At 39.7% G+C, this 72,089-nt stretch overlaps 1 non-coding gene and 1 pseudogene across 2 annotated transcripts; both read right to left on the reverse strand.

Moving 5' to 3' along the window:
- Positions 1–17,418: 17,418 nt before the first annotated feature.
- On the reverse strand, positions 17,419–36,871 carry LOC145571124 (uncharacterized; annotated as a pseudogene). The gene is made up of 6 exons (XR_014096563.1): positions 36,779–36,871; positions 36,545–36,616; positions 27,729–27,980; positions 18,666–18,809; positions 17,890–18,580; positions 17,419–17,798 (listed from the first exon to the last, which is right to left on the reverse strand). The product of XR_014096563.1 is annotated as an uncharacterized LOC145571124 (transcript).
- Positions 36,872–67,623: 30,752 nt separating this feature from the next.
- LOC145573517 (small nucleolar RNA R71) lies at positions 67,624–67,729 on the reverse strand. The gene has a single exon (XR_014097519.1). It is a non-coding gene; the product is annotated as a small nucleolar RNA R71 (small nucleolar RNA).
- Between the last annotated feature and the right edge of the window lie 4,360 nt (positions 67,730–72,089).

Raw genomic sequence — 72,089 nt, forward strand, 5'->3', positions numbered from 1 at the left:
TTCTCCTATAAGCAAAGGTTCCATATGGGCAAGTAAAAGTTGTTTTCAATTGGTCATCCAGATGAATAGGAATTTGAAAGAAGCCGGAATACCCATCAAGAAAACAATAATACTTATGCCTTGTTAGTCTTTCAAGCATTTGATCAATGAAAGGAAGGGGCAAATGATCCTTTTTGGTGGATGTGTTTAGACGTCGATAGTCTATACACATCCTCCATCCCGTGACCGTCCTTGTAGGAATGAGCTCACCTTTCTCATTCTCTACATCAGTCATGCCTCCTTTCTTTGGGACAACGTGGAACAGGGAAACCTACCTTGATCTAGAGATGGGGAATATGATTCCCGCATCCAATAGCTTAGTGATTTCCTTCTTGAATACTTCCCCCATTTGAGGGTAAAGTTTTCGTTGTCTTTCGATGCTAGGTGAGGCGCCATCCTCAAGAGTGATGTGGTGCATGCATAAAGCAGGACTTATACCCTTGAGGTCATCAATGGTATAGCCTAAAGCACCTTGGTGCTTTCTCAACACACCACATAACTCTTAAGCTTGGCTCTCACTCAAGGAGGAACTAGCAATCACGAGAAAAGTTAAGTTAGGGCCTAAGAATTCATACCTAAGGTGTAATGGAAGCGGTTTGAGCTCAACTATGGGAACACCTTGATGAGTGACATTTATGGCACTCATTTGGTCCCTTTTTGGATGAATTTCATTCCATTTTATTATTCCTTTCTTTAGTTTTCCTTAGTTTTATTCTTGTTTTCTAAATTTTATGCTTTTTGTAGTTAGTTTCTCTATTTTATGCCTTTTCTAGTGTACTTGTTATTTTTCTATTTTACTTGCTTTTTATCCTTTGTTTGTAGGTTGTGATTGATTGTCCAAGAATTCCCAAGCTTCCTCTCCATGATCTTTCATTGTTTTCATGCCTAAAGCTTGTGCAAGAAGTTTCAAGTCAAAGGGGGATCCAAGGAGCATGCTTCAAGGCCTTGCATATGCTCTTTCCATGGCCTATATCCTTCAAGAATTTCAAGAAAGTTACTGCCTACCTTGTCCTCCATCACCATCATCTAGGAGGTGTGCACCCCATGAGCTAGGACGGAGAAGAAGAAACGAGGCTGCAGTTTTGTGCGGGCGCACACGGGGAGTGTGCGGCTGCACATATGTCGTGTGCGGCCGCACATGGAGTGTGTGCTGGCGCACCTTTCTGGGTGTGTCCCGTGCGCACTTCTCTCTCTCCTCCGAGCGCCCGCACTTGCGTGGGTCTATTCTTGGGCGTCAAAACCGACCTTCTCCTTTGTATATATAGTTATTTCCTTCTATTTTTGTAGTAAGAAGTTTCATAATAGAATTAGATCATATTCTTAGCTTAGTTGAGAGCTTCTCTCTCTAGATTTAGGGGTTAGTTTTAGGAGTAGATTTTAGAGAGAGAAAGTGAAGAATTTCAATGGTGATTGAGAGATTGAAGATCCAATGGTGACAATTGTATTGGAGATCTACTCTATTATCAATGAGCATTTCTAAACTCTATTTCATTTATTGTTTTGTTTAGTATTCATGTTTAGATTGTTGATTTTGATTGGATTTTGATGATTTGATGATTGATGTTTGATTAGAGTAATTGTTCTTCTTTGATTGTTGATTACTTTAGTTGTTTGTTGAATTGATGATGTTTCTAGAGTAGTTGTTTGGTTAGGGATTTGGTGAAGCTTGTATTATGTAATGGATTGATGTAGATTGGGGATTTTGATGGAGTTGATGATGTGATTAAATTGGTTAATTGATTATGTGCATGTGTGTGTTTGATTTAGGCTTGATCACCCTAGTTATTCACACTAGATTGCATTGTAAGTTCACATTGATACTGACCATTGATTTGTGGCTTGCATTTACACGATTGAGGTGTCTTGTGATGTTTCCTAGATAGAGTTTATCGTAGTTGACGCTAGTTAGACCTCTAGGAGAATAGCTTGATATGCTCTTTTGGTTGCATATTCGATCTTCCCTCACATTGCTTGACTTAGTCAACATCCTAAACCAATTTGCATTGTTCGTTGCTATTATAAGTGAATCCTAATCCCTAGCATTTTACTTGTTTGGTTTCTTTTTCTTAGTAGTTGTTAGTGTCCTCTTTTACCCTTTGTCTTCGACCTAGCTTAGGCACATAATTGGAAGCACTTAGACATTACCGTTCCTTTGGGTTCGACCCTTGACTTACCTCTATACTTGTATTTAGGTTTGTTGAGTGTTTATAAATTTTGTTTGGCTTAGGAGGATTAGTCCAACGACCTAATTTTCCCACGTCAAAACGGCGCCGTTGCCGGGGAACGGTGTCTATGTTTGAGTGTTTTTGATTCTTGAGTCTAGGTCTTTGTGTATACTTTTCTTTTATTTGATTTTTTCTTGTTTTGTATAAAAATGGAAAATACCTCGTTTCCTCAATTTGAGAATGAGCCATTTTGGGTGTACTTTAATAGATTAGAGGACTTCATTAGTTACCATGGTTATGATCTTTGGAAGGCTTGTGAGATTTGTTATCATAATTTGACTAAGCAAACTAGAGACATTGTTGAAAGCATGTTTAATGGTAGATTTCGGGCATTGTCAATTGATGATGCTTGGGATTTTTATGTATGGTTTGCTAGAGATAGTTATAATCGTGGTCATGGTTGTTCAAATGCTTCTATTGATGATTGTTATGGTCCATGTTCCATGAATAATGAATCTTGCATGCCTTCTTGTGCCCCCATCCCCCATGTTAATGATGCCACTCATATCTCTAGTGTTGATCCTCATCACATGCTTTCTCATAATTCTTTTCCTCATTATGCTCCTCAACTCTCTTCACCTTTGACAACCTTAGAGCCTAACATTGAGTCTTCTTATAATCAAATTGGTGGTTCTTTGAGAAAATTGGAGATGAATTCTAATTTGGAACCAAATGAGATGAGATATTTGGAGATTGTAAGAAGCCAAATGGAATTGTTGAAAAAGTTGGAAGAGAGCAATGATGTTGTTTTTAGAAAGAATGAGGAGATGGAGAGTCAATTGTCATCAATATTGAATGTAAATGAAGTTTCTAATACTTTGGTAGATGTGGAAGAAGATGATGATGATTGTTTTGAGAGGCCTAAGGTGTGTGAGGAGGACATTAGAGAGCCTATGAGTGAGGAAAAGGGTGTAGAGATGGATGTTCCAAAAGAGAGTTTGCATTTTGAACCTCCTTCCCAATTTGAATTTTGTTCCATTGACCCTTTACATGGAGTTGAAAGGAAACTAAAATGGTTGACTTCTCTTAATTTTGAGGAAACATTAATTCAAGTTAAGAAGGATGGGACATTGCAATTTTTGAAGCGTGAAGAAGTTGTGAGGAGAGAGAGTGAGGATGAGAAGGATGAAGTAGTCTCCATGGGAGATTGGATGTTTGAGGGTGATGAGAACCAAGAGGTTTTGAGTTTTGAAAAACCAATTGAAGAGTCCATTTCCCCACCCACCTCCCTTGATTGCAATTTCATTCCCCCATTCCTCAATTTTGAAGACCAACCTTCTTCCACCCCATCTCCTTTGTATGATGACCATGGTTTCTTTGAGGGTAAGGCTTTGAGCTTAGATGATTTTGATGAAGAAGAGGTTCCATGTGATAAGGTTGAGGAGGTAGAACCTACTTTAGATGATTATGAAGATGAGAGTGAAGTGTTTGGTGAGGTTGAATCTCCAAGTCCTATCTCAAATTTTCAACCATTGCCCTCCTCTTTCACCTTTGATGACCCTTTCTCTTCTACATTTTCCACCATTGAGATGGATGAGGCCTTTTTAGAGGGAGATTGTACTTCTCATGATTGTTTTGAGCTACCTCCCAAGTTTGACCCTCAACCCTTTGATGAGCTTCCTTTGAACCTTGATCGTGATTTGAAGCTTTTGAGAGCTCTCTTAGAGTGTGAAGTTTGTGAGGAGGATGTGATTGAGAATGAGCTTGATTTGAATGATGATGAGTTGGAGGAGAGCCCTTTGGATGTGAGTTCATTGGATGAGAGAGCTTGTGTTTCAATGGATAGTGGTGTAAGTGAGCAACCAATTCCTATTCTTTCACCTTACACCTCATTTTCAAGAACGCTTGATCTTGTTCCCTCTTATCCCATGTCATTAACTTCTTTTCTCATATCCCCTCCTCTTGAAAAGCCTTTAGTCCCTCAAGTGCCTCATTTGATGACTTTTGAGGATGATGGTGGGATTTTCAACCAAAAATATTTTGTTGGGAAGAGTATGCCTTCTTCTTTTTCTTTAATTTCTCTTCCTTTTTCTTATATCCTTGTTTTTCCTTTCTCTCCTTCTTCTTCTTGGCATACTTCTTCTCAACACCATAGGTGTGCACTATGCTTGTTGCATGCCTTATTTTTGTCATGTGCATACTTGCTCTCATATGAAATGTGTAGTAGTGCATTTGACAAGCTCTTGCGATCGTTGCAATATTATTTTACTAGAGCGGTCAAGCTTGGACCTTAAGCAAGCCTTTCTCGGGAAGTAACCCGTGTTTTAGATTAGATTTTCCTTTTCTTTTTAGAATAGATTTTTCTCTCATGGAAATTTTTGTGTGCCTTTTGCTAGGTACATAACTTGATATACTTTGGTGCTTCGATTTGGATCAAGAATCAAGGAAGGTTGACTCCTATTTTTGCTAGCACATGGAAACAAGGTTCAATTCTTGAGAAATTAGCTATGGAAGGTTTAATTGGGTCATTTGCGGGTATTTACACCCACCTAATATCCGGTAATATCCTTCCTTGCTCTTTCTCTAGTGGATGATGCCATGTTGGACATATGTTGGTTTGTTGGATTAATCTCCTTGTTTTGCCCTCCCATGGATTATATGATTTATGTTTGAGTGTATTGACTCATTCAAGCTTGGGGGAGGGTATTCTATCATGTTTGGTGGGATTTTGATTCATATATGCTTTGCACCTTTGTATATGCTTTTCCATGTTTCTTATATTTTGAAAACTCCAAAAAGATTTTTGTTTCTATCAAGGCTAATTTGCAATGTGTTTTGTTTTGTTCTTGTTTTGGACATAATAACATTTGGACTTGTATAATTGAATGCTTTTCTTCCTAAATGGTAACGGTGTGCACGGTTTGAGAGTACGCTTGGTTGATTCTAGGATAAAGCATGCTAAGGTAGTTGGTTAGAACTAGTGGGAACATGAAGCTGGATTCTACTTGTTTGTGGCATGTTTGGTAGTTGCTTTCTATAGTCGATTTGACACCAATAGTGAGTTTTTGCTACATCCGTGTGAGTTCTATGTTTTTCAAGCCTTCTACCTATATTTGCATGAGCGGCATGGATCCTTGACTTCTTGCAAACCTAATCTTGAAACTTGACTCATAGATCTTGAATCCGAGACCGAACCATTTAGGGAGGAAAAAGGCACCTTTTTCGGGGTGGTATTTTTCATTTTTAGGATAGTTCGTTTCATCTTTATTTTTGGGTTTACATTTGCCTTCTTGCAACCATTTGAGCCTTATACCTTCTTTTCAAGCCACATCTTTAGATCTTTGGCCTTTTGTTTCATTTTTCTTTCTTTTCTTGGTTTTTGTGAAGCAATTGATCATTCTTGATGGAGTTTGTGGTGGAGAAGTTGAAATGTTTGGTTCTTATGAAAGCAAGATTGTGTTATGAATTCTTTGTGAATAATGGCAAATGAGTATGAGTAAAAGTCGTCCTACATTATAAAAGGCATGGACAAATAAGTGCAAAAGTTGAAAAAGCCGTCCAAAGTTAAAAGAGGCGAGGACAAAGCACTATTAAATAAAAAAAAAGAGAAAAAAAAAGTGAAAAATGTAAAAATTCAAAAATATTTTGATGTGAGTTTTCTCCCTTTTTGAGCATTGAGGACAATGCTCCATTTAAGCTTGGGGGGAAACGTTCTCACGCTTTTTGTGTATATGTTTGTGATTTATAGCTTTGAATAAGCTTGGGGGTGTTAGTTTGTTTTTGCTTGGTGACTACTTGATTGTGATTCTAAGAATTGGCCGTTCTTTGCTTCACTATTAGGAAAACCACCAAATTTTAAATTTTAGCCTACCTTCACCCTTTTGCCTTAACGTTACAACCTTGGGGAAAGACCTTTTGACCTAAATGGTTGAGTCATTCATCGGTGGAGAGGAATGTGAGTTTTAGGAATAGGGAGAGGGGATGCAAAAGTCAAGATGTCGAGTAGACTAAAAATTCTCTTTTTCCGGTTCCTTCGTGGAATCATTGGGATGCTCATTTGAGGTCGATTTGAAGCTATTAGGAAGAACGCGGTAAGATCGTTTGGGATGAAAGTGGATTGTGAAAGCTAGTTCCTATGCTTAGCATATTGATGTTTCAATCAACCTTGGGTATCTTGGAACGTGCACTCCCTTGTTTAGAAAGATTTGCATCCACTTATGCTTGTACATTTCCAAAAGTCCTTTCATGAACATTTGTTTGCTTTTCTTGTATTTTGTTTTCTTTTTCATGCTTTGCCTTGTTTGTATTATTATGAGAGTTATGGGTAAAACTCTTAGGACACCCTTACGAGACCTCACTCGTCCTCATAGGCGACTTTGGGGTTTAAAGGGCTTGTTGTAGCTAAAAACAATCGTGATTCCTACGACAGTGAGTCTTAGTGCATATTCTTATCTTGAGTCTTTCTTTTTCATTTTCAATAAATCTTTCATCCTTGATCTTTCTCGCTTTGTTTTGCTCGAGGACGAGCAAAAGTTTAGCTTGGGGGAATTTGATGAGTGACATTTATGGCACTCATTTGGTCCCTTTTTGGATGAATTTCATTCCATTTTATTATTCCTTTCTTTAGTTTTCCTTAGTTTTATTCTTGTTTTCTAAATTTTATGCTTTTTGTAGTTAATTTCTCTATTTTATGCCTTTTCTAGTTTACTTGTTATTTTTCTATTTTACTTTCTTTTTATCCTTTGTTTGTAGGTTGTGATTGATTGTCCAAGAATTCCCAAGCTTCCTCTCCATGATCTTTCATTGTTTTCATGCCTAAAGCTTGTGCAAGAAGTTTCAAGTCAAAGGGGGATCCAAGGAGCATGCTTCAAGGCCTTGCATATGCTCTTTCCATGGCCTATATCCTTCAAGAATTTCAAGAAAGTTACTGCCTACCTTGTCCTCCATCACCATCATCTAGGAGGTGTGCACCACATGAGCTAGGACGAAGAAGAAGAAACGAGGCTGCAGTTTTGTGCGGGCGCACACGGGGAGTGTGCGGCTGCACATATGTCGTGTGCGGCCGCACATGGAGTGTGTGCGGGCGCACCTTTCTGGGTGTGTCCCGTGCGCACTTCTCTCTCTCCTCCGAGCGCCCGCACCTGCGTGGGTCTATTCTTGGGCGTCAAAACCGACCTTCTCCTTTGTATATATAGTTATTTCCTTCTATTTTTGTAGTAAGAAGTTTCATAATAGAATTAGATCATATTCTTAGCTTAGTTGAGAGCTTCTCTCTCTAGATTTAGGGGTTAGTTTTAGGAGTAGATTTTAGAGAGAGAAAGTGAAGAATTTCAATGGTGATTGAGAGATTGAAGATCCAATGGTGACAATTGTATTGGAGATCTACTCTATTATCAATGAGCATTTCTAAACTCTATCTCATTTATTTTTTTGTTTAGTATTCATGTTTAGATTGTTGATTTTGATTGGATTTTGATGATTTGATGATTGATGTTTGATTAGAGTAATTGTTCTTCTTTGATTGTTGATTACTTTAGTTGTTTGTTGAATTGATGATGTTTCTAGAGTAGTTGTTTGGTTAGGGATTTGGTGAAGCTTGTATTATGTAATGGATTGATGTAGATTGGGGATTTTGATGGAGTTGATGATGTGATTAAATTGGTTAATTGATTATGTGCATGTGTGTGTTTGATTTAGGCTTGATCACCCTAGTTATTCACACTAGATTGCATTGTAAGTTCATATTGATACGGACCATTGATTTGTGGGTTGCATTTACACGATTAAGGTGTCTTGTGATGTTTCCTAGCTAGAGTTTATCGTAGTTGACGCTAGTTAGACCTCTAGGAGAATAGCTTGATATGCTCTTTTGGTTGCATATTCGATCTTCCCTCACATTGCTTGACTTAGTCAACATCCTAAACCAATTTGCATTGTTCGTTGCTATTATAAGTGAATCCTAATCCCTAGCATTTTACTTGTTTGGTTTCTTTGTCTTAGTAGTTGTTAGTGTCCTCTTTTACTCTTTGTCTTCGACCTAGCTTAGGCACATAATTGAAAGCACTTAGACATTATCGTTCCTTTGGGTTCGACCCTTGACTTACCTCTATACTTGTATTTAGGTTTGTTGAGTGTTTATAAATTTTGTTTGGCTTAGGAGGATTAGTCCAACGACCTAATTTTCCCTCGTCACACCTTTACCTTCCTTTGTTGTAGCCACTTGCAATGCTTCTTGGCGAGTGATGTTCATGCACATTTGCTTATCAACGTCTTTAATGCTTCCATTTAGCAAATCTTAATACAAAGCCATCTCTTTGCTAGGAACACCTATCTTTTCCTTGTTCAACAAGACATTCTCCAGAGCATCATCAGAGGTGAGCAATTTCTCATGCATAGAAGACACAACATGATCAAGAGAGTCAATCATCATACAATTCTCCAAGGAAGAACTTAGATACTTCGTGCTTTCATTCAAGTCAATTTTAATTACCTCATCTCCTACCTTAAGTGAAATTTTAGCACTCTTGACATCAATCATGGCACCCGAGGTAGCAAGAAAAGGTCTACCAAGTATGATTGGAATGCTAGCATCTTCATCCATTTCAAGAACCACAAAGTCCACCGGAATAAGAAATATTCCCACCCTCAAAGGAATATCTTCTACCTTACCCTTTTCAAGGTAATGTTGGTAGGCAAGAGCTCCCCTATTTCAAGTCTTTGATAAACCGAATATGGCATAAGGCTAACACTAGCTCCTAGGTCACATAAGGCATTCTCTCTTGGATTTTCTCCCATTCTTGCTTGTTCCTCTTGTTGTGGTTCTTCTTCATTTGAAGTGCTAGGACCCAAAGATCGTCTAGCAACCCTTATCCTTGCACTAGTTCTCTCAATTTTCAGATCAAGTGGCACTAGAGAACGACCACGTGCTCTACGCATACAATCTCAAAAGAAACAATTAGTAGCATGGCTACAAATGTAGCCAAAAAGAGAAAAATATTTTTGTATTTTTTGAATTAAATGAAGTAGACTCAACAACTATAGCAAAGCACCAATGTCATTCCCCGGCAACGGCGCCATTTTTATGTGTGGTATTCTAGGTCGTTGAAATCTAAAGCACCACCAATCAAACAATTAAGAAAATCAAACTTATTCCAAGTATAGGACAAGTCCGATTTGAACCACGAGGAATGAGGGGGAGAATGCTATAGACTATGGTCAAGCTAATTCAAATAATGAGAGGTAAATTGAGGTGTAACTAAAGTTCCAATCAACTAAACAATGAAGAAAATCAATACGATAAACACTAGGGATTAAGGTTCCACATGCAAGCTCAATGATCATGCCAATCGATGAAAAACTAAATTAATTAAAACGTTGCAAGGGATAAACAATAGTTGCAATCAATAGAGTTCAAGAACTATCTCCTATAAGTAAAGCTAGGGTTCATATGAATGACTAACAAGGAAAATCACAATCAAATTCAACCAATTAAAGCAATTCTCAAATTAAGGGTTCATGTCATTGAAATTTGCTATGCAATCTAGATTAATCATCAAGGTTGATCACTCCTAATCAAATTAATCACATGCACAACTATGTCAACCAATTTAATTGCATCAGTTCAATCAATCAAGAATCATCAACTAGAAAAGATCATCAATCAAGCATGATTCCCTTTCTCCCTAGCTACTAATCTACTCACAAGACATAATGAAATTGAAAAAACAAAACAAATGGAATAACAAATATCATCATTTCAAGCTTAATAAAAAAGAAGATCAATCAAACAAGTTCTCAAACCAAAGATCAACAATCAAATCAAACATTCAAGAATTAAAGGAAGAATCAAGCAAATGTAATTTCAAGGGAAGAAATTCTCACTAAATTTCATTGATTAAGGAATAAATCCAAGCTTAATGAAGTAATTTGAAGTACAAATCAAGTAATCAAGTGTTTCTCTCTCTACTTTCTCTCTCTACTAAATCTAGAAAAATGTCTCAAGTACTAGAAAAAGCGTCATCCCCAAAAAAGGAAGGGTCAAGGGGTATAAATAGTAAAACAAACATAAGGGGATGGAAGGTGACGGTGCGCGCGCACAGCAGCCCCGTGCGCGTGCACGCAGGGGTCTACGCGCACGCACCCCTGCTGCACTCTTGCGGCGCGCTACTCCTCTTGTGCTAGCTCGTGGCCCCTTGCGTGAAGCTTCGCTCCTAGCGCTCTCGTGCATCCCTATCGACAACGCTCTCGTGATGATGCTTGCGAGGAGGTCAGCCCTTGAACTTCACAAAATTGCGTGTTCATCACCTAAAATCAATTAGAGCGCAACCGTGAGAGCGCGGCAACTTAAACTTTGAAACTTCACCTGCAAAATTACAAGTGAAAATAAGGGAGAAAACAAAATGAAATGAAACTAAACTAAAACCACAAATTATGAATTAAAATCATGAAAAACTCATAAAACTTATCGAAAACCAAAATGAGTTATTAAAGCGAAAAATCAAAGAAAACTAAGAAAATTAATTGAAAATAAAGCAAGAAAATATAGAAAAAGGAACTAAAACTATTCTATTGAGCGCCATAAATGACGCTCATCAACCTCATACTCCCCTTTCAGCTGGTTGTCTACTAGTTGAGAGTCAGTCTGCAGGTGCACTTTCTTGGCTCCTGCTGCAATGCTCATTCTCAGTCCGGCCAGGGTCGCTTCGTACTCTGCCTTGTAGTTTGATGCCCTAAACTTAAACTTGATGGTGTACACAAATACATTGCCCTTTGGTGATGTTAGGATTATCCCGGCTCTACTGCCTGTTTGAGCTGATGATCCATCTACTACTACTTTCCAGATCCAGACTCGTCCTCTTTTTCTTTTTATGAGGCTTCTATTATGAAATCAGCCAGAGCTTGGGCTTTTATAGACGCTCTAGGTTTGACTTCGAATTCATACTCAGAAAGCTCGATTGCCCATTTAAGGAGCCTCCCCGAGGCGTCCATTTTCTGCAGAGCCTTCTCCAATGGGTGGTTTGTGAGAATCTGGATTATGTGTGCATTAAAATAGGGCTTCAGCTTTCTTGCTATCATTACCACTACGAGGGCCAACTTCTCTATCAGCGGGTATCTTTTCTCAACATCCTTTAATACGTGACTTACAAAGTATACCGATTTTTGTTGTTTATGTCTTTCAACCAGGAGGACCGATCCTATTGTCTGCACTGAGGCTGAGATGTATAGATGAAGCTTCTCACTTTGCTCTGGGCTTATCATAGTAGGGAGCTTCGTTAAATGCGCTTTGGTCCCTTTAAAGGCTTTCCTTTCCGCTTCCCCCCATTTGAACTCGCTATTTCCCTTCAGTAGCTGGTAAAATGGTAAAGCTTTATAAGCTGACTTGTTGATGAATCGGGTCAACGTCGTCATTCTCCATGTTAAGCGCATAATGTCTTTGGTGCATTTGGGCTCTAGGAGACTAAAGACTGCCTCTACTTTCTCGGGGTTGGCTTCAATCCCTCTTTCACTCACCATAAAGCCTAAGAACTTTCCTGAACTCACCCCGAAAACGCACTTCTTTGGGTTCAGCTTGATGTGATATTTATTCAGTATGGAGAATGTCTCCTCCAAATCAAGGATGTAACCTGCCTATGTGACGCTTTTAACAATTGAGTCGTCAACATATACTACGACGTTTCACCCCTTCTGATGAATAAACACTCTATCCATTGTCTTCTAGAATGTGGCCCCTGCGTTTTTCAGCCCGAAGGGCATAGCTATGTAATTGTATACTCCCCCTTCGGTGATGAACGTAGTTTTCTGCCTGTCTGGTTTGTGCAAAATAACATGATGATATCCTAAGAAGGCATCCATGAAGCTTAGCAATGTGTGCCCACTAGTTGCGTATACTAACTGATCAATTCGTGGCAGAGGGTAGCAGTCTTTTGGACATGCTTTGTTAAGATCTGTGAAATCAACGCATATCCTCTATTGGCCATTTGCTTTTTTGACCATGACCACATTAGCAAGCCACTCTGGATAATCGCAAGGTTTAATGAACTCGGCCTCTAACAGCTTGTCCACCTCTTCTTGAATGGCATAATTCTTCTCGGTAGAGAAACTTCGTTTTCTCTACTTAACTCGTCTGATTTCCTCTTTCACATTCAGCCTGTGAACCATAACTTTTGGATCAATTCCTGGCATCTCGTCTGCTAAGAATGCAAAAATGTCGTTGTTTTTCCTCAACAATTCTATGAGGTGCACCCCTACTCCGGGGTCAATGTCCTTTACAATTTTCACTATCCTTGAGTCATCACCTTCAATGAGTTCAACCGTTTCATGCTCTCCACTAGGTAGCGGCCTGGCTACCTTCTCCCTTGCGAGCTCAAAGTTTTCCATTGCCAACTTCTGCTTGTCCTTTTTCGTATGGTATTCTTCTTACTTTCTCTTTCTTGACTTCCTTTCGCCCTGATCTCTTAACCTTGGCTCTGAACTAGATTGCAGCTTAGCCTTAACTAGCTGCTTCAGGGCCATGATATAAGATTGTTGTGCTTTTTTTTTACTTCCCTTGAGCTTTGTAGATCTTCCGTCGTTGGCAATGTATGCCATGGCAAGGTGGTTGGTGGAGAGCACCCCGCCTATCTTGTGAATGAGTGATCTTCCAACGATCACATTGTAAGGTGAAGGGGAGTCTATTACTAAGAACTCAGCTTGGACATCACGTCATCTTGACCCTTCCCCTACACGGATTGACAGCTCTATTATACCTTCGGGGACTAGACCTGACCCATTGAACTCGGTGACTTCGTAGCTTACCCTTTTCAGGTTCTTGGCTTGTCCTTTGAATGCGCTGATGTATATTATATTGGCAGAACTACCACCATCGATTAGCACCCTATCACCTACCAGTTCCCGATTCTCATTGTGACTACCAGATGATTATCATGAGGGTAGATTATGCCCTTTTGTACTAAAAATTACTCAAATTGTTCATCTTCAACCATAGTTAAGCTCATAAACTAAATTGATAGTGTTTTTATTAAAACAATAACAAAATATATACTCCGTATAAAATTATTGATTTGAGTTTGATTCACAAATGATACAACCCGAACATGACTCGACTAGATTTTGACCAGACACGAATATGACCCAAACATACTTGACCCGAAATTGATCCGACCCGATACCGACCCGAAGTTGACCCAAAACCCAAATTGACCCAACCCGACCTATACCCGACCTAATTCTTAGCTAACCCAAAATGACTCGACCGGAAAGTGACTCGACCCAGACCCGACCCGAAAGTGACTCAACCCAGACCCGACCCGAATGACCCATTTGCCAGGTCTAATATAGACGATAAATGTTTTAGATGTTATAACCGTACAATATTTTTCGAAACTTTAGTAGAATTAATTTAGATTTAGTGAGGAAGTGACAGAAATTATCAAGTTCTAGAAAGATAAATGTTTAGATTTAGATATATAAATGATTGATACTCCCTCCATTTTTTTTTAAATGCATCACTTCCCTTTTATGGGTGTTTTTTTTTTAATACATCACTTCCTTATTTGGTTACTTTATACTCCCTCCGTCCCATAATATAGTTCTTATTTGTGTTTTTTCATGGTATTTAAGAAATAGGAGGAAAAAAATGGATGAAATACATTGATGAAAGTGAAAAGTACAATTATAGATAAAAGTTAGAGAGAGAGAGTGGAAAAACCTGCAAGGCTTTAAAGGTAATTTAGGAAGTATAATGAATAAAGTTAAAAAAAAAACGAGGGTATAATGGTGTTCATATTTTATCCAAAAATAGAAACAGGAACAACATTTTTGTGCATTCCTACAAGGACGGAGGCATCACATTTTACCACTTGTAATCGACAAATTTTCCACTGGTAATTTAGTACTTTTACCACTTGTAATCGACAAATTTTCCTAAATTATATCATAACTTTTGATCCCAAACTTAAAAATAAAGCAAATAATACTACGATATCATTAGAACTCTGTCAAATGGAGCTCGCCAATGATGGGGGAGAGAGGCAGCCAGGCAGGGCATACTACAAGCAGTTAGTGATTTGTACAATAGAAATAGGGAGAGCACATGACCTTTTGTGCAGATTTCTCAAAAGTTGTATAATACAATATGTTTCCGCAAGATACTGATAACACTTTCTTTTTTTTCAATTTTTACAGATTAAAGGCAAGCAGTGACCAGCATTGAGAAAAAGAAAAGGACAGAAAATAACACCAAGATACAGGGAGATGGAAGAAAGTGAAATCTTCTCTATCAAATGGAAAACTAGCTAATGTTGCATTTTCTAGGATCACCATCTGTGGCAGCATCCCCATCAGAAAACCTTAATATAAGCCTCTCCTTTACTATCATCATCCTCACCCTCATCGTTACCTCTCCTGGGCGGCCTTTTGACAAAAGCCAGTGTTTGTCGTCTTTGCAGTCGTAATACATGGATTATAACATCAGGAGTGCGAGTCACCTGCGAATGATCCTCTCTCCCTTGTCGGTTAGACTCCATAATCTGCACGCAAAATAAGTGGTTTATATATAAAAAGAAAAAAAATGTAATATCCAACAACCAGGAAAATTAAAACATCATCGCCAAAAGAAAAAATAGGGCAGTAAGCTAATATATCAACATGCTTTACCAGATTTCATTTTGGCCCAAATTTGGCGGCAAACTGCATTGAATACACCATGATTGACTAATGTTTTTGAGGGAAGGGAAATCATACCTAAGATATGTTAACCTAAAACCATCATCTAAAAAAACAGTACACACAAAATTATACTGAAGAGTACAAGAGATTACATGATAATTATTTAAGGAGCAAAGGAACAGAGTGACCAACATTTAGAAGTGTCATCATGCAGCATTTGTGCTTAAGCCAATTTCTCAATACCTTTATAAATATTACCATGTCTCTAGTAAGTCACAATCAAATACAAACCACCCATCAAAATTGAGAATTGCCTATGAACTAAATTTATAAATACAAAGCACCCATCAAAACTGAGAATTGGAGCAATAATTACCTGAGTGAGCTTAGAAGAAACGGTTTCATGCTGCAACATTCACAGTGCATAAAAACACCTTTTGAAATTATTATTTTTTTTTAAAGGAAAAAGTTAACAAAAAAAACACATTCTTGGGAGAGATGTGAGGTGATTACATTGCGCATGGCCATCTCAACGGCAGAAAGAACCCAAAAATCATCTTTGGAGAGACATGTTAGAGCATTAACATCCAGGCTGCTCCTCATTCTTCTTACTGCTACAAAAGACAGCTCTCAAGATTGGTCAAGGATTACACAAAGTAGAATAAAGATTAAACTAACAATAGCGATAAGCCAATAATTTTAGAAGCAATAAACGAATAAGGGGAAAAAAACCCAATGCTGAACATCTATGAACAATGAAATCTACGGAAAAAAAGAATTGATTATGAAAAAGGTCATTAAAATTTCATTAAATTAGAAAATGAAGATAACTTTGCGAATTCGCATTGTTTGTAACTTAGCAGGGACTGATAACTTTGCTAATTACCGATAAGATTAACCAAAAAAAAAATATACAAATATCAACCAAATAAGATAATTCGGAATATATGCCCACAAACCATGGCACAGAATATAAAAAATTGTCTAATTAATTTATCTTCCAATATTCCAAACCTAAATAATAATTTAAAGGTATATGAAGTCACTATTAAATCCTAAAAGTCATCAGTCAGCCAATATCACAATTAAGCTTTTAAACACATGTTAACAAGATGGATCAACAAACCTCCTACAAATGAGCCTTATACCTTATTGTAGCTTCTCAATATCTAGGCCAACCATAAAAGGATTGAACTTCAAATCAACAAATACATTTCTTGGTGTCAAGGAATCATCTTAACAGAGTTACAAGACAAACAACAACTTGTACCGATGGCGATTATCTTATTATGTCCCTTTCTTTATATCGTACGGTTCCTTATGACGTTTCATGTTAGCCGACTGCAAATCATTTTGGGACTAAGGCTTTGTTGTTATTGTTGTTGAGGATGCGGATTACACTAATCATCAATTAAACCCAGAACTGGGTCATCAGAAAATCTGAAAAAAAATAAATAAAATAAAAAACAAATAAAATAAAATAAAATAAAATAAATAATAAAAAAAAAAAACCATAAAAGAACCAGCCTAATTATTACATCAACAATCAGTTCGAAATAAAATAACTTAACTAAGTTTTATGTCAAGTACATGACAACCTTCAGTGTGACACCAGCAATTATATTATTTACAAGCACTAAAGCTCCCATTAAGACTATATGACCTGACACCAAAAAAAGTTCTCCAGTAACTCATACCTAAAAGTTCTAATCCAAATGGCTTAATCTAATAACAGAAAATAAAGCATCCCTCTACTATAAGCTGAAATTACCAATTCACTACGAAATCTAATATAAGCATTTTTAAAATTAGAGCACAGATTTTCACACATTGCATAGAATCAAACGGAGGGATAAATATGAATTTATCAGCAATAAATTTTCATACGAATTTCAAAAATTACCACCAGCTTTTCTTGTTTACTGATGTTTGGACTAAATCTAGTATCAAATTGAATAATGACTACAATAGCAAAAACTTAAGTATGTAAAAACTAATATTTATAACAAAAATTACCAACTAAAGCAAGAATTTAGAAACAAAAATAAATGTACCATGCTGTTTGATGAAGTGCCTAGCAGCAGTTTTGTAACTCTACCATTCCTATGAATGTAAGCTCCAAGGTCAGCAGTCTCAGCACCATCAAAATAATCCAAAACAAGAATTCTCTTTCCTCTGTCTATAAAACCCATTAAAAATAAAAATTAAAATTAAAAAAATAAACTAAAAAATAAAAAAAACCATTTATCTGTAAAAATTACAATAATAATAATAATAATTAAATTATCTCAATCTTAATGGCTTCAAAAAGACGAATTATATTGCGATGAGTAATATTTCCAAAAATGAGACACTTAATACAAGAATGACAAGCATTACCATACCTTCCTCCAATGTACTCTGTGTACGGAGAATCGTAGCATTATTCTGCATTACTCATTGCATATTCAAACGGATTTGGGATGTTGGAAGATACTAATAATAATCAGCAGTATAATACAATCTGTTTCCGCAAGATACTGATATCACCTTTTTTATTTTTTTGAAAAGCAAACAACCCTCATAATATATTACAAGCGCATTACACATTACAATTTACAGGCAAGTAGTGACCAGCATAGAGAAAGAGAAAAGGAGAAAAAATAACACCAACGGAAGAAAGTGACATCTTCTCTATCAGATGAAAAACTAGCTAATGTTGCATTCTCTAGGATCACCATCTGTGGCAACATCCCTATCAGAAAACCTTAATATATAAGCTTCTCCTTCACTATCGTCATCCTCACTCTCACCATTACCTCTCCTGGGCCGCCTTTCAACAAAAGCCAGTGTTTGTCGTCTCTGCAGTCGTAATACATGCATTATAACATCAGGGGTGAGAGTCACCCGCGAATGATCCTCTCTCCCTTGTCGGTTAGACTCCATAATCTGTACACAAAATCAGTGGTTTATATATATATATAAAGGCAATATCCAACACCCAAACCTAGAAAGAGCCAGGATAGGAAGGGATATTAACCTCGTTTACATCAGTGGGCAGGGGCTGAACTATCTTAGAAACCGGAGACCAGATTTTTGCACTTTTTTCGATACCACAAGTGGCAAGGACAGGCATGGATGGATGCTGCTCAAGCTGATTAACTACATGTCTATCTCCGACCATCAAACGTACAAGTTTTGAGTCCTTTTTGTCCCAAATGAAGATATGGCCACAATCTGAACCACTAACAACAAATTCATCATTGGGGCCAAAAAAGTTGACGCCTTTAACTGTTTGTGAATTTCTGTGTCCAGAAAAAACTTGTGGCTCTTCCAATTTCTGAAGCTCTTCAGAAGATATTATCCTCGGATTTGTTCCCATTCCCATGCATTTTTGAAACAAGTATATGAGCTCATCATTATACGAGACAAGCAGCTCGCCTGCATTTGAGTAAGCTAGCCCTGTGATATGAACATTGCCACTCTTTGAGATGATGAGGACAAAATGTGTTCACTGGTCTATCCAAATTACTGGAGGCATCCCAATGGCATTTTCTCATGTCATATACACGCACATATTCATCAGAGCCTCCAACAGCAAGATAATTAGGATTTCTCGGATCACTCACAATTCCGTTCAATCGGACTCTACTTGAAAAATCAGACCTGTCACCTACTGTAAAGGAGCAACAAGAGAAGATCTTTGTGGAAGAATTGCTTCTCAGATCAAACTGCAAATTGGGAAAAGGAAACATTGATAATATAACAGCCAGCTATGCAAAAGATTACATACTGCTATAAGCATTTTGGACATACATGTTGAACAGAGCCATCCTCACCACAGCTGTAAAGGATGTAAGGACTTCCAGGTTCCACAGAAAGTTTGAAGACAGCTCCTCGATGCTTCCCTAACCTTTTTGTATCAACACTTCCATCCTGTAAGACTTGACCAACTCTCACCTGAAGATATAATTAAGCAATAGATGTTGGTAGATTAGATCAAAAGCATTCTGGGGGCTTAACGGAGGATTTAATGATCAGAAAAAGGTTTCAAGGTTCTTTTCTCTTTAATGAGGCCAGTATTATGCAAACTCTAGAAATACACACATCTGGCACAATTTGGTACCTAGACTACCTGCCACATTAATATACACTATAAGTACGATATTAGGTCTACAATCTTATACTTCCATCGTTCCACAAATATTGCAACTATTACCATTTTAAGAAGTTTCATAAGTATTGCAATATGTCCCTATTTACACATGTTTTCTCTCTTTCTCTCTCCTTATCACATGGGTCCTTATCATTATTCCTCTCTTTCTCTCTCCTTATCATATGGGTCCTTAGCTTTTCTCTATCTCTCCCCTCTTCTTAAAATCCGTGTCCCATCCCTATGCTGCAATATTTGGGAATAGAGGACGTATAAAACTAAAGGTCAATAAATACTACCTATTTATGAACCCTAAAATCCAATATAAACCAAAGGGCTTGTATGAATTACATTTTACGAAATATAAGCATCAAGTTTTGGTTCCAAGTCTCAAGCTCAAATTTCCTCGTTAAGCAATCAGAACCCAAGAAATAACCTGAAACAATGGATGTAGATGCGTATATTCATTTCTTTGTTCCAGCGTAAAAACCTGATTAATATAGGAACATTGGACTACGATAGGCATTTGTTATAAAGCCCGCTAGACAGACTCAAGCTGGGGCACTCAGTTACTAATTCTTCTTACAATCCTGACCCAATATCCTATAAGAGTCTACCTTTTTAAAATTCGTATTAGGATACATTATATTGATCACTAAAGAAAACAAATTACAACCTACTGCCTCCTTGACATTAGGACGAGACTCCTGATCCAAGGAAAACAACACTAGCAGGCCTGTACAAGCCTTGAGTATATCCCATAGCAGGGGATTAAACAATCCTTGTTAGTACTAGTAATTTCTTTACCAAAATATTTCTCCAACTCTCAGCTGTACGTTATATTAATTTTGCACAATTTATCAACCTTACCCAGTACCTACTTTTTGTAATAGACTAACATAAGGGAGGGCAATTGGGGGAATTTAGTACTTTTAGGTTAGTAGTCACTTGACCTTAGTATAAATAGGGATAGTATAAGCAGTAGGATATCATGTGAATTGTGAGGAAAAATGTTGAGAGTAGTAACCTCAATTTACTAGGAGAGTGATAACCTAAAGTTATCAAGAAAGTAATAGCCTTAAGCTATTAATCTATCACTTTTGTACCCAAATTTCTGCCATTATTAATCAAAGTATCAAGCTTTGGTCTCTTAATTAGTCTTTAAATAAGAAAAGACTAAGTCAGTCCATAACACTTTTATGTCATAGAGCTCCATTTCCAACCTCCCAAATTGCATAAAAATACTGCTATGGAAGCCAGCAGCTTGCAAAAGAAGGTCACTTTGTATCTCTTCTTGCACCGGGTCAAGGTGTCTTGTCCCAGGTCTGCTGTAGGAAATTTAACTCCCTTCTGTAGCTGCATATCTTCTGCACATTGCACTTTAACAGCAATCAAAGAATTGGTTCTTATGAGTTTCCATCTCCACGCTACAATACAGACATTCATCCTGAGTCTAGTTTGCAACCACCCATGAACATCAACCCAGCAAATAAATTTGTGCTTAGGAAAACAGTATCTATTCTAAAGCCCATTAGACCAAACTTTATTTGGATTATGCCCAATTGCATACAGGGCCACTGTAACAACCTGCTTAGTGTTAGTTTGTAATAAAGGGATTTAAGCAATAAAAATCAGTTCTTGGGGAAAGTAGGCAGCTCTTTGATTGAATTCAAAAGGGAAATAACAAGCATAAGGGTAGCTTTAGGCTACTAATCTCTGGGTTAGTACCTTTAGGGCACCACTCTCCAATCCTAGGAATTACAATGATCTTGCCTCCCTAGCACATCCTACCCTCCCTTTGTTATATACACATAAACTGACAAAAAGAGAAAACAACAAAAAGAGAAAAGTTGTTGTAGCTGTCACAGCTCCTCACAATTAGGAGGCTGCCCTGCTGCTAGGTGATTGCCCTGCTGTCCTTGTACTGACATTCCATTTTGCTGACCTCCCCTCCTCCTTCTTGCATAAGTAATCAGCCCATTGCCCTTGTTGATTAATGTATCAGTTACATTCCATTTTGCTGACCTCCCCTCCTCCTTCTTGCATAAGTAATCAGCCCATTGCCCTTGTTGATTAATGTATCAAGGTGAAAGGAAGGGAAACGTTCCTTGATGAGAGAAGCCTCCTCCCAAGTAGCCTCGAGCCTTGGTAAGCCCTCCCACTTAATCAACACTTCTGATTTCGAGGGAGAGCTGCTGGATTTCCTGACATCAAGCACCAGTTCAGGTTCTGCCTGGAGCTCTAGCTCTTCTGTCAACTGGGTGGGTATGGTGGGGTTCACCAGTTGGCTGCCAACTGCTCGTTTCAGTTGTGAAACGTGGAAGACAGGGTGCACTCGACATGAATCAGGCAGGTCCAACTTGTAGGCCACCTTCCCCATGCGTTGCACCACCAAAAATGGTCCATAAAAGCGCGGAGCAAGTTTCTCACTAGGCCTCTTCGCAAGAGATTTTTGCCTATAAGGCTGAAGCTTAAGATAGACATAATCCCCAACTTGGAACTCCTCTTCTCTTCTCCTTAAATCAGCGTTAGCTTTCATCCTTTGTTGAGCACGGAGCAAATTCATTTGCAAGTCTTCGAGCACCCAACCTCTCTCTTGTAACCACACTTCCAAACTGTCAACTGGAGTTTGCCCTTTACCCACCTTAATTAGTCTTGGTGGGTCTCTCCCATAGACTACCCGAAAAGGGGTGAACCTAGTGGACTCGTGGTGAGCGGTGTTGTAAGCATATTCCGCCCAATGCAACCATTTACCCCATGATTTAGGCTGCCCGTTCACAAAGCACCTTAGATATGTCTCCAAAGTTTTATTGACAACTTCGGTTTGACCATCGGTTTGAGGGTGGTATGCGGTGCTTCTCTTCAACTCAGTGCCTTGTAGTTTGAACAACTCTTGCCAAAAAATGCTCATAAAAATGCGGTCTCGATCCGATACTATAGAGCTAGGGAACCCGTGAAGCTTGACTACCTCCTTGACAAACATGGCAGCCACAGTGGCCGCGCTATATGGGTGTTTTAGACCCACAAAATGTGCAGATTTAGAGAGCCTATCCACCACAACCAAGATAGAGTTCATTCCTAATGAATTGGGAAGTCCTTCGATGAAGTCCATGGAGATGTCCTCCCATATGGCTTCGGGAATAGGTAGGGGTTGTAGAAGACTCGCGGGTTGCAATTGTGAATGCTTTGCTTGTTGGCATAGGGGGCAACATCGCACATGATCTCCAATGTCTTTTCTCATCCCAATCCAATACCATTCCGAAGCAATCCTCAAGTAAGTCTTAGTCTCTCCTTGATGCCCCCCAATCGAACTATCATGATACTCCCTCAAAAGCTTAGGAATCAATGTGGACGACTTAGGTATAGCCACCCTTCCTTTGAACAATAGCCTCCCTTCTTCCAATGTATAGCCCGCAAACTTCTCTTCCCCTGCCTTGAGAGCTGCTGCTATTTTTCCCAGCAATGCGTCCGCCTCAATTTCACCTTCTAACTCATCCCATTTGATTCCTTGAGTGAATGTCATGGCAGCCAACTCATGCTCCGATGCGCCTCTCCTAGAGAGTGCATCCGCCACTCTATTACTTACCCCCGGTTTGAATTGAATTTCGAAGTCAAATCCCAACAATTTGCGCACCCATTTTTGATAGTCCCCTCCCACTTCGCGTTGCTCCATCAAGTACTTCAAACTTTGTTGATCCGTCCTTACCACAAAGTGACGTCGCAACAAATAATGTCGCCACTTGACAATGGCTAGACAAATTGCCATTAACTCCTTCTCATAAGTGGCTTTTGCTTGTGATTTGGGCCCCAACAACTTGCTGAAAAATGCTATGGGTTTCGAGTCTTGCATCAACACCGCACCTAGGCCATAGCCCGAGGCATCGGCCTCAACCACGAATAGCTTGCTGAAATTGGGCATTACCAACACCGGGGCAGCCACCATGGCAGCCTTGAGCTGCTCCAAGGCCTTAGTAGCTTCGGGTGTCCACCAAAAACTATCCCTCTTCAATTGCTCGGTCAAAGGTCTAGCTATTTGGGCATACCCTTTGATGAATTTGCGGTAGTAACCCGTTAGCCCCAAGAATCCACGCAACTCCTTTAAATTTCTAGGTGTAGGCCATTCAACCATAGCCTTGACTTTCTCCATATCCATGGCTACCCCATTCTTGGACACCACGTGACCCAAGTAAGATACTTGTGGTTGCCCAAACTCACACTTCTTGAAGTTGACCACCAAACTATGCTCCTTGAGCACGGTCAATACCATTCTCATGTGCTCTCGGTGACTCTCCAAATTGGGGCTATAAATCAAGATGTCATCGAAAAAGACTAGCACAAACTTCCGCAAGTATGGTCTAAAAACCTCATTCATCAAGGCTTGGAAGGTGGCGGGGGCATTAGTGAGCCCAAAAGGCATCACCAAAAATTCGTAGTGACCCTCATGGGTTCGGAAAGCCGTCTTGTGGGTGTCCTCCTCCCTCACTAGTATTTGGTGATATCCGGATTTGAGGTCGAGTTTAGAGAAAATGGCCGCCCCATGGAGTTCATCTAAGAGCTCATCTATGATAGGAATTGGATATTTATCGGGAATTGTCTCTCGGTTCAAGGCACGATAATCAACACAAAAGCGCCACGAACCATCCTTCTTCCTCACCAAAAAGACCGGGCTAGAAAAAGGGCTAATCGATGGTTTAATTATGCCGGCCACCAACATCTCTCTTATCATCTTTTCAATCTCATCTTTTTGGAATTGGGGGTGTCGGTATGGTCTTACGCTCACCGGATTACTCCCTTCTTTTAAGACGATCGCGTGCTCGTGGCCCCTCTTGGGTGGTAGTCCCTTGGGTTCGGAAAAGACTTCCATAAACTGCCCTATTACCTCCTCTAACCAACCTGGCAGCACGGTGGTGGGGGTGTTTCTCTCACTCACACTTGACTTAGCCTCGACTTGGTTGATTTCAACCCAAAGTCCTCCACCTTCATGCTGCAGCGCACGAATCATTGCTCGGAGAGACACCTTAGTGCGCTCCAAGGCCGGGTTACCCACCAAGGTCACCCTCTGTTCCCCCATCGTGAAGCTCATGACATGGGTTTTCCAGTTATGAGTGACTGATCCCAGTTTCTCTAGCCACTCTATGCCTAGAATTAAATCAGCACTTCCAAGCTTGAGAGGTAGAAAATTATCCACCACCACAAACCCACCTTTAAGGACCACCCTAACCCCCTTACACCGTCCCTTTCCCACGATTACATCTCCGTTTCCCAAGGAAACCCCAAATTCTTGCTCACCCTCAACCGAAACACCCACCTCCGTCACTAGGAGGTTGGAGATGAAGTTATGGGTGGCGCCTGGGTCCACTAAAATCACCACCGGTTTCGACCCCACCTTACCCTCCAATTTCATGGTGCGTGGGCTTGACAGGCCCACCAGCGAGCAGAAGCTGGCTTCAGCCGCCACCTCCTCGTCACTCGAGTCGAGCTCCGGTGGTTTGGACGGCCCAGCTTCCTCATCTTCGAATTCTCCGAGCAAGAGCACGCTCATCTCCTTGTTTCTGCAGCGGTGGCCGACGCTCCACCGTTCGTCGCACCGGAAACAAAGCCCCTTGGCTTTGCGTTCTTGGAGTTCGAACTCCGTAAGCCGCCGTGGTTCGCCGGACTTGGAGGTTGAAGATGCGGTGGATCTGGGGAAATTCACCGATGCTTGAGATTCGTTGGGAGCCTTGGGCCATCCCTTGAAAGTCGATGCTTGCTGAGAGGGGGTTCCGTACGTTTGGGCCAAACCCATACCAGTTGGAGGTTTGGATCCGGAGGATCCGAATCCGCTTGCGATCGATTTGCCCGCCCCGAGGTATGTGGGTGCCCGTTTAAACGCTCCGACCCGATTTCTTTCTTCAACCCGACCCGCGACCTCCATAGCCTGTTCTAGGTTAAAGGGGTTCATTAATCTCCTCCTTAAGCCCATTTATAAAATGAGCAATCATTATCGTCTCCGGCACATCCTCTAAAGGTGCTGAGAGATCGATGAACCTCTTACGGTAGTCCATCACGGTTGTTTCTTGTCGCGCCGCCAACCATTGCTCGTGGAGGCTTCCGGCGTGGGTTGGCCGGAACTGCCGCAGCACACGCGCCTTCATACTCTCCCAGCTAGGTATCGGCCGCCTCCTATTTTCCCACTGAAACCACCCCAGGGCGTCCCCCTCAAGGGCTGATACCGCCGCCTGGAGCTTCTGATCTTCCGTAAGGTGGTAGTGGAGGAAGTACTTCTCCCCCTTGAGGATCCAGCCGTCGGGGTCCGCTCCTTCGAAAAGAGGCATATCCAGCTTGCACGGCTTCCAGTGGTGGTCTCCTCCGCCGTTCTGGTCGGTCCAGTTGCGTGAACCCGGAGTATACCCCTGCCTGTTCCTGGTTCCTCTGGTTCACTAGGTTTCTGAGCTCCTCGAAGAACTGGGCTTGTGTATTCGTGTTCGCCGCCGTTTGGGTCTCTTGCTGCTGCCGGAGAAGCTCAAACTGGTTGTCCATCTTCTGAATGGCCTCCTGCAATGATTTCTTGAGGGTTTCCTCTTGCGTTTTCATCGCCGCTTCCAAGGTGGCTAACTGGTTTTGCACCCTGCCATTTGTTCATCTAAGGTGTCGCACCTCTGTGATGCTGAGATAACCATTTCTTCTCTCTCTCTTTTTTTTTTTTTTTTTTTTTTTTTTTTTTTGAAAACAGAGAGTGGTGTGGTGGTTTCCGATACCGGCAGGTGCAGGACCGCCGCTCTGATACCACTTGTAACAACCTGCTTAGTGTTAGTTTGTAATAAAGGGATTTAAGCAATAAAAATCAGTTCTTGGGGAAAGTAGGCAGCTCTTTGATTGAATTCAAAAGGGAAATAACAAGCATAAGGGTAGCTTTAGGCTACTAATCTCTGGGTTAGTACCTTTAGGGCACCACTCTCCAATCCTAGGAATTACAATGATCTTGCCTCCCTAGCACATCCTACCCTCCCTTTGTTATATACACATAAACTGACAAAAAGAGAAAACAACAAAAGTTGTTGTAGCTGTCATAGCTCCTCACAAATAGGAGGCTGCCCAGCTGCTAGGTGATTGCCCTGCTGTCCTTGTACTAACATTCCATTTTGCTGACCTCCCCTCCTCCTTCTTGCATAAGTAATCAGCCCATTGCCCTTGTTGATTAATGTATCCGTTACAGCCACTTATAAGCTTTACTAACATAAAAACTAGCTTGCAGGTGCCACTGGTTGCTCATGAACCCTTATATCAACTCATCTTCTACTTCGCATATACCGCAATGAAACTCCATTCGAAATGAAAACAAATACGCTGAACACTACCCTGGGTGAATCAAGTATGATGGGTCTTTTTTTCTATAATAGTTTTCTTGGTAACTATAGTTAAATTAATAAACTGCAATTTTAACTGGAATAAATAAAATTTATAGAGTATGTTAATTTCTAATTTCTCATTACATAGAAAGTTCATAATCTTAAATTACTTAAAATTTCAAGATTCAAATACATGATAAAACATTCAAAGTTTCAAGTTTCAAGTTTCAAACTTTAAAACATACATGCTACATATACTAAACAAAATTAATAAAAAACAGAAAGCATCGCAGAGTTTTAGTTGACTAGGAAAGTAAAACTTTACATCCTTATGAGTCTAGGGCAATCTTGGCTTTTTAGAAGTTGATGCCATGTTTGACCTCCCTCCTCTGGGTTCTCCCTCCATTTCACAAATCCTCAAGTCTAATTGTAAAATCATCTAAATAGGGAGCTCTCAAGGTTACTTTAAAAATAAAATAAATAAAAAAATGTTTTATAAGGGCCTTCTTTGTATCTTCTTGTGAAACAAGAGACAAGTCACAACATTGAGTCAGTTTCTTGAGTAACTGCTTCATACCCTTTCTGCTAAGAAGCTGCTTATAGATAGTTACAGTAATTTTAATAGCAATTTCAGACAATTCAGGTTTTCCCAATTTTTGAAAGGCCACCATGGGACTCATTCTCACAGCATCAGTCAATCCTAGCAAAAGTCACCTAATTTTTGAGATCTAAGCCTAGGAAATTCTTGCCTTTACAATGCAAGGACATGGTAAATAAGTGCAAAAAATTAGGATTGGATAAGTAAGACATGCTATTTTGGGATTGAAAATTTTGTGTCAATGTGAGTTATAGTCTTATACAGCTATTTTATAAACTTCAAAAGGTAACTGAAAAATATATGGAGAAAATTACGCTTATCTTAAGCTGCTGGAAACAATTGTGGGCTTCTGTTCAAACTGCTTCTACTTCTATGAAAACTACCCCACTTGGCCTGAATTCTGTTTCTCACCTTTAGAACTATTTCAGAAATTTGGCTAAACACCCTCTAACCAAGGTCATAGCAAAGTTTTAATTGTTCAATCCAAAACCATAATTTTTCTGCACCGGGTAAGTGTTTTTGTTTTAAAGTTATAGAAATGAAACAAATGCTGAGAATTATAAAGCAGATAATTGTGGTAACTTATCCATGCTCTCTCGTGGTACATTCATTTGAATCATTTCCCCCTTTTATTGCTTTTAATTAAGAGCTAATAAACTTATTGCAATAATACACAAACAAAACTGTTCAGTGTGCAAGCAACTATGCAAAACACAATAAGATACACTAGCAATAGAGAATGATTAAAAAAAAGAAAAGAAAATTATAAGATGAGTAGATTCCCCAAGTGCTAGAATTACCTGTCCATCTGCAGCAGATGTGACTATTATCCGATCATCACTAAACGGCATTATCTTGGTCTGAAAAATATTCTCTAAGTGACCAGATGGATATGCAAATGTTTTACTTTTAGATGCCCAATCCCAGAAGATAACTTGTTTATCATCAGAACCTGAAACCAAAGTCTTGCCAGTTGAATTGAATTCCACAGTATTGACACAACCCTCATGACCAACCAACTTTGCATACAAGTCAAGTTTTTGAACAAGCCCCTACATAGAAGTGCAGCAGCAGTCAGAGAAACAAGGCAACCAGCAATATATTATGCAAGTTACAAATCTGCAGTAACTAGGATTTATCTTTTATATAACATATTATTCAATACAAAATTACAGTGCTAAAGGAGTGCATATCCTATCTTAGTAAGCTTTAGATAAGCTTATAAAAACAATGATGACCACAAACAAGTGTGAAAATTGTCAGTAGCAAGATCTAGACAAGTCCGTTTGCACACACCTAACCCTCCCAACTAGAAAAGTTGTCTTTAAACACCCCTTAATGGAACACCGATCATAATAACTCAAATTTCTCTCAAATCAACATTATATGAGTATTGGACCCTCATAGTGGAATCCATTCACTGTTTTACTTTTTTTGTGGGGGGAGGGGAAGCGAGCAAGAAAAAAATATTAAGAAAATTTCACTTAGCACGTTTCAGTGTTAGTGCCACACTTAGAAGTGCGTGTCCCCAGAAAGAGATAGGAAGATCACTAAGACCCAGTGTAGATCGTACTATGTCTAACAAGGTTCGATTTCTCCTTTCGGATACTCCATTCAATTGTGGAATTAGCAAAGCCCGACCTAAACCCGAGTAATTAATTGTGTTCAAAGGTTTTCACAATGGTGATGCCTTTTTCAACACTTAGCTCTTGCTAAGCCGGTGAGCTCCCACTGAGTCACTAAGCTCCCACTGAGCCAGTGAACTCCCACTGTGGCTAAGAGTTTTAGACATATACTTGAAAAGACGTTTAGAAGTTAATTCTATCCATAAATGAATATGGTGTCGTCCTTTCTTAGCTCTGACATTTTATTTAGTGTAACATTAGTCCTTTGTGTAAATCTTAAGAACTTTATAGGAAAGGATGTGATCCATCATTGTTCAAGTCATTTTTAAATGGCATCGAGGTCTCCGTGAAGACACATTATGTTCTTTGTAGAGTTATTTATGAAAATTTCCATTCATAACTTTGAGATGGTCACGCTTGGCTCAAGCAAACATCGCTCGATCTAATCTAGATGTTTTGATATCTTGCCAAGTTGAATCTGTACTTCATTGAACTCTTGAACTGTTCAAGGTCAAGTTTGTTCACATTTGATGAATATAGCCATATTCTTTCAAATTCCTCGTGAAACATTGAAGTAATTGAATCCTCTTTAGCTTTCGGAGTCAATTGTCTATACCAAGAACAATAGCTTTTTACTTTGTCAGTTTCAATAGGTAAGACTTTCTTGTCTTAGAACGATTCCGAATCGATCAACTATCAAGAGCCTATCTAATAGAGCCTTGAGTACGTTCTTGTCAATGTGACAATGCTAAAGATGTTCGGAACGCAAATCATGCCCATGACTTTGAGCTTTTGCCAGTTTATCATGTTAAGAAAATGTTTGTTTATAATCAAGCATTCTTGACTCATGGCTTGGATAACCATGCCATTCAAATAAATTTCGCAACTATTTCTCATTGCTTGAATGAGAGTCTTTTCGTGTGTAAACGGATTATTTGCTGATTATGGAACACAATAACTATTTATTTGTTCCAACCTTAGCTAAAAAGGTCTTTAAACAAAGCATATGACCTTACAACTGATGTAGCACCACTTGCTTCATTCTAAGCCTGTAAGTCGATAACTTAGCTTATCTTCAATAGTTTGAGGTCACTTCTAAAGTGGAACACTCAAGCAGTATCTGATACTTGTGAAGATAATAATTTTCTAAGTTAATTAGAATAACATGAACTCTTTAGCAGAAAGGGAATCTTATTCCTTTTCTTTGTTCCTTGATTCCTATAATTCTTATCATAATTTATCTCATAATCTTTCAGAATCACTTCTTTAAGAGTCTTTGACTTTTATACTTTGTTAGGCATAATTAAGCATCTAATGCACCGTATAGCAAAGTTCCACCTTTTCCTTCAATTCGTACTTGAATTAATACATCAATGAGTCGTACTCACCAGCGTATAAAGCGAAAAGATATGTTGGTTGTCAAGAATTGACAATTTTTAGTTTCCAACTCAATACTTCATGTTTTATCAAAACTACCTAGTATTTTGAATACATGATGTCCAACCGTCCTTTTGGACTTTATTATAAAAGTCATTTATGAGTACTGTGTTTTAGAAATTCTTTACCTTTCTTTGAGAACTAATCTCAAAGATTTCCTTTACCAATCATGGAAAACAATATAGTTGGATTTGGAATTCTACAAATATAAGTGCAAAGTATAACAATTTATCAAGTAAATAACATAATAAGTTTGAAAAGTCAAAGGTATTCATGCAAATTTTCAATCTTATTAAACGTCTTATCCATGCATTAAATTTGTCCCCATTTGGCGAGAATAAGTCAATTCCAAGATCCAAAGAAACAAAGAGTGGTTAAGCATGCTTTGGCTTGTCTTAATACTCAATCTCCTAAGGTAAGAAACGCTTTGCTAATGGCTCCAAGCCACTCTTGGTTGAATAAATCATCGCATCCAATGCTCTGTCAACAATTTATTCACTTTGCCACGACATGTTAGGTATCCATCACTCATATCGTTGAGTACAACCAAAACCAACTTGTATGTGATGGCTTGCTTTAGCAAACCCATCCACATACCTTACGTATCCTAGGGAATAATAGTGATGCCTCGCTTTGGCGTAGCCCATCACTACTCTCAATAGGTCGATAAGTGTTGTTTTGGAATTGCAATTTCACTCAATATTTAGGGACCTAGGGTTTCTATGTTGGTTGATTTAAGTGAACTTAATTAATCATCACAACATTCGAAATCCTAAACATGCATCTAACATATAATTCATATATATAAATGATCATAAATATGTAAAAGCATAAGCATTTTGATGCACATTGGCAACTAGCATGACCCCTTGAATTCTCCAAGTCTTCAAAAGGTCTTGTTTCGCAACTTCATGGCTTTGTCATCCAAGAACCTCCGTCTTCAAGACTTGACAAAAAAATATGCAATTACTAGTTTCTACGATTAGTACTAATCTAAATATTAAGGTAAAAAAGTACTCAATGGTACGCAGACTGTATTTAGATTTACAAAAATACATCACGGATCGCAGTCCGTATTTTCAATCCTAATCGGGCCCCACTAGTTGCCATTTTATAAAACCTGTGAGAGAATATACATTTCATTCATCCATTCACTATTTGTGAATGGCCCATGAATTTTACAACGATAAAATAAGTAACAATGCATAAACACGCGATAACTAGTTACTAATCTAGGTGGTTAATCCGATTAACATGCCTAATTAAAACTAGTCAAAGTTGTTTTAACCGATTATGTAAATAAGCACAATTAATAATTGAAGCTTCCACTAAATTCTGCATCCATCTTAATTAATCCAATTAATTAAGCCGGTAAAACCCAATTATTTGCCAAAGTAGAATTTTTGCACATGCCGCTCAAAAACCGAGGCCTAGCCTCCAAAAAATTATTAAAATAATTAAAACGGCAAAATAAGCAAACACGAAGCCAACCGCACTCAAGTGGCTCAGGCACTACATGTGTGCCATATGGAAGCCAAGGTCGTCTAGCAACCCCGAACTATGCGGCTTGGCCCATGTGACTCCATAACCCCACGTAGCACTAGCTAGGTCGAACCTAGTAGCGTTTGCTACGGCTTACCTAGTGCTAGGCACATGCCCACAACTGCTTGCCCCTTCGCACCAAAGCACCAAGCATCAAGCATGCACTAGCCCACAACACACGCATAGCCATACCAAGCCTCGACCAGCTCACTTAGCAGCCACATTTGGGCTGCTATGCAGCCCGGCTAGCCAAGTGAGGCACTTGTCTCGGCTTGTGTGCCTTAGCTTCGGGTTTCCAACCCAATTTTTGCGTGACTTTGCCATTAATTCTAAATTAATTTTAGAACTAATTTAATGAGCGAAAATGAAAAATTAAACAAGTCCAACTTTAATTAAAATTTCACAAAAAGTGCACATAACCAAAATTATTTCCAAGAACCATTCTTTAATAAAATTGGTGTAACTTGGTGCAATAATAAGGGCAATCACTCACTATTAATTTAATTAATTTAAATTAATCATGAGATTTTGACAAAATAAAAGGGAGTTGGAAACATGAACACAAGTTCAATAAAAATTCCAACTTTAATACTTGTGAATCCTTGAAAAATTATATCTTCCAATATGAAGATAAAACAAATTTCTATCACAAATTTCAAACTTTATGATTCCAATCCATTTAATACATGATTAAATCAACAAAGTTCAACAAAAATTCATGAAATTTAGTAACTCAAAGTTTCAATCACTTAGCATAATTAAAGATTGAATCTTTAGTACTTAGAAGCCTCAAAGAACAAAGATTTCACACTTAATGCAATTATTTTGCAATTATGTGAAAAATAAAAATCAAACTTTCAAACACAAATTACTACCAAGTAATCATGCCTAAAGAGGTTTAAAATTGCATATAATATAAGGATTGAACCAATTACATAACCACCATAAATATGTAATTAATTTTCAAGGTTAGAAAGACTTAAAATTTTTCGTCAAAACGAAAAATCCCTCGAAAGGTGCATTTCTGGTCGTTTTTTTTGGCTAAAAACAGAGTCCTAAAAGCGTAAAACCATTTTCAGAACGCCTTTTCCACCAAAAATTCACTATTTTTTGGTCGAAATTTTGGGTTCGGGAGCTGAGGTCAACTCTAATACAGGATTAAAATTAATGAACCGAGCTACTAATCTAATTAGCAACTTAAAACCAGAAAAATTAAGCCATAAAAACACCTTTAAAAATAATATGATTTTAAAATAAACGAGCGAGGCTCCGATACCGCTGTTGGGGTTTGTGGTGAGTCCGACTCACCGCGGAAACAAACCCAAAAACAAGACCGCACTCGTAATAAATAAAACCATAAACATAATAACTTAATAACAAGATTAAGATAATAATTATACCTTTGACGCATGCTTCGCCCGACCTCAAGGGGCTCTTACTTCGAAAGCTAGCCTCAAAATTACGACGACCTCCAACGGAAGTCCACCCACAACTCGAACACCGACAAGGCTCTAATGCCTTGGAGTTAGCAAGGCCCGACCTAAACCCGAGTAATTGAGTTCAAAGATTATCACAATGGTGATGCCTTTTTCAACTCTTGAGTTCAAAGGTTTTCACAAATAGTGATGCCTTTTCCAACTCTAACTCAAGTGAACAATCCCAAGCTATGCCTTGGCTATTTATAAGGAAAGCTTCCTTGTGAATTCCACTCATCTTTCAATGTGGGACTTTTTCATAAAAGATCCCACATGGAAAGTTTGATGAATTCAACCCTTAGTCAAATAAACCAAGGAACAAGAAACAAGTGTCACATGGTTAGGTGAGGACCACTTTCTCACTTGGTCCCCAAGGCAACTCACATGCATTATGAGCTAACCATGTGTCACCCAACCTTGACCCCCAAGTTGGGTTCGGTTGGGCCACTTCCTTTTGGCCCGTGTCCATGACCCGTCACCCAGGTCCATGGCCCCTTTTTGCCACATGTCGCTGCCACCATGGCGCGCAGCCAACGTGGAATGCTGCCACATGGCGTGCTGCCAACGTGGCACGCTGCCACCGTGGCGCGCTGCCACTTGGCGGCTGCCACATGGTGCTGCCACGTGTACTGCGACATGGCGTGCTGACATGTGCGCTGCCACGTGGCACGCTCCTATTTGGCGCGCTTCCCTAGCCTTTCGCGTGGCTAGGGTTTTACTTGTTACTTGAAGCATTTTCCCGTCTCGCCAAATCCTAAATTTTGGCTCGACATTTGACATTTGAGATGTAAGATTTCAGCACGCTCTTGTCAGCCAGACGGTCTAACGTCTTCTTGAGGCTATAGCAGTCCTTGGTGTCATAGCCGACTTCCTCATGGATGTGGCAATATTTATTTTTGTTTCGTGACTAGACGGAACTCTTCATCGGATTTGGCTTCTCAATGGTTAGCCGGTCCTTTATCCCCATGAGGATGGAGTAATAGTCTTTATTAAACTCATACCTTGGGACGTACGGTTTGAATTCTTTCTTTTTCTTCTGGGTCGGCTGATCAGATTCATCAACCGCCAAGACTTCTTTTCTCTTTTTGCTCTCTTCCGCTTTCTGAGCCGACTGACCAGATTGACTCTCTTTTTGCCAGTCAGACTTTTTAGAGTTTGACAGATGGGTGGACGAGTAGAGGTAGGTGGCTTGAATGAAGCTCCCCGCCTCCATCAACTCCTCTTGGAGGGTGAAGACCCTTTTCTTGACGAGGTCAAACTTAAAGGTTGACCCGTCCTTTAGACCCTTGAAGGAGTATGTGTAGGCTATTTTGTCAGACAGCCCTTGAATATGGATTCTCACCAGATTGAACCGCCTGACATAGGAGCGAAGTCCTCTCTCTCGCTGTCGGACGGTGCTCATGTTAAGACTTGTTTTCTTGTCAGGGAAGTTTAAAGCAAACAAGAAGGCAAGCCTCTTGAAGCTGTCAATACATCCCGCTGACAAGTTACCAAACCATTGTTGGGCTATGCCTTTCAAGGTAGCCGAGAAGCATCTGCACCACATGGCATCATCCAACCCTTGCATGTGTATAAGTTGGTGTAGGCCATGAGGTGATCCTCATGGTTGGTGGTACCATCATAGGCACCAACCAAATCATTGTTAACCTTGGCCGGATGTGCCGCCTAGGTTATTTCTATGATGCACGCAGAGGTTTGTTCACCAAGTCTGAGCAGTCGGAGCTAGCATTCCAGGGGCTAGACATTATGTGCCCCCTGTCCTCTAAAGAGGGCCATGAAAGGTGGGACATATCGCCCGTATGGAATCTGAGGCACATACGGGACTGACCCAATCATCTGAGGGCCAATATGGACAGACTTGCCGCCTGTATGACTCTCATGCAAGGATTGAGAATTCCTTGCGGATGTGTTTTTGAAGCTGTCTGGAAAGCTCGATGTAGAGGCTGACTAAGACAGCTGCAGGCTTCTGTTATGCTCAATGATGTGTCGAGCATCGGAGAAGGTTTTCTTACTGCCATTCGGCTGAACAGCTCAAATGACCTTCCTTTTTCCCATCTAAGGCAGAAGGATTTTGGACCATTCAATGGCAGGCGTAGTCTTCTCCTTTGGATGTGGAGTAGGCTGCCTTTCTCTAAATGGTTTTCTCCTCTCAGCTTGAGGAGTCTTCTTGGCCGACTGACCCTTGCTAGAGCCAGTCGTCCTTTTGTTGATCGAGTAATTGATTTCACCTTAAAAACTTGTCATGAATTTCATGAGTTCGTCTCGGGTGACTGGAGCCTGACCCCTTACCGTCGGGTGTTCCCAGGTGGTTGTCTAGTAGACTTGCTGGGACCAGCTTCGTTGTTGCTCCGTTCCAGTATATCCCTGGGACGGATGTGCTTAAAAATGAATGACTCATCAAGGGCCACATAAGTTTCGACTTCACAGTCGTTATTTATATCGTGGTCCGTATGGACTTCCCCATCGACCGTAGGCCGGTTAGGTTTTTGTGGCGATACGGAATCTTAAACCATCTTAGAAGTAATCTCCCCATAGATGACGCCAAATGTTTTAGGTATTTTTAGTCCCTCGGAGAGTTACGTCACTAAGACTGGTCCGCACTCGATCTATACCTGCAGAACACGGAGACTCTGGTTGATAGGAGCTCCGCCTCCGACGATCAAGTTAGTATTGGTCGTAGAAGATGAAAAGATGTGGAAAAGGTAAAGGTGAGATCTTCTCGGATTTCGAGATCAAGTGTTTTTCTCTTATGTGAGAGAGTGTAGGAATGCTGTAATAAATGAAGCTGTCCTCAAAATGGGGAAAATCTCCTTATTCATAGGGTCGTTGGGAAATGTGCCCTTCATTAGGTCATCCTGACCTAATAGGCTGCGCCGTTTTGTGGTGTTCTTGGGAATTGGGCCCTAAAGGCCGCCATTCTATCTGTCATTTGAGGCTGACATGCGTCAGCTGGTGAGTGGCCCATGTTGGACCTGCCTAGAGTTGACACGTGTCCCTCTTTGATTGGGCCACGTGTGTAGGGTATTTTTACCTTAAACAAGTCTTAAACTCAATTCCTTGTGTTCTCAGATCAAGACGATCTTTAGGGGTCGCCTTCTTACTTCCAAGGCGTTTCTTCACATCACCATCAAACTTACGTGATCCAATTCGTTCCCTCCTACTTTTTTAACCATGATTTGTATGCACTAGACAAGGGTGGAGGAGGTTGATTACTCGCAGAAATGGTCCACAAAGATCTTCCAATCCAATACGTCTCATACTTATGCACATTACTTTCATGCAATGATACTTCACGAGGACTATCATTATAGCGTGGAACTACTTGTTGAAGTCCATATTGTCGAATCAATCGGGAAGGACAATAAAAGTCAATTTTAAGAGACTAAGAACACGACAATATGGAGTATCATACATCCCGACCATCCTATTAAGCCTCCACCAAGGCACCACCCATCGAATCGAAAATTCTCTCTACGGAAAGAACAACTTCCAATCATCATAAGACATGTTTGCTGTGTAGTTTTTCTTCCTACGGACCAGATCATTGGGACCATATTTTTCAATATCATAGGGGGCTTCAAAGAGTTCCAAACATTTAATAAACCTAACCTGCAAAAATAAAATAGTCAGTAAAAAAAATCACAGAATGAGCGTCATGACATGGGAGTTACTGTCGTGCCACGGCAAACAGTAACCGCGACGCAGCAAAATATACCGTGACACGGTGCCTACCTGGTGTCACGGTGTTAACGCGGAATAGTTTTTTTTTACCTGCAACAGTACTAGAGAGCCCTTCTTGACGGCTTTTCGGTCAGATTTTGCTTCATCAAGGCCACGCAGAGTTTCTCCCAGGCAAGTAGGCATATGGGATCTTCCAGATTCAACATGTTTAAGCACAAATGCTAGACTAGCATGTCCTATTCTACCGTTTGCAAATAAAAGCTTGCTAAACATGAAAAAAATATAAGCCCTCCTACGGTATACTGACGAGGGGAAAAACTAGGTCGTTGACTAATCCTCCCTAAGCCAAACAAGATTTATAAACACTTAACAAACCTAAATACAAGTATAGAGGTAAGTCAAGGGTCGAAACCAAAGGAACGATTACGTTCAAGTGCTTTCAATTTGGGCGCCTAAGCTAGGTGGAAGCCAAAGGTAAAGAGGTAACACAAATAACTAACAAAACAAACAACCAGACAAATAAAGCACAAGGAATGGGGATAAACAAGTAATCATGACAATTGCAATAACTTGGGACAAACATGCCAATCAATGGTTGTGAAGATTAATGATAAGAGCTATCAATAGGAATCAAACAGCTATCTCATAATCGTTAAGCTAGATGTCTCTACGAATAACAAACTAAGAGAATCACAATCCAAACCAATAGAAAATTGCAATTCCTAAATCAATTGGTCATGTTATTAGCAATCACAATGAAATCTAGCATAATTCTGAAGGCCTAATCGACTTACACACATGCAAACTTACATTAATCACTTTAATCTCAACAATCAATCAACACAATTCCCAAATTAATCACAATCAATCAATCATACAAGTTTCACCCAATTCCTAGCTAAACAACTACTCAAGAATCATCATCTATCAACAAACAACTAAAGAAATCAAGAATCAACAAAATATGAGGAACAATTACACTAATGAAGATCAAACATTAAAATCAAACCAAACAAACATGAAATTAAACAAAGCAATAAAATGAGATAGAGTTAGAAATCCTCATTGATTGATTATGGAGATCTTTAATATAATTGTCACCTTGAATCTTCAATCTCTCAAATCCCCAATGAAATTCCTCACTTTCTCTCTCTAAATCTACTGCTAAAACTAACCCTAGATCTAGAGAGAGAAGCTCTCAACTAAGCTAAAATTATGATCAAAATTACGTCTAGAACTTCTTACAAAAATCGGCTGAAAAAGGTATTTATAAGAGGCGCGGAAAACAAAATCGAGCGAAGTCGGAAACGAGGAGGAGCGCCCATGCACCATAGGTGCGCGCCCGCGCATGGCTGTGCATGCCTACGCTCGTGGGCTGCGCGCCCGCTGGGTTTCTTCGACTTCTTCGCCGCTTCGTGCGCTCGCAAATGGGTCTTCGAGTGCACGCAGTATGATGATGATAGACATTAAGCATGGATGATTCAAATGGAATCCACAGTGGGTTCAACAACACTTCTTCATGGGAGCGCGGCTTGAGAGCACAAGAGCTAGAACTTGGAGCATCCACTTCCTTGTATCTTAAGCTTTCCCAATGCTATGAGCTAACTTCAAAAGCATCTTCCAACTTAGAAAATCACCAATATCGAGACCCAAACCTCGTAAAATACCTACAACCACGAAAAGAAGAGAAATAATGGAGAAAACACAAGAAAAACCATAAAAACACAAACAAGAGAGAAAAGGGAAATAAAGAGAAAATGCATAAAACTAAGCATTTATTGAGACAGAAAGCTATGAAAAGAAGGTAAAAACAACCTAAATACTCATCAAATGAGTGCCATAAATGGCACTCATCATATACATGATATGACTCAGAGATAAAACGATTAAAATATAAATTTGCAAGCTTTTCTAGATCTACTTCGTTACCACACACAATTCTATTCAATTTCGGGTCTATCAGATTTAGATGACGCTTAAAGTCATGGTAATAGTATTCATGCAGAGTAGGCATTGGAACGAGGACTCTAGCGGGGAAGCCAAAGATAGCACCAAATTCCTTCGGCAGAGGACATATTTCATCATAATTGAACTTGAAACAATGGGTTTCCGGACTCTAATAATCTAAAGCTACTCTTAGAAAATCATGTTCAATTGCTACATGCCTCAACACTAGTAAACCTCTGACATGGAACAATTCTAGCTCTCTTTTATCTGCATTGGTCAAGGAATACGACCAGTTACGCAATATATTATCAAAATTCTGAGATATTATTATTGAAATATGAAATTCTAGCTATTTTATGTATCGTAATTATGCATATCACGAATTAATTGGGCGTAATTTATAGCCAAAGAGTCTAGAAACGCAAAAAATTTATCCTTTTGCACGCACAAAAGCACGGCTGCTTTATTTGCGCACCGCGACACGGTAAGGAACATCGTGTCACGGGATAGGGTGCCGTGGCGCGGCAACATCTACCGTGACACGGTACATGCCATGTGTCACGGTAGTTACGTGTCATCTTTTTTTACCCTTGACCTATATTCTTCCGGATTTTTCTTTTATTTATCCTTCAAACTTTCTTTTTCGAGAGTTTTATTCCTAACAAAATTCTCCATTTATTTTATGTTTATTTTTATTTTTATTTTAGGGAAAGTTGTAAAATTTGTCCCATTGTTATTTCTTTTTATTTGTGGAGAAGTTGTAAAACTTGTCCCATTTTTATTTCTTTTTATTTTCGGGAAAGTTGTAAAACTTATCCCATTTTTATTTCTTTTTATTTTTGGGGAAGTTGTAAAACTTGTCCTATTTTTATTTCTTTTTATTTTTGGGAAGTTGTAAAACTTTATTCATCCTTTTTTTCGTCTTTTTTTCTAGGAGAAGGTCGGTACCCTCCACTTACGAAAAAATAACGGGTTCTTTTTCAAGTCATCAATAAATACACAATCACACATAATCAGTCTCAAGCACACACTAACATACAGTATATATGAGTAAATAAAATGTCAAATGCATAAAGTGTGAATAAAATATACAAATGAGTCATGATACATAAGTAGTGTCAAGTGTCATCAACCAAGTGCACAATAAAAACCCTCGGTAAAAAATCTCCATATCTAGATGAATTAGGATCAGTCTCATCATGAGACTGCAAATAATGGAACGTCGAGCTAAAAAGTCCCTCCATCATCCAAGTACGAGGAGTAGTGTCCCTACTCGCCCCCACAACTCCAGCAAAAGACATAGTCAAGGTAGGCCCTGACCAACTGGTAAATTGCATAGGCTGACTCCAGGACGTAGGCATTGTCGGTGGAGGCATCGTCCAAAGCACCGGAACGAGATGTAGGCCCGATCTACAAAGGTAATGACCAGCCTAAGATCAGAATGCGGAGGCTGAAATGGCTGAGAAGGTGGAGGCTGCGGCTACTAGGTCTGAATATGCTGAAATGGCTTAGAGGATTATGGCTGCTGCCACTGAGTCTGGAAATGGCTGAGAAGGTGGAGGCTGCTACCACCGAGTCTGAGAATGCTGACGAATCTCAGGGGAACGTCTGTGGTGACTAGGATCTCCCTCGCCCGAGCCTCTATGCCTCGAACGCGAGCGAGACCTCCGTCGCCTCCGTCGCTCCTTAAGGACACAAAATGAAAAAATAAACGGTATAAGATAAAACAAAAGAGAAAACATGGAAAAAACAGACGGATATACATCATATACATCGTCTGAACCACTCAGACAACTCGCACCACGTCGTAACTTGATGATGCAATACTTCAGGGCATCAACTAGCTTCATCATGCCCATCATATCCGAGTGCGTAACTTGGAAGCAAAAGTTAGTAATAAACAACAGTAACAAGAGTAAAAAATTGTGTTAGGAAACTTACTGGATCAAACTCCTCAAGAAGAGACTCTTGCGCCTATCTGAAACCCTCTGGCACATCAGCAATATGATCCTCGACTGTACCGATCGGCCCCGGGTAACGGACGGACTGGGTTGGGATCTCAATCCTCCCTCTACGAATAGCAGTCGCTTAAAAACATGATCGAATAATCAAGTTATTCGACAGTTTAAGCAAGGATCTCAATAAAAAAAGGCATTTTCAAAAGTCAAACCTTAGGAAGACGTGGTGGAGGGGCCAAGTAAGGAGGCAGGTCCTGAGAATAATCAGCATCATGTGCACGAGCTCTCGCCAAGAAAACTGATATCGCTCTCCTCCGCTCACAAGAGACACCAACTTAGCCCAATGCAACATCGACGTAGGTGGAGGCAGCGACACTACAAAACGATCAGTGCTATGCTGACGGACCACACACTCACCGAGATACTAGACAAGACGTGATGTACCAGAGAAGACGGTATGACATGACGAAAGCTTCATAGCCTCTGGAAGGTCGGTCAGGCCAGCCCAAGGTCGATACTGAATCTCGACCGAAACCTAAAAGGATGAAAAAATACATTGAATACAGCAAGGCAACATCATAATGAGAAAAATACACTATAAAGTTGATTCTTACGCCAACAGTGGTTGTGCCCCAACGCAGCAACCCTCGCAGACTCGGTACTAACTCTACTCGGGACTCACCCCGGTTACGCCAACTGGCGCCAATAGGAAAGTCGCGGGCCGTTCCCTAACGTCGTCGAGGGGCTAGTCCTAGAAAGTACTCATAAAACTAAAGATGCAAAAAGAATAATCTATAAGTACATGAGCCAAAGAAATAAGAGCAAAGCACGAAGGAAAATAATCGTCACCTGTACGACTCTTCAAAGACCGTAGACCGAAACAGGGGACTGATCGTTCAGTTGTCAACAGCCATGACGCAGTGATGAAATTAGATCGGCATACCCTAGACTTTTTGGGTTTCGATGAGTCAGACTCACTGCGAAAAATAAAACCCGAGCCTAAGGAAAAACTCACAATTAATATAACCAAAATGCATAAATAACAAGATTAGAGAAAAGACTAAATTACCCTTGTAGCGTGATTCAATCGACCAAATGGAGCTCTTACTTAAGAAAGCCAAGCCTCACAAAGGGCGATGACCTCCGACGGAGTCCACCCACAATGCAGCCGACCGGTATACTACTTGGAGGTTAGCCAAGTCCGACCAAAAAGACTACCCATGTAATTAATGAGTTTAAAGGTTTTCTCTCAAGTGGAGATGCCTTTTCTAACTCTTACTCAAGTGAGTTTCCCAAAAGTCTAAGGGGAATATTTATAGGGAAACTCGAGAGAAATCCACTCTCCCATCAATGTGGGAGAGTTGGTAAAATCAGTTTTCCCTTTTTATTTTTAAATCAAAAATAAAAGAAAATAGCTAACAACTAATTAATCAACAAGTGGCATTCTAAGAGGAGAGGTTAGGTAAGGACCACAAGGGAAGGGGGGACCAATGCTTGATCCCCAAGGCTCCCAAGAAAACCAGCCCTCTCACTCTTACCTCTTATGAGCGCGCGCCATGTGGCAACCCTAGCTATGGCGCCCAAGCTGCCTTGCTGGCGCTTGGTGTGTGCGGCCAGGCTTGCTGTTGAGCACACGCTACGTGCGGCAAGCTTGTTGCCTAGGCCTAGTAGCGAGCATGCTTGCGTGCCAGCCCAACAAACTTACTTGCTGCTTGCTGCTGGGTGTGGCGCACCATGCCGCACCACTCACTTGATGTCCTGCGCGCCAGCACTCACATGCTAGTACGGCTTGCTAGACATGTGCTAGCAGCCTTGCTAGCAATGGTGCGCTAGCATGCCGCTACACCAACCAGCCACCCTAGGCTCTGTTTGGTGTGCATGCTAGCCAACTTGCTATACCAAGTGCCCCTAGCACTCGTTATGCTCTGGGAATTCCGATGCTAAGAGTATTTTGGTAAATTGTTGATTAATTATTGATTTTACCGTCTCGTCTTTTATTAGTTCGACTCGACTTGCGACACTCGGTCTCGACGCTCCTAGCTCGATTTCCGACGTCTAAATTCATATTACTCGAGCGACTCATTAATTCCTTCCGGATTAATTTGTCGTGTCGGATCGTTAGTTGTTTGGGTGTGACCCGAAGGGTTCGGTCAAGATTAAGTTGTAAAATCAATTATACATTAATATTACTGATCGGAAGAGGCATCCACCTAGGCATTCCGATCATTTGACCTTACTGAATAATTAGCTTTCTCATAACTCCAAACCCTCTATCAGAATAATACACTTGTTCGAAGGACACCATTGCTATAAATCTCCCACTTGTCTTTTCGGACAAGTGCGCTTTTAGTGTATAGCCTTTTTCCTATGTCACTTAATGTCTCTTCATGAATTATAAGGTAAGATTTTTCGTCATCCTTATTACGTCCAGAAGTGTTTCTCGAAGTTCTAGTTTGACTGTCAATAAATAGATGGTTTTTTAAATCCATCCGAGCACGGCCATGCATTTTCACAGTCTCGTTCTTCGAGAGGCCTTGTAAACAACAAAGACATGTGCCCTATTATTAGTAGGGGAACATTCCCAGTCTTGTAATGTTAGCTTCTCTTACTAAGAGGAGCTAGCGTTCCGAGTGTTGCCGTTATAATCTCCATGTACGGCAGACGTTTGACTAACATCAAAACGAACTAGTACTCAAACAAGAGAACTCACAATACTTATGGTCGAGGAAAGAGGTTTTGATAGCCATAATGAGAAGTATACTTATGACGATTTTAAATCTCTTAAAGTATTCTCATAGGTCGATCCAGTATGGTTCTAAACCAATACCTGTGCAAATGATTTATGACAATCATGTCCTTGTAACACAAGAACGGTGCTATAAGTTAAACTACACACTAATCTCAAGCGGTCATTAATCGTCCATCATTTTAATGACCTCGATCAGGGATAATTTTTTATTATAATATTCAATGTTCACTTAATAGGTGCTTCTTTATCAGTGACTGGTCTTGATACCCTATTTTGAATATTCTTATAATCTAATGGACTCAATATTTAATTCTAAACCACAATTAAATAGAAACGGAGTGATAAAATTGCATGAAATTAAATTACTCCAAAACCTGAATGGTTCATCTTAGTGTCTTACATTAAAATGTTCAAAATTTAATTAAGACACTAACAGGGAAATCAATGCCAATCTCCAACGTGCCTGATTCACATTGCCTCAACGTTCTTGTTGTGCTTCAATTGAGGCAGAGGTTTAGTAAGTGGATCGGCTACATTGTCATCCATTCCAACTTTACAAATTCTGATTTCACCCTCTGATTTCCATTCTCTCATCATGTGAAATCGCCGCTTGACATGTTTGACATTCTGATGTTCCCTTGGCTCTCTTGCCTGAGCAATAGCTCCATTGTTGTCACAATATAGGGCTATTTTACCCTTGATGGAGAGTACAACATCAAGTTCACCAACGAACTTACGAATCCAAATTGCCTCCTTAGCCGCTTCAGCAGCTGCTAAGTATTCGACTTTAGTTGTAGTTACTGCAATTGGGCTCTGCTTGGCACTCTTCCAATTAAACGCTCCCCCATTTGAAATCGTCTCTGTCGATTTGGAAGCTTGTGTCGGTATAACCTTTTAACAACTAATTCTTCTAAGCCACCATATACCGGGAATTTATCCTTGTTCCTTTTCAGGTACTTAGGATATTCTTAATCGCAGCCCAATGCGCATCTCATGGGTCTGATTGGTATTGGTTCGTAGCACTCAAGGCATACGATACGTCTGGCCTAGTACATATCATGGCATACATGATCTATCTAATTAGCGAAGCATATGGGATCTCATTCACCCTTTCTCGCTCATCAGTTGTCTTTGGACACTGCTTCTTGCTCAAGGTTATGCCATGTGGCATGGGTAAGTGAGCTCTCTTGGCCCCTTCCATCCTGAATCGTTCCAGTTCCTTATCGATATAAGTAATTTAACTCAATCCAATCATCCTCTTTGATCTATCCCTGTAGATCTTGATACCTAATATGTACTGTGCCTCTCCTAAATCTTTCATTGAAAAACATTTTCCAAGCTAGGCCTTTACAGAATCTAACATCGGAATGCTATTTCCAATGAGCAATATGTCATCGACATATAAGACTAGAAAGGCGATGTCACACCCACTGACCTTCTTGTAAACACAAGACTCATCTGGATTCTTGATAAAACAAAACTTACTGATGGCTTTATCGAATCGCAGATTCCAACTTCTGCTAGCTTGCTTTAGCACATACGTTGCTAGCAGCTGCCCGCACATGCTAGCACGACTTGCTAGCCATGTGCTACCAACCTTGCTAACAATGGTGCGCTAGCATGCCACATCACCAACCAGACACCTTACGCTCTGTTTGGTGTGCATGCTAGCCACCTTGCTATACTAATTGCCCCTAGCACTCGGTATGCTCGGGGAATTTCGATTCAAGGGGTATTTTGGTAAATTGTTGATTAATTATTGATTTTACTGTCTTGACTTTTATTTATTCGACTCGACTTGCGACGCTCGGTCTCGACACTCCTAACTCGATTTCCGACGTCTAAATTCATATTATTCGAGCGACTCCTTAATTCGTTTTGGATTAATTCGTCGTGTCGGATCGCTAGTTGCTTGGGTGTGACCCGAAGGGTTCAGTTAAGATTAAGCTGTAATATCAATTATACATTAATATTACTGAGGGGAAGCAGCCTCCACTTAGGCATTCCGATCACTTAACCGTACTGAATAATTAGCTTTCTAATAACTCCGAACCCTCAATCGGAATAATACACAGCCCAGCTAAAGGAGCCAATCTTACCAATCCTGGTCAAAGACGGCAAGTAGAAGAGAAGCGCGCGAAAACTCCTATCATGAGAAAGAGTCCCAGAAATGAGGATCAAGACGAAAATCCGTACCCGTTGCTCGGGTGTCATCTCACCAATATCAAAAGCATGAGTAAGAACGGATGCCAGCACTGGCCGCCTACACCGAGGACCACCCTGAGGCACCGGTTGAGTCTTGATGTGGTGAACAATAGGACCCAACAACTCCGCTACCTGACTCGACTCCCAAGTAAGGTCAGGTATCTGCTGGACCGGCTGAGCGGTAAAGCGTAGACCATTAATCATGCTGAAGTCAAGAGGGGTCACGGTCATCTCTCCCCAAGAGAAGTGAAAAGTGTTGGTAGTATCCCAAAAATACTCCAACAAGGCTCGAACAACTGTCGAACCACAGCCTCGGGGGCTACGAAATCCTACGACCGATGCATAGAAAATCACCTAAGCCTGTCAACTCCCACAGGGTGTTGGTAACAGGATCCCCTGTGATAAGCTCGTATAGCCGAGGAATCGTATCTCCAGCTCCACAACCATGATGGCAAAGTACACCATTGACTAATCCAGCGAGTGGACGGTGGAATCCACCTACCCCTACTCGTAGATTGTCGGGGCTCGAGCTCCAAAGTCTCGGCCTCATCCTCAGGAAACGAAGGAGTGTCCTCTCTCAAGGCTTGACGTCGGCCACGAGTAGAAACATCTCGGTCTCATCGTTAAGGCATACTATTATATTAAAAAAAGATAAAAATCTAAATACTTAGCATTATTTACTAAGTTATTTGGTTATTTATTCAAAACAGCTTAATAGCTACCTCAAGTTGCATTTTCTGTTATATGCTAAATTTTACCTCAAGGCCAAAAGTTAGCAAAATAATAGAATCATTTCTAGTACTTAGTTTCTCCATGACAAACTAATGCTACAGTTCTCCTAGTCGCATGATATAATGTTCTCCATGACAATGTAGTACATGCACAAAACATAGCGTGTTTTGAAATTGCACAAAAACAATAGATCGGCACATCATAGCATGTTTTACAAGATCTACAACAATTATATCATCATTTCAAGCGCAAAAAACAACATGAACACCATTCACGCACAAAGTAGTACCAAAAATGGTGAATTTCTCATTTCTTTACCGAATCATGCAAACTTGGTCTCAAATTGCTCACAAACCAACATATATACATATACAAGCTAATTAATGGCAAGAATTTCAACATGAAAGCTCAAAATCAAAAACCTCCAATTTGATTTTTCAAGGGTTTTTCATACAAAATTACTTATTTGAAGCCAAATTCAAGACAAAAGGCAAGGAAACTTACAAAGATCCTTGTAGGAATTCTGAGAACTTTACAAGAAATTTGAGCGAGAACGGTGAAGAAACGAGTGAGGAGAGCTCCAATAATCGCGGCAGCAGCAAGCTCGACCTCGAACATCAAAAAATGAAACTGAAATGGAGGAAGAAGCTGCGAATTTAGAATTTAAAGGCAACACAAAGGTGCCGTGACACGGTACACCATGCCGCATCACGGTAACAGGTGCCATGTCACGGTACCACTTGACGTGTCGCGGCAAAACAACAGTGTGAAAGGGAGAAGAAACCGAAAAATCCAAGTACGCGTGACTAATTCTGCAGGAAAAAAATGCCGCGTCACGAAAAACAATGTCGCGTGACATCAGAAATTGCCGTGTCACAGCGCCCAGCCACATGACACGGTGCACGCGCGTACTCCTAGAATCTTCAGCGAGTATTCTTGGCATCTTTTGACTAGTTTGAATAAGTTTTCGCAGCCTTTTTACAGTTATTTCTTCCCCGAAAACTCACGGGAAATTCTAACTGGTATTTAAATGGTACCAAAATTACCATTTTAACCCTAGCTAGAAACAAAGTCATATTTCAAGCACTTAATACGGTCGAATACTCGTCTTGAAGGTCTAATCATCTACAGCCCACGTTCGGGGACAAGCAAACCATCTACAGCCCACGTTCGGGGACAAGCAAACCATCCACGGCCCACGTTTGGGGATTATTGAGCCATCATCGTTGTTGTTGTCATCTCCCAAGCGAAGACGATCCACGGCACAAGGTTCTCGATACGCAGAGACTTGCAATCTCATCATCAGACAAGTTTTTCCTCAAGCATGGAAAATTATCGGTCATTGACACCTCTTAAGGCGAAGAAGTCAGCAATTATATCATCTATTAACTTTCCTCAAGCATGGAAAGTATCACAACAAACATCATCCGATGTATTTCTTTAAGCATAGAAAACTACAAAATTTATTTGCCACCAGTACACTGGTTAAGATATGTATTCTATCCCATTATTCTTTTATATGTGGAACTAACATTTTTCTGCAGGTATCGGCGTATATAAAGTGATTTAGGATCGCAAAACGTCTTAAATCATTCTCCGTCCCTATCGACTACTTTGATTATCATTTTCGAAACTGTCGTTTCTACAAACTTAGTCAAAGTGGGGGCAACTATAGACACCTAAACATTTCTCCCCGAAAACAAACCCTATGATGAACAACCTTTTACTGCCACTATTGGTCGGGTCGAGTATTTAATCCCGGGAGTTCTTAAAATCCATGTTCAATCAAACTCGGCTCACAAAATAGTCAACGGATCGGTCCTAATGTTTAGTCAAAGCATAGTCCAATTTGTATTTTGGCCCAAACCCTTTTTAATTCATTTTGTATTATTTATTAATAGAGCCCAATTAATGAATAATAAACCTAAATAGCCCGAAATTATGAAACGACATTTAAAAATACTGCGCTTAATTAGGTTAAGAGTGAATTTGGTCGCATTTCTTGAAAAACTTTACACCGTGACACGTCGCCACGTGCCTCGCCACAGTGGATAGTGCCACGTTGCGGTGTCCTTTGCCGTGTCACGGTACACATGCCGTGACACCGGATTTTTTTGCGTACTCTCCGCGTATAACTCTTCAAGCGCTTTATCAATTTAAACTTATTTAGGGAAAAACTTGTCACGCCATAGTAGAAAATACCGTGACACGATGCCCATTATCGTGTCGCGGCAGACACACCATGTCACGGCACCCAAATTAGGGTTTTATCTTTTCTAGGGTTCCGTGTGATCCCCCTGTTCATTTCCTCTATAACTACGAGCCTCATTCTGCAGCTCGGGGTGTCAAATAATTCTCTCTTCTCTTTTCTATGCTTTAGCCTAAACACTGGCCTACCCTATTCTCTCACAATACTTCCTCCGAGCACTCCAAGGAGTCCATACTTTACCCGAGGTTCCATCCTTAAACCAAGGCGTGAAAGGTAGAACTGTTTGAGGGTTTGGCCCGAAATCAACCTTAATTTAATTTAATTTCAATTATTGTTTTATTCATTTCCTTGAAGTTACTAATGTGTTTATTATTTTGTAGTTGTAAGCAAACAAAATCAAAGTAAGGAATCATGTTCCTTTTATTTCTATTGATTTTCTAATGATTTTTATAATGTTTGTCATATATTAATTGTTGGATTATTGTTAAATTTCTTCCAATATTAATGTTAATTTTATTATATTTCTTGATCACGATATTGCATGTTTAAAGGGAATATTTAATTGAAAAATCACGACTAATAAGATAATTTGGACAACCGGTTTAGGTTCCTTTTAATTTTGTTGTGTTAATCAAGTGATCACAAATATTTTAGGATTATATGTTGCATTAATATTCAACCAATTTAGCATAATAATAGTTTGGTGCGAATTGAATCTTTGTTTGTATGCCTTTGAGATCGCAGGAATCACTTTTCACTATAAGAATCGAGTAGAGGCCAATACATGCGAATGTGACTCCATGACTCACTTCGTACCATCATCCCTGATCCTCCTTTCATGGTTCCGAACCATATGGAGTTAGTGATCTCATGGATTATGAATGGGGTGTAACCTTCACGGGTCAATCGTTGTTGCCTTCGTTATCCCTTAATCGTGGTTGCCTTTAATGATCCGTGAACGGTTTACAAGTTCCTCAAAAACTTGTTGGCGGCTCCTACTTTCCTTGTCCCTAATTGTATTATGTCAATTCCCACTTCCTATAAGTGCCAATCATATTCATGCATGCTTAACGTAGACGCACTTCGAACTACTTAATCATCAGTAAAAGTAATGAAGTAGTTAAAAACTCCTCTAGATTTTGAAGTCATTCGTCCACAAACATCTGTATGTATGAGGCCCAAAAGGTCCCTAGCTCTTTCACTCTTTCCAGTAAAAGGTGATCTGGTCATTTTACCTAACAAGCATGACTCAAAATTTTCAAATGATTCATAATCAAATGAAGTTAGGAGTCCATCCTTTTGTAATTTCTGGATGCGCGATTAGTTTATATGACCTAACCTACAATGCCGTAAATAGGTTTGATTTGATTCATCTGTTTTGCGCTTTTTCTAATCGATGTCGTAAACATAGGTTGTATAATCTAAGACATATAAACCATTAATCAATTTTGCATTAGCATATATCGTATTTTCTTTGCAAATAAAACAACTCTTGTCCCTTATTTTAAAACAAAAACCTTCAGTATCTAAAACAGGGACTGAAATAATGTTTTTGGTAATTGTTAGGACATAATAGTAGTTATTAAGCACCAAAATAAGACCAGATAGAAGCCTCAAGTGATAGTTTCCAATAGCAAGTGCAGCAACTTTTGCTCCATTTCCTACTCAAAGTGTGACTTTCCCTTTTGCTAACTTCCTACTCTCTCTTAGGCCCTTCATGTTATTAACAATGTGAGCACCATAACCGGTATCGAATACCCAATTGCAAGAAGAGGTAAGATTGATTTCAACAACAAAAACATTAGGTAACTCCTTACCTTCCGTGTTCACTGGTGTTGTGGGGACAACCTGGTAAATGGCAAGACCACCTACCGCAATAGAAGCATTAGCTTCCCTCCTTCTTCAAGTACTCCTCCAAATGGTTGATCAACAGATTAACAAGTGTCACTGTCGAGCCTTCATCATCTTGAATAAGCTTGACGAGATCAAATCCATCATGGAGTAAAATAGAATAGTGTCATCTGCAAAGTCATCAACAAACGGTCTCCCTAAGATATCCATTCGATTGAGTAAATCAATCAGTTCCTTCACATGGTTCTTAAGTCATTGACCAAGAATGAATTTCATAGCCATTATCTTACAATGAATATTGTAAGTCTCAAACCTTACACTGTCAGTCTAGGAGTAGTATATTTGAAGGATCGAATTAACGACCTCTCTAACATTCTGATCGTTGATGCATCCACTTCCTAATGCCCCAATGCCACCTCAACAGATGGCACGAAGACATTCTCGCTGTTTGGTCAACTCATAATCCTTGAACCTTCTCTTCCAACAAGTTGGAATAGATGCCAATATGAGATTCCTGATTTTCTCTGCATCCGAAACATCTTTCGGGTTCCTATCACGAGTGAAACCTACTGTGAATCTGCTTTTAATGGGAATATAGAGTCGAGCCTCAAGCTTGTGGATCTTAAGAACACTTCTTAACTCTTCTTCCCATTCCTTGAAGTTTCTGAGATTTAGCCTTGTTTTAAGTTTTGTTGGCAAATTAGTGTTGTCATTAAAGCTATTCATCTACAAACAAAATCAAAATGAGGTAAAGTTCAATAATTATGTTTAATAAAATTAAAGTACCATAATCGTATTAAATTGATAACGTTAAAACACTTCATTCGATTTAATTGATCCCTATTTGAATTAAGTGATTCCAAGACCCTTTATTTGTGCAATAATTGACCGGACTTTGGCCCTACCATCAATCATTACATTATCAAGGTGAGTAGACTCTTTACTGATTACAACTCTTGTAACTCTTGGTTGAATAATTAACCATCACATGTTTAATAATTACCCTTTGCTTCAAGGTCCTAAACGCTTTAGGTAACCTTGTTGAGTATAATAAATTAAAATTGTAAAACTTTATTTACCCAAAACGCTTTAGGTAACCTTGTTGAGTATAATCAATTAAAATTGTAAACTTTATTTACCCCAACTCTCCCAAGATATAAAATGACACTTAACTTTGGCATGACCTATCATTAATATCAAAGGTTTATTGGGTTTTTAATTGGAAAAGCAACCTCAATATTATCGGGACCTAGATTCGTTATGTTTGTGATTAATTTAGTGAACTCTAGCGCATCATCACAAGTGTCAATAAAATCTAACATGCATAATCTACTAATGCATAAATAAAATGACATAGTATGGCCCCTTAATCCTATGAAAACTAATAAAGAAAAACTCCCACTTGAACCTTCATGGATCTCATCCATCTAGCTCCTTTGGGCCTTCACTCCATTGGCTTCTTGGATCAACTGCAACCTGTAATATTATTCTATTCTATCTACTACTTAAATAAAATAAACTAAATTACAAAAATACTTAACGGTACGCAGACCGTATTTAGATTACAAAAATACGACATGATGTGCAGATTGTATTTAAAATCTACGGGCCATACTAGACTATATAGCAGTAAAAAACATCATATATTATAATGTGCCATATAATAAATCACTCATCATGTTTTCCTAAACTACAACATCGGATGTTCATAATTAAGGAAACATGGCATCTTAATATATCATATTTAATTAAATTACCGCAACTAGATAATATTATATATTATTCATGACCAATCATAAAATATCACATATTCTATTTTAGGTATGAGATAGAATCAAATCATATTTTAATTATGGAAGATAAATCATATTTATTTTCCATGATTATCCTAACTAATTTAGAAGATTTTATCCTAATTACCTAGCCAATCACAATGTTTTAAATAAATATATCCTAAAATAATTATGGGATAATCTCATTATTTAATCAATTATTATCCATATATAATCTTTTGCTCAAAAACTATCTAAACTTATCAAAAATTAACAAATTTAACTTTGACAATTATCCTTTCAAAATTCAAAACTTATCTTTAATTTTAAAATCTGATTTTTATTAAAATAAAATAAATTAATTTTTTTTCTTTATAAAATTGAGCCAGCCACTATGGTGTGGCCAACCGAAGCTAACCACGGTAGCCATACACCGAGCTGGTGTACGCTACTGCGCAGCGACGCAAGGCAGCGGTAGTGTGCGCAATGGTTGCACGCAGCTGTTGTTGCTACCACTGCTGCCCCACCCCGTTTTCCCTCCTGGACCACCTGGAGCGGCAGCCGCCGTGGCTGCGCCACCCAGCCGTAGCTGCCATACCCAAAAACCTTTTTTATTTTAATTTAAATTAAAACAACTATTTTGTTAAAAATTAAATTAATTTTAATGTGGTCCAATAATTTTAAAATTAAATCACATTCAACCTAAAAATTAGGGTTCATGAAATTAATGTCCAATTCAATTTAACTCTTAAATTAATTAATTTGATCACGAAAAATTCACAATTTAACATGGATCAAATTGATTAAATTCATGAATCACATAGCAATCGAATTAAATCAAAACCAAAACACAAAAATCAAATATAAGGGTTTAGGGTTTCGAAATTTTGAAATTTAGAATTAGGGGGTTCGAACTTTTCGGACATTTTGGGGTAAAATTGTTCTTTTATGGACTAATTTTGAGCATTTAAAATATAATTGACCCATAATTAAATTATTCTCCCTCCTAATTGAATTAAAATTGTGGACATTCAAATAATCAATATTCAATACGTATACATGCAAAGGCTAACTAGTAGCACTGTAGGACTTTAGATACTATAAGCGGAATTGCATGAATCATATTCATAAGCATCTAAACACCAATATCAATGTGTTGGGTTTCGATGAGTCCGACGATATCCACCAACAACACAATCACGAAGGGTCTCTTGCTTGGAGGTTAGCCAAGCCGGACCAAAACACTACTCGAGTAATTAATGAGCTTATAGGTTTTCTCTTAAGTGGAGATACCGAATTGAGCTCTTACTCAAGTTCGTTTTTCCAATTCCCAAGTGGGATATTTATAGGGAAACTCAAGTGAGAAATCCACTCTCCCATCAATGTGGGAGAGTTAGTAAAATAAATTTTCCTCCTTTATTTTTAAATCAAAAATAAGAGAAAATAGCAAACAACTAATTAATCAACAAGTGGCATTTTAAGAGGATGGGTAAGGTAAGGACCACAAGGGAAGGGGGGGCTAATACTTGATCCCCAAGGCTTCCCCAACAGGCTCTCACATTACCACACGCCCCAACTAATATGCACTTGTTGGCGCTGTCAGACTTGGGCACCAAAGCTGCCTAGTTGGCTGCCTGGCCCCTTGGCTGGGCACGCTAGCTGCTCGCACAGCCCAACAGTGAGTGCCAGCAGGCCTCGCATTGCTGCGCGCTTCTGTGCGCTGCCGCCTGCCCCTCCCCGCACCAACCAGCAAGCATTGCTAGCAGTGCTAGCACGCTAACGCGCTGCTAGCTAGCTGGAGCTGCTAGCTCGACGCTGCTACTTGCTTGTGCATGCTAGCGATGCTTGTTAGCCTTGTGCTAACAGCATTGCGAACAAAGGCGCACTAGCATGCCGCACCATGCACCAGCCAGCCTAGGCTTGGTGCGGTGCGGTGCGCATGCTATCCACCATTTTATCCTAAATGCCCCTAGCACTCGGCTTGCTCGAGGCACTCCGATGCTAGGGGTATTTTGGTAACGTGCTGATTTATTATTGATTTTACCGTCTCGTCTTTTATTTGTTCGACTCAACTTGCGACGCTCGGTTTCAACCTTCCTAGCTCGAATTCCGAAGTCTAAATATATATTACTCGAGCGACTCATTAATTCCTTCCTATTTAATTCGTCGTGTCGGATCGTTAGTTGCTTGGGTATGACCCGAAGGGTTCAGTCAAGATTAAGCTGTAATATTAATTATTCATTAATATTACTGATTGGAAGCGGCCTCCACCTAGGCATTCCGATCAATTGAACTAACTAAATAATTAGCTTTCTAATAGCTCCGAACCCTCTATCGAAATAATACACTTGTTCGAAGGACACCATTCCTTTCAATCTCCCACTTATCCTTTCGGACAAGTGTGCTTTTAGTGTATAGCCTTTAACCTGTATCACTTAATATCTCTTCATGAACTATAAGGTAAGATTATTCGTCATCCTTATTACGTCCAGAAGTGTTTCTCGAAATCCGTCTTTGACTGTCAATAAAAAGATTATTTCTAAAATCCATCCGAGCACGGCCATGAATTTTCACAGTCTCGCTCTTTGAAAGGCCTTGTAAAAAACAAAGACATGTTCCTTACTGTTAGTAGGGGGCATTCCCAGTCTTGTAATGGCAGCTTCTCTTACTGAGAGGACCTAGCCTTCCGAGTGTTGCTGTTATAATCTCCATGTACGGAAGACGTTTGACTAACATCAAAACGGACTAGTACTCAAACAAGAGAACTCACAATACTCATGGTCGAGGAAAGAGGTTCCGATAGCCATAATGAGAAATATACTTATGACGATTTTTAAATCTCTTAAAGTATTCTCATAGGTCGATCCAGTATGGTTCTAAATCAATACCTGTGCAAATGATTTATGACAATCATGTCCTTGTAGCACAAGAAACGGTGCTATAAATCAAACTACACAATAATATCAAGCAGTCATTAATCGTCCATCTTTTAGATGACCTCGATTAGGGATAATTTTCGATCATAATATTCAATGTTCACTTAATAGGTGTTTCTTTTTCCAAGACTAGTCTTGATATCCTATTTTGAATATTCTCATAATCGAACGGACTCAATATTTAATTTAAACCATAATTAAATAGAAACGGAGTGATAAAATTGCATGAAATTAAATTACTCCCAAACCTGAATGGTTCATCTTAGTGTCTTACATTAAAATGTTCAAAATTTAATTAAAACACTAAAAGGGAAATCAAAGCCAATCTCCAACGTGCCTGATTCCCATTGCCTCAACGTCCTTGTTGTGCTTCACTTGAGGTAGAGGTTTAGTAAGTGGATCGGCTACATTGTTATCCGTTCCAACTTTACAAATTCTGATTTCACCCTCTGATTTCCATTCTCTTATTATGTGAAATTGCCGCTTGACATGTTTGACCTTTTGATGTTCCTTTGGCTCTTTGTCCTGAGTAATAGCTCCATTGTTGTCATAATATAGGGCTATTGGACCCTTGATGGAGGGTATAACATCAAGTTCACCAACAACTTACGAATCCAAACTGCCTCCTTAGCCGCTTCAGCAGCTGCCAAGTATTCGGCTTCAGTTGTAGAATCTGCAGTTGTGCTTGTCTTGGCACTCTTCCAACTAAACGCTCCTCCATTTAGGCAGAATACATATCCAGACTATGCTTTAAAATCGTCTCAAGGCATACGATACATCTGTCCTAGTACATATAATGACATACATGATCGATCCAATAAGCGGAAGCATATGTAATCTGATTCATCCTTTCTCGCTGATCACAGGTTAATAGGTCGTTGGGACTACTACGTAATTAAATTAATTATTTAAAAACCTAAACCTTTCACTAAACTAGTTAGCGGCAAGTATAGGGTCGAACCACGAGGAAGCACACAAGTTGAACATCAAATCCACTAATGCAAGGGTAAATGAGAGAATATTATTGTTGGTTTTCTTGATTAAGTAAACTAAAGCAACTAAGAAAGGAAGATAAAAAGGATTAACTAAAGATAAACAAATGCTAGGGGTATGGGAGTGTCAAACTTGATCAAACATGGATGGATAATGATGATTATCATGAATAACATGCCATAAAATGCTAGGTCCTACTCAAACAACTCACTTTCATGCAATTGCTTAAGCAAATCAATGAACTAAGTCTTGTTCTAATCGAATCATTTTCATGCATCCAATTAGTCACTAATCATGGCAAGAGATTAAGAGTGCACAATACATAAAACTCTACTTAAACAATTCATTTTCATGCAATCATCAAAGTAAAGGTTATCTTAGCCTAATCCAAATCATTCTCATGCATTTAGATTAGGGAACATCAAATAATGTGCTACTAATAATCTTAAGTTATCAAAAATCATATCTTTCATCAATTTATGGCATGAGTTCAATCAAGTCATCATCAATCATCAATATTAACACATGTTTTCCACCCCCTTCCTCTAGCTAAAAGCTTAGCCTAGGAAGTGAAACTAACCGTCATAGATAAAGCAAATAAGGATTCAATAAACACAAAACTAATCATGATTGAAAACAAATAAAAACAATATCAACAAGTTCAACTAAAGAGATGTATGAAAATAATCAATAACAAAGAAAATAAATCAAACTAAAAGAAGGGATTAGAGATTACTAAAGAGGGGCTTGATTAAAGATGAAAACTTGGAACTTTGCCTTGATTGAAATAAACTTGACCAAATGTCTAATACAATGAAGAAACTTGAAGAAAAAGCTACTTTCTCTCTCTAAAATACCAGGTCTCAATGTAGATAAAAAATAGGATAGTTACAAATTTGAATAAGAAGGCTATTTATATGCATCTAAAAGTCGGAAATAAAACACCAAGGAGAGCCCTCTAGTGAGCTGCCGCGCCTTCTCCGAGCAGGGTACGGCTTCGACCTGCCTAGAAAGCCACGCCCGCGGCCTAATGTGCCGCACCCGCGGGTTGAAGGAGGAGAGGTCTCTCCTGCTGAGGAAAGGCCGCGGCTTGGGATCAGGGGAAGGTCAGCCCCGAAAGGCTGCGCGGGCTGAGGAGGAGAGACCTCTTCCAAGGCGCGGCTAGGCATCTACTGAAATAATCGTCCAAGTGCACAGCAGCATCCTGCGCCCGCGATCGTTGATTTTGCGCCCGCGGCTCCCTGAGTTGCTTCCACCTTCTCCTTGAGCATCTCCTTTCCCTCCATAGCTCATAATGCATCCATAGGCTTCTCTAAAAAGGCTAACAATCTACAAAACAACGAACAAAAATAAAGAAAAACATACAAAAAGGAAGAAACGGAAGGGAAACACAAGAAAGGAAGATATAACACAGAAATGAAGATAAATCGCTTTAATAGGGATTAAACAAGTGCAAATAAGGGGAAAATTCTTAGAGAAATAGGATAAAAGAGTGGCATAAATGCCACCCATCAAAATCCCCCACACTTGCCTTTTGCTTGTCCTAAAGCAAAGAAAACTGGAAGAGTTAAAACTAATAAAGAAAAGGAGAATTTTCTTTTAGCATAAGCAACAAGCCATTTGAACCTCAAGGTCGCCAATGAGGATGAGTTATTATCTCGTGAGGGTTTCCAAAGAGTTTACCCCACAACTCTCACAAAAATGCGTTCAAGAAGAACCAAAAAGGAGAAAACAAGATGATGAATCAATAAGCACATGCAAATCATAATCAAATCAAGCTTTTATAGACAACAGTAACAAGTGGATGGCAAACTTTCTAAGTGGTGAAAGTGAGCATGCAAGGGGATGCCAATGGTTGAATGAAGGATAGACCATGCTAAGCATAGAGAACTCTAACATGCGCCACTCCCCCCGCATTCAATACATTTTTACCGCGTTCCCTTATATTCAAATCCATCCTTGGAGGTAGCATCTCATGACTCCTCGAAGGAGCCGGAACAAAAATCAAATCAATATAAAGTAGGGGAACTCGACATCTTACCAAGTCATGCCCTTCACTATACTTGAAGTTTCCCTCCCGCCATCAACTAAAGACTCAACCAACCTAAGTCAAAAGAACATTGAAAGGGTTGTAGCGTTGGCTAGGGAGTAAGGGTGTGGAAAAATTTGGAAATTGGTGCTTAGCCTAATCGTGAAATGAAGGGCGATCAAGCCTCTTTTTCAAAATTACACCTCTACCAATCTTCAAACTATATTGCCACAACTTTGAATCACAATGCCAAACACTTTGAACTTTCATCTTCTCCTCTCATCATCATTCAAAAACTCTTTATTCTAATTTTCATTTTCTTAACTTTTCAAATTTTTTTTTTACTTTATTCCAAAGTTCTTGCCTTTTATAACAAAGGATGGATTTTTCTAAGATTTGCACTTACTTTTATTGAACAAATATTCACAACCTCACAATCTCACTTTCCATTAAGAAAAACTATCCTCCACATTTCCAATCAAAACATGTATAAGCTTTCGAGGCTTGAATTTCACGATCCTAAGGGTGAAAGTAAAATAAAAGGCCATGGGTTTATAATGTGCTAAAATCAAGGAGGAGAAAGGCTCAACATGGGAACCAAAGGGGGCAAATGCAACCAAAAATGCAATAAGATGAAATCTAAACCTAGAAAACAAAATAGTCACCGAATAAAAGAATGTTCTTTATCATCCCTAAGTTAGTTCGGTCGCGATCTTGGGAGTTAGATGCCATTTTCTAGATTAAACATGCTTTGGTAAGGATCCTACGCCGCTCATATAAAGAAATATTGGAGGCTTGAACAATGAAACTCACATCAGGTTACAAAAACTACCTCTAAGGCTTCAAATCCCCTAATGAGAGCAACACCTTCTTACCACAAACAAGTGAAATTGGGTTCTATGGGCCTTACGAGTTCTAGACCGGCTATCTTAGCATGAACCTATCCTAGATTCAACCGATGGCAATCCCGAAGCATGCAAACTTTTAACACTTAGTAAGAAAGACATTCAATCACACAAGTTATCTTTTATTATGCTCAAAATGAAAATTAAACAACTAAGGTTTTCATGGTTTGTCTTGAAACAATAAAATCATTTTTTTTTTACAAAAAGGAAAGAGCATAAAAGCATAGGAGGCAAGTAGACATTTAACTCCCAATTGACAAACAAAGATCGTTCCGTATCATACCAACGATCACCAAATTCCGTAGAATCAAATGCATACAACCTCGAACAATCAAATCGATCCTAATCTAACCTAATGCACACAAGAGAAAATAAAAGAGAGAAAAGGAAAAGTCTCACCCAATTGTTTCTTGAAGAAGAAAAATAAAGCAACCAAACCATTTACCATAACTCGATATGTTGCTTCCAATGTTCTTCAAAGCAACAAAAAAAAGAGAGATAAAAACAAAAACAAAAACTATACAAAAACAGGGGGGCTTGTGCGCGCGCACCCCTGCTGTGGTGTTACGGCGTGCACGGTTTCTCTTGCTTGCTCGTAGATCCTTGTGCGAAGTTTTTCTCCTAGCTCTCTCGTGCATCCCTATCGTCAGTGCTCTCATGATGATGCCTACGAGGAGGGCAGCCCTTGATCTTCAAACATTTGCGCGTTCATGACCTAGAATCAAGGAGAACACAACCGTGAGAACGCAACAAATAAAACTTTGAAACTTCACTTACAAAAATTCAAGTAAAAGTAAAGAAGAAAGAAAAATGAATAGAAACTAAACTAAAATAGCTAAATAAGAACAAAATCATGAAAAACTCAAAAAAGTGAACGAAAAACCAAAATAAGTTATAAAGACGGAAAATAAAAGAAAACTAGAAAGATTATATGAAAATAAAGCAAGAAAATATAGAAAAAGGAAATAAAAGCTACTCTATTGAGCGCCATAAATGACGCTCATCAAATTCCCCCAAGCTAGACTTTTGCTCGTCCTCGAGCAAAATAAGATCAAACCCAAGGAAAGATGATGACATTATTTAAGCAAAGTAAGCACACAAGAAAGCTAGAGAAGATGAGAATGTACACTAACTCACTTTCGTAGGAATCACGGTAAATTTTAGCAACGAAAGACAAGCCATTTAAACTCCTAGATCGCTCTAGAGGACGAGTAATGCTCTCGTAAGGGTATCCTAAGAGAATAACCCATAACTCTGATTGAAATGAGTCAAAGCACAAAAAAGGAGAAAAGAGAAAGTTAAAACCAAAAGGAAGAAAAATGCTCTTACAATGGACTTTTGCAAGTAGACAAAACACAAGTAGATACCAAGCTTTCTAAACAAACAAGGGTAGGCACATTCCGAGATATCTAAGGTTGATTGAAACATAAAACATGCTAAGCATAGAGAACTATCAAGACACAATTCACTTTCATCGCAAAACATTTTTAACACATTCTTCCAATTAGCTTCAAATCTACCTTTAGCGAGCATTTCAATGGTTCCTCGAAGGAACCGGAAAAAGAAAGTGATTTTAGGCTACTCGACGTCTCGAATATTGCATACCGCTCTATAAGCTTGACCTACATCTCCCTCCACTGACTTGTGACTCAACCACAAAGGTCAAAAGGTCTTGGAAAGGGTTGTAATGTAAAGGCGAAAAGGGTGAAGGTAGGCTAAAATTTGAAATTTGGTGGTATACCTAAATTATGAAGCAAATATTGGCCAAATCTCAACACCAAAACCAAGTAATCACCAAACAAAAACACTAATACCCCCATGCTTATTCATAGCCAAAATCACAAACATATACACAAAAAGCGTAAGAACGCTTCCCCCCAAGCTTGAACAAAGCATTGTCCTCAATGCTTAAAATAGGGAGAAAGACACTTACATCAAAATGATTTTGAATTTTTCATGTTTCACTTTTTTCAATTTTTGCCAAAGCTTTTGAATTTGCTTTGGTGTTTCTCATTTTTTCATTTTTTCATTTTTCCATTTTCACATTATTTCATTATCCTCACCTCTTTTAACTGTGGACGGCTTTTTCAACTTTGCATTTTCTTTTTATTCACAAAATATTTACAACACAAACTTGCTTTCATTATAAGAACAAAACAATCATTCTCATCCATCAAAACTCCAACAATAGAGACCAAATGCTTCACAAAAACCAATGATGGGAACACGAATGAAACAAAAGGCTCAAAAGCTAAAGATGTGGCTTGAAAAGAAGGGTATAAGGCTCAAATGGTTAGCAAGTAGGCAAATGAAAACCCAAAACAAAGAATAGAAAACTATCCTAGAAAAGTAAAAATTACCACCCCGAAAAGATGCCTTTGTCCTTCCTAAATGGCTCGGTCGTGATCTCGGGAGATGAAAGTCAAAATCTAGATAAAGCATACAATATACAAGGATCCATGCGCCGCTCATGCAAGATATGTAGAAGGCTAGAAAAGAACGAAACCTCACATGGTTGTAACAATAACTCACTATTAGTTTCAAATTCACCTAAAGGGAGCAATTGCAAATTTTCAAAAATAATAAAATCCGGCTTCAAGGTCCCAAAACTTCTGAACGACTACCTTAGAATACTTTATCTTAGAGTCAACCAAAGATACTCTCAAACCGTGCGAACCATTGCCATTTAAGAAGGGTAAAATCTAAAAATGCAAGTCCAAGTGGTACTAAGTCCAAAGCAAAAGCAAAAACAAGAAGAAATAAGAGCATTGCCTCAAAAAGAAAATATTTTTTCGTTTTGTATTTTTTTTATTTATATGCATGATTTTCAAGTCTTTTTGTTTTCTTAATAGCAAAATGCAAAAAGAAATATAAAGAAAAGAGAAGGAGATAACAAAAAGAATAAGCAAAAAAAAAAAAAAAAAATAGAAGAAAAGGAAAAAGAAAAGATAAAAAAAATAAAGAAAATAAAGAAGAAGAAGAAGAAATAGAAGACACAAGGAAGCAAGCCAAACACATAATATCCCTATCGACAAACAAATAGTCATTCGGCTACAGCACCAATGACCCTAAACACACTAAGGTGTTAAAAGCAAGCAACCTCGAACCATCCAACTCCTCCTAAACTAAACCTAAACTATGCATACAAAAGGAAAAGAAAAAGAGGGAAAATAGAAAGATCTCACCCAAAGATCGCGATAAGAAAGAACATGTACGATAACAAGAATGTTTGTAACTTCATGAGAGAAGAAAAGAAAGAAATAAAAGGGATATAGGTAACTCATAAGGGATATAGGAATGCAGGACAGTAGCAGAATCATTAGGAAGCAGAAAGCAGATAATCATCAGGATAGTAATCAAGCGAACAATCAACAATATCAGGAACTAAAGCGGATAATCAATCAGCAAGAAACCATCATTAGCCATACAAAATAACAGAGAAGCATGAGACAATCAATGATCAACACTAGCAAGCAAAAGAGACCAAGAGTGAACCATAAAAGCTAGGGGGAAGAAAGGTGAAGCACACAAATAACATATAACACCCCCAAGCTTGAAATGAACTACCCCCCAAAATCAAATCCAAATAGCATATTGGCATAAAGATAACAACATAGAAAACAAACAAGTAAGGGGGTGTAGACAAGATGGAATCACTCGGCACTATGGTAAGGGGTAGAATGAGTAATCCCCTCACCGGTCTCCAAAACCACATGACTAGAGCTAGTGTAATCACCCACCTCCATGGGAGCCTTGCCCCTCAACCTACCCTCTCTCCTAGCTCGATCCACCTCGAAAAAGTGAGACCAATCATCCAAGATTGCCTCGCCCGATAAGCCCCACCTACCAAATGTCTCGGGGTTTGGGAAAGGCTAAGGATTCGAAGGATCATAAGTAAAATCGCACCCACCGGGCCACTTATAATCGTAAGTGGCCGGGGTGGTGCCAACAATAGCACTAGGGAGGGCATTAGGACCTTCCCCATAAGGGTAACAAAGACTAGGTCTACGAGAGGGCTCACAGGGTTCCCATTAAGGGATAGGTCCTTGTTAGACCGGGAGGTACGGATAGTTCAAGTACGGTTCGATCTTCCCCCTCCTAACATGCAAATCATACACTTTACGAGCATGAAAATCATAACCAAGAGTAAAGTCATGCCCAAAAGGCATAAAATACAAGACATTAGCAATAGAATCAATCTTGGCATGCAAAGTAGACAACTCAAGTGAAGAAGAAGAAGTAGAGGAAGGGATAGGTGTACCTCCCCGCTCAACCGGGGGCAAAGCTTGAAAATCCGCCGAAAGAACATCATCGGAATTGGTTCTTGAATGATTTGTCTTCCGCCGAAGAGAAGGATCAATATTTCACTGTGGGGGTCTCCAAGTAAAAGTATTCTTCTTTGTCTTTCGGTTGGTGGCTTCTTTGCTTGGAATCAAGAACCAATCCTTAGCACGAGAAACCTTCCAAATGAAAAGATCTTGTCTCTTGGTACGCTTAAGAAACTTTTGATTGACAAGAGCATAAATGTTGAGGTAGTGGGAAGGAGTCCTCTCGCAAGGATCAACTATGGGCGGAAGTTCACAAAGCAACTTTGTAGGAGTCATCTATGCAAAGGGCAAGAATGGAGATCATGCCCTAGTTGAATGCTCCCCAAGAGTGAAACGCCGTCTCTAATATCAAGAAATCGATTGATCAAATGTTGAGTAAAATCAACTAGCTCAAGCTCTCCTTGCTCATGGTCGGCTATCCAAAGCCAACACAACTCCTCACGAGAAATGGCACCCAACGAATCTTTAGAACATAGAGCATAGGTGAGAATACGATTGAAGTATCGCATGGCCGGATGGATGATCATTAGAGATGCGCCGCCACCATTTTAGCTCATCATACCCATGATTATCACTCATCTTTTCATTGGCCGAATATACAAGGTGATCTTCATCCACGGCCCAAGGAAATCGAAAGTATGAACAAAGTTGAGATTCCGAAATTCGATGATCATTATTGAATAATTAGAAAGTCAATGTCCTTGAAGAATTACCACTATTCTCACAAATCACTTCAAGGGACGAAAGAAATTTATACGTTAACCGAGCATAAGTGGACGCATTCAAATCCAAAAACTCCAAAAGGCCTAAATTCTTCGCAAGTAGACGAACATCTTCATCAATTGCTAACAATGTAGTAGTCGCTTGATCATAAAAGCGGGTGGATTTAAGCTTTCTCTTTGTCAATTGGATGAATCTATCCCAATGGAGTTCCTTTGAGAATTCAATGCCATATGTTTTAACCACCTTGGGAGGAGGGGGAACAACATGCCAAGATTTGCTTGTGCTTGTTCTAGCCTTTTTGTTGCGACGAATAGGGGCCATCTATAAGAAGAAAGGCTAAGCATAAGCAATTCATCAAGAAATTGGCTCAAACACACAAGTGCATAAGAGATAAAATCATCACCAAATAATCATAAAGAATTGCTCAAGAAATGTCAAGCACAAAGATAATCCAACATGAATGATAGAGGATTGGTCACAAAGAACTAATGCCATGAATATAGTAGCAACCACAGAAATATTCTATGAGAAATAAGAAGCAACTAATCATCAATCCAAAGGCAAAAGTTTGTCATGAAAGACCAAAATCATGACTCATCATAGGCAAAATTATCCAAAACATTGAATAAACAAAGAAACAAAGCTACCATGAACAAACCCATGAGAGAGAAAGATGACCAACAATGGTGATGTCAAGAATTCAAGTGAGGTAAAAAATTTCATCATCATCAAATAACATCGTACAACACAAAATACAAGCAAAAAGAACTAACAATGGAGTTCTACCATTAAATCTCAAACAAGGGTTTCAAACTTCAAAAATGAGGAACAAGATGACTAGAAAATGATAAATCATACCTCAATGAAGCTTTAAAACACTTGAAAATTGAATAATTCAAGATAATAAGCCAATTAGTACACCAAGTTGCAAGTTCCAAACCCTAATTTAAGCACCCAAAATTCGAAAATCAAAGACCCAAAATTCAAATTTAGAGGACGAAAATTCGAAAATTTCGTGTGTGAAATTGTGATTTTGTTGTTGTAATTTGTGAAATGATGAATTAAAATGAAGATTTTGTGAAGAAATTTTAAGAAGAAAAAGAAATTAAAATGAAGGAGAAGAAGATATTGAAAGTCGGGGAGAGAGAGTGAAAAATGAGGGGGGGCTGCTATTAGGGATGAAAATGGGGGGAGTGGGCTGCCCCAGCCGTGCGCATGCGCACACCTTCTCGTGCGTGCGCACGGGTGGTTGGCTAGGGGGGGTTGCGCGCTGATGAGTGGCATTTATGCGACAATTTAGTGCTCTTTTTACGGGTTTTTCCCTCCCATTTGTAGCTTGTTTGCCCCCTTTTTCTCTCCTTTTTGTTCCTCTTTTCTTTGTTTGCCTTTCTCCTTGTTTTCTTTGTTTTTGTTTTGTAGGAATCAAGGCATTGGAAGAAGAGCAATTCACCCCCAAAATCCCCTGTGTGCGGGCGCGCAACACTGTGAGAACCCGCGCAAGAATGCTTCAAGAACAGAACACAAACAGAATAGTTTGTGCACCTTGTGCGCGCTTTGTGTGCGGGCGCGCGACTTTGATATGTGTGGGCGCGCAACCCGCACAAGACGGCAGCAGAATTAGAGCCAAAACAGGGAGTTGTGTGCGCCTTGTGCGCGACTTGTGTCCGGGCGCACACTCTTCAAGCGCGAGCGCGCATTATTGCTGGGAGAAGGCGCACATCCATGGGTCTAATTCCCCGTACCCACAGATCTGCGGGCGCACAAGATCTGCATGGGTGCACGCACGACATCTGCGCGGGCGCGCAGTGTATATGCGCGAGCGCGCACCGTTGAGTTGTAGTTTTTTAATTTCGTATTTTTGTATCTTTTAAAGGACCTATATATATAGGTCGTAGGGGAGATTAGTGGATCATCTAGCCTTATCTTAGAGACAATTAAACCCTAATCTAGAGAGAGAAACTTCATTAGTAGAGAGAAAAAGTGTGGATTTTCATTGATGAACTTTGATATTGAAGAAGGAGCTTGATTGAATCTTTGTAAATCTTCATCTTCAATTAATGAGCAATCTCTTACTCTCTTTCTTTACTTTTGTATTTAGTTTTGTTTGCTTATTTTGATTTTCCTTCTTTGCTTATTGATCATGTTGATGCTTATTGATTTGATTATTGATATTGTCTTCAATATGATTTGTGAGTAGTCACCTAGCCAAGGGTGTGGGGATGGTGTAGTTGTTAATTGATTCATGCTTATGATGTTGGGGTTATGTTAATGGTGACTAAAGTCTTTGTATGTTTGATATTCTTTAATCTTCTTGCAAGTGCACATTGTTGGTTGATTAAAGGTGAATCTTTGCTAACAAGAAACGGAAGTTGACTTAGTTAAAGTTCATTGCTATCGATAGTTCATTGATTGCACCTTCTAATATATGGTTTTAGTGTGGAAACATAGAGGCTATGTTTGGAGAAATTGATTAACCCCGGAAGGCGGTTAGATCGAGCTTTATTTCGATATTCTTGCATGCTTAGTTTACCATTGCTTTGCTTCCGTGTTATTGCATGATCAATTGGCACCTACATCTACCCACTTCCCTTGGTGTTTAGTTATATTGATCTTTAATCATTCTTAATCTCTAGTTTAATCTCTTAGTTATTCACACCTCTTGTCCCGAGATAGCTTAAGTCTTAAGTAGTGAATGTGGTGTTTATGCATGTCTCCTTATTGTTCGACCCCAATGCTTGCCTTATACTCGTATTAGGTTTGTTTAGGTTGTATAAATTGTATTTGATCTAGGGATAGACAATTGACGACGCGTTTATTCCCTTGTCAAATTGGCGTCGTTGCCGGGGAGACGGCTTCCATTGCTTTTTCATTACTTTATCTGAGACTATCTCATTGCTTGTTTGTTAGTATTTGCTACTACTTGTTACTTGTCAGTGCTTACGTTCTCCTTAGCTTTGTTGTATGAACAGAGGACGAACCCGCTCAAGGTCTTTGATTCCCATCGATCCGGAGTTAGAGAGATATTTGTCCTTACTTCGAAGAGAAGCGAGAGCGAGGAGTAGAAATTCTCACACCCCAACGAAAGAAGGAGTAAGAGAATTGGAAGATACTCCACCATCTTCACCCTCAAGTGAAGACTTAGATAGTCCTAATTCACCATCAAGTCCCGGAATCAACCCCTTTTCAATCTTTAAGTCCGAAAGTGAAGAAGGTTCTTAAATGGGAGAGAATACACCTTTGAGTCGTCTTGGGGCTCCCGAAGACTTTAGAGCCCAAAGTGGGATCCTAACCCCTACCACTCAAGCCAACAATTTCGAAATCAAGCCCAATTTGATTGCTTTAATAGGGAGGAAACAATTCTCGGGTGGAAAATTTGAGAGCCCTCATTAGCATTTGAAAGAATTTGAGAAGTATTGTGACACAATCAAAGCCAATGGAGTGACTTAAGAGTATATCCGCCTCAAGATGTTTCCATTTTCTTTAATTGGGAGAGGTCTAGAATGGCTAGAGAAGGAGGTACCCCCTAATTCTCTCACAACTTGGGACCAAGTAACTACGACCTTCTTGAGGAGATTTTATAACCATAGGAAGACCGCCGAGGCTCGGTCCTTAATTCAAGGTTTTCGCTAAAAGAGTGGTGAGACTCTAAGTGCGGCATGGGACCGGTACAAAGAGCTTCAACGTCAATGCCCACATCATGGGATACCTAAGTATCAACTCATCCACACTTTCTATGGAGGTCTCACACCTCAAGGGAGAACAAGCCTAGATGCCGCGGCCGGCGATCCAATCATGAACAAAGGAGAGGATGAAGTTGAATGCATCATAGAGGAGGCCGCAAAGCATTATGATGATTGGTATGAAGGAGAAAGGGAGGCTACTTCTAGCAAGGGTGTCTATGCATTGGAGCAAGCCAACGCAATCAACAACCTTTCTACCCAAATCTCCAAGATGGCCAAGCAAATGGACGAAATGATGAAACAAAGGTCCAACCCTCATGGTAATACCTCCCCTTCAACCAAGGGAGGCAATGGCAATAGAGAGCTCAAAGTGATCTTGGAGAAGACGGTTGCCAGAACGAGAAAGGATTGGTCCTCTAAACTTATTGATTCTCTATGGGCTTAGAGGACCGCCTTCAAGACGCCAATTGGGACCACCCCTTACAAGCTTGTATATGGGAAGAATTGTCATTTGCCCGTGGAGATGGAGCATCGTGCTCATTGGGCGATCAAGCAAATCAACTTGGATCTCCATAGTGCGGGGGAGCAAAGGCTTTTAGAGTTGCATGAGCTAGAGGAGTTGAGGTTGAGTGCCTATGAGAATGCAAGTATGTATAAGGTAAGATCAAAAGCGTGGCACGACGCTTAAATCATCAAGAAAGATTTTGTCAAAGGGCAAAAGGTACACCTCTTCAACTCGAGGTTGAAGCTCTTCCCGGGCAAGCTCCGATCAAGATGGAGTGGGCCATACATTGTTACGGAGGTATTCCCGTATGGAGCATATGAAATTTTCCAAGATGGCCACTCCCCTTTCAAAGTCAACGGCTACCGCCTCAAGCCTTATTTTGAAGGATCCCCAAGTGATGAACCAATTTTAGTTACTCTAATTGATGTGCATCGTCAATTCCACCCTCCTTAATCATCTCAAAGAACGTCGAGCTAACGACGCTAACCAAAAGCGCTTCCGGGAGGCAACCCGAGTTTCTAACCCTCTTCTACTTTCTTCTCTTCATGTTGCTTTCATTTTTCTATATACAACTTTGGATTATTGGGATTTGTGAGTTTTGATTGTATTTGTGTCTTTGATATACGGTGCATCTAGCATGATTGTATAGAGTTTAGATGTGTAATTAAGGACTATTTTTGCAGGCCGTTTGGTGTTATATATGGAGCTAAGTTGGGGTTTGGAGACTAGGAAGTGAGTGAGGAGCATTTAAAGAGAAAATATTAATGAGGATCCTGTGCGCGGGCGCGCAGGCCTGGGAGAACCTGCGCACAGGGAAGCTCAGAAAATCAGAAGCTGACAGAAACATTTGCGCGCCTTGTGCGCGACATTTGCGCGGGCGCACAGAAGAGGGGTGTGCGGGCGCGCAGGCCTGGGAGAACCCGCGCAGATTGAAGGCAAAAATTCCAGATTTTGGCAGAAGGTTTTGCGCGACGTGTGTGCGCCATCCGCGCGGGCGCGCAGTTCACTTGCGCGGGCGCGTAGTATACCTGCGCGGGCGCGCAGATCTGGGTTTATCGGGGCTTAAGTGTTCTTTTTCCCGTTTCTTTCATCATTCTCACAACTCCCACTCACGATTCTCACTCTCTCTCCTCAAGAACTCAAACCCTAACCTCCCAAATCCCGTCTAATCTCACTTATTTCCTCGTAATTTTATCAAATCCCTTACATTCCCTCACTTTTCTCACAAATTCATCACTTTCCCCTCTCAAAATCATCCATTTTTCACCAAGTTCGTGGTGGTTCTTTGGTGGTCGAGGTGGTGGTGCGTAAGGGCTCTTGGAGGTCTTCAAGCTCTTCAATTGTGGTATAATCCTAATCTTTGAGTACTTTGTGGCTTTAATTGATTAGATAATATCATGTTTTAGGATTTTTAAGCAAGAATTGAGCTTGTATGAATTTTGTGTTATTTTAAGATAGTTTTGCTTATAATTGTTGATTTTGTTGAGAATTTCTTAGTGATTTGTAAGTATTGTTGATGAATATTGTTGTTTGCATGAAATTTGGCTAGCAATTACTTGACTTGGATATTGAGAGTTGTGTGAGTGATCACTAGCTTAATTTTGAGCATTGAAAATTGTTAATGCATGTGAGATTGAAAATGTATGTTGATTGAGAGTTTTTGATGCTTGATATTGAAATCTGCCTAGTGATTTTCTCTTTAGTGATTGAGTATTGCAAATTTTGGCATTGATTGTTGTTGTCATAGTTGTTTTATCTTGTGCTATTTGTATTTGGAAAGTTGTTGCTCCTAACCCCTTTTCAGATAGCAAGATCAAAGGTTTCAATTGTTGTTGTTGTGTGCGAAGGATTTGGTATTCTTGAGTGTTGGAATCACTCCTTGGTGTTCTCGGTATCTTTTTGGGTTGTGAGTAAAGTTGGTGAAGATGAGTGGTAGGAGAAGGAGCAGGAAGGAGCCTAGAATATCAGTTGATGAACCCCAACCCTCCTCTTAAAATCTAAACCAAGCACAATCCTCACTTCCCACCTTAAAATTTGTGAACCGACACCATGCTCCCATCCATCAAACACTCCTCAAACGCAAGCTTAACCCAACCCGACACTACTATCAACGCTCAATGTGTGACTTGGGGATAGATGAGGACCTTCGGTCCCTTCTTGATAACCTTGGGATGAGTGAGTTCATCCAACACCAATACCCAACCTTCAAGGAACCCACCTACGAGTTCCTAGCTTCCTTTGAGAAGGAACCCGTTGGAAACAACGAGTTCCAAATCTCCTTCCAACTCTTCAATGCCCGGCATGTCATCTCTCTTTGGCGTCTAAATGAACTCCTAGACTTTAACCCCGACGCCGATCTTCTTGCCCCATACACCGAGCTCTTCCCCGAGTACGACGCTTTCCGTTAGTGGCGGACAATTACCGATATGGATGAGTTTAGTACTCGGTACTCGGTGGCAAGCCAAATTATCCATCCAGTACTCCGCATCCTTCACCGCATCTTGGGGTTTGCGGTGTTTAGCAAACAAGATTTGAGCAAGCTCTCTCATGAAGAGCTCTTCACTCTTTGGGTCGCCACAAAGGAGGAGTTGAGTTGGCGGCTCAACATGGGGTACTGGTTTGTGCTCTGTTGTGAGGCAATCAAGAATGGGAACAAGACGGGAGAGATTGCCTTAGGTGGGATGATTTCAAGGATTGCCTCGAAGCTAGGGGGTGGGGTTCTTTTCCCTTTTTGCACAAGGGTGGGAAAAGATAGAGATATGTTCGTGGACATCTCATACATGCGGAAGTCGGTCTTCATCCAACCGATCGACGATGTGAACAACTTCCACGATTGGTGGTTGAGAGGGAGCACCATTGCATTCTTCCATACCCGAGCCGCACTTCCTTGGAGCGGAACACAAGGAATGTGTAGAAGATTCCTAGGGACAATGGCGTCCTCCCCAACGTTCTTGGAGGTGAGCGAAACATGATTGTCCGCGAGCGGCATCAACAACAACAACAACAACAACAAGAACAACAAGAAGAACAACAACAACAATTCCAACAGCAACAACAATTTCAACAACAACAATTTCATCAACAACAACAACAACAATACTTCTTGTGTTGATGGCCATTGACCTTGAACGGAGATGATGAATCCAACATAGTAACTTCAACAACACCATTTGGAAAGACACCTTGAACCAAATAAGGATCACTCCACCTGGACATGAGCTTTTCGGGGAACAACTTCATCTTAGAATTATAAAGAAGAACTTTGTCACCTACACAAAACTCTTTTTTCTCAATAAGTTTTTCATGAGCATCCTTAGATCGAGCTTTGTAGGTACTTGCACAATCATAAGCATCAAGCCTAAGTTCTTTTAATTCATGAAGATCCAACAACCTTTGCTCTCCCGCACTCGCCAAGTCGAAGTTGATTTTCTTGATTGCCCAATGAGCACGGTGCTCAAGCTCCACCGGAAGATGACATGATTTTCCATAGACAAGACGGTATGGAGTGGTGCCTATGGGAGTCTTGAAAGCCGTTCGATATGCCCATAAAGCATCATCAAGCTTGTCTGACCAATCTTTCCTATTCCTAGCAACCGTCTTCTCAAGGATCAACTTTATTTGATGGTTGGACACCTCAACTTCTCCACTAGTTTGAGGATGGTAAGGAAGACCAAAATGTTGATAAATATCATGCTTTCTCAACAACTTTTGGAAAGCATTATGTATAAAATGCGATCCATTGTCACTTATTACTGCCTTGGGCACACCGAATCTCGGGAAGATGATCTTTTTGAATAGCTTCATCACCACCTTGTGGTCGTTTGTAGGGGAGGCAATGGCCTTAACCCATTTAGAAACATAATCGACCGCCACAAGGAT

This window comes from Chenopodium album, chromosome 12 (genome assembly GCF_948465745.1).
Source record: "Chenopodium album chromosome 12, dcCheAlbu1.1, whole genome shotgun sequence".
NCBI lineage: Eukaryota > Viridiplantae > Streptophyta > Magnoliopsida > Caryophyllales > Amaranthaceae > Chenopodium > Chenopodium album.